Source organism: Vigna radiata, chromosome 6 (assembly GCF_000741045.1).
Source record: "Vigna radiata var. radiata cultivar VC1973A chromosome 6, Vradiata_ver6, whole genome shotgun sequence".
NCBI classification, from domain to species: Eukaryota; Viridiplantae; Streptophyta; class Magnoliopsida; order Fabales; family Fabaceae; genus Vigna; species Vigna radiata.
The window spans coordinates 575,155-647,243 of NC_028356.1; the positions used below are offsets into that span (position 1 = coordinate 575,155).

Genomic DNA, 72,089 nt, shown 5'->3' on the forward strand with positions numbered 1-72,089 from the left:
ATAGCCAAGTTCCATTGAACCATAATCTTTCTCAGTAAATTTCTTATCTGATGTTTCATTGATCTAATCAACAATAATATATATATATATATATATATATATATATATATATAAGTTTGTCAAATTTTAGTGAAGTAAGTGATGGTGTGTACTATAGTTTAATGTCATTATTATTTTGATATAAATTCACTAGGTTAAGTTTTATAGGTTGATTAGTTCTGACCTGTGAAGAAGGCAACTCTGTAGAACTGGTGCTTGTAGAAACGTCATCTAATTCCTTTATTTCATCCATCAGTAACTCGGAATAAAAACCTATAGTTCAAATGTATAATTAAGGACTTCATCTAAAATGAAACGCAAGCACAGAAAACAACATAACCTCAACATTCCATGAATGGTCATTATATATATTGTCTCAACTAAAAAAAATTAAATGGAAAAGAAAATAACATGCAAACAATTATAAATACTGGTGATTATTTTTACATAAGTGCTAGGTTTAAAATTTGAATGAAATAGGTAATTTGTTCATATTTTCTTTAGGTGGGACAAAGAAACATAAATCATTTGGTATTCGAGGGTACTTATTTGAAAAGTAGTTATCCTCTAATCCTATAAACAATTAAAAATGTTAGCTGAAGATTTCAAATTTCACAACTACATTTGAACACGTTTAACGAAATCATCACGAATGGTTTATATATAAAGCTTCCATCGTAATATGTAAGGTTTGCAACAACATATCCATGCATAGTATTTACCTTCCAAATGAAGATTTTGTTGGAGCTCCTCAAGAGTAGTTGTTGAAGTTAAAGAGAGTTTTGGACAATCGCAGATAATGCGATGCTTCACATTTAAAAATATAGACTCTTGGTGAAAATTTAAAAGATGTATAAATATTATAAGTTTGAGTTGTGGAAGTTCAACTTTGGTCTTTCCTGTCTCATCGTATTCGCATGCAATAAACTCTTGTAGTTCACTGGCTTCCTTTATGATTAGAATCTTCAAGTTGGAAAGATCATTGGACGCAAATACAGAGGTGAAACATTTCAACTTATGGCATTGTTTAATAATCAATGATTCTAGTTTGGGAAAGCATGGTTGTGGAGAAAGGATATTGGACAACCTTTTACCCTCCAAATCATCTTCAATGATTTGTCTTAATTCCTTGCATTGAATTACTTTTAGATTATCCAACTCTGGTAGGCATCTCAACACAGACCGATGAAATATTACTTCCAATTTTTCACACCCTATTACTGTTAATGAGTTTAGATGTTGGAGGGTAAATGAGTTGTTGGTAGCCACCCAAATATGAGTCATTTGAGGTAGACATTTCAACTCCAAATATTCTAACTTTAAACTGACTTGTTGTTCTATCATCCATTCTCCATTGTTGGCATTGCTCATGCTTAGAGTTTGATGGGTGAGAAAATTGTTCTGAATATTTACTATGCTTCCAACAAAAGGCATTGCGAATATATCTTGCAATGAGTCACATTGCCAAATAGTTACCCTTTTCAAACTTAAGCACATTGAAAGATGAGTTACTAAATGCTTCAAACCATGACAGTCAAATATCTTCATTTCTTTCAATGATGTCAAAGTCTTAGTTACAGATGCCGTAAACAATGAACCTAACATTGAACATGAATATATCTCAAGATGTTCAAGGCTAGACAGAAAAAACGATCCTGAAAAACAATTATAAATAACAAAAATGTTACTCAATTAATAGTTCCATTCTTATTTTCAATACATTGATTTCGAGAAACTAAAACCACAAACTCAAACATCAAATAATCAGCTGATAATGATGAAAAAGAATCATCCCATAAAATTTTAATATGCTCACTCCATATTTTCACCATCTTTTTCTTTTAACAATTTCATATTTAATTACTTTTTTAGTCTCTATGTTAGACAAACTTTATCTTAATTTTAGTTTCCATCTCTAAAATTGTATCTTTTTTCATCTGTGAAGATACCATTTGAAGTTTTTTTCAATTATCCTGATAATATAATTTTTCAAGATTCTACACAGACCTTTGAGTAAAAAGCTTTTTTTAATAACGTACATCCTACACCTACTGTTTTAATAAAATTTTATATTATAAAAAAATATTAATTTATTTGAGTGTGAGCTAGGAGTAGAAAAAAATCCTACATTTCAGTTTTGTAAAATATTATACTTATAGAATACTGTAGTTGTGAAAATAATATAAGAGGATACATATAATTTACAAAAATTTAAGAATAAGAAAAATGATTGTTATTGTGAATGTTTTGGGCAATAACTTGGTTGCTTTTTCATTTTTCACATGAACGTTTCCCAAAAGCTAAGTAGGTATTACCGTAAGTGTGGGTTTCCATTTGGTTTCATTTAATTCTCTCACCAAAAATTTTATTGAATTTGAAGAAAAGAATAGCATTTCTTATTAGATATAGGGAAAAGGTACCTGAGGTATTGTGCACAGTAGGTGCTGATGGAATTGAAGTGATTCTGGAAGAAAATCTCAATTGGTTAGATTCAAAATGTTGATGCTCATCTTCCTCAACAATTTCATTTGTTTCTTCATCGTGCGCTGGTGGAAGTACATCCTCAATTATTTGTTCTAGCATATCGCAATTTGCAATAAAAATCGTTTTCAATTGAGATAGGCTTTCTGTAATACTGGTTGAGAATACATGTTTTAATTCTCTACAGTTAAACAAATGCACTTCTTCAAGATTCTGGAAAATTTTGGATTGCACGGAATGCCAGACTGTGAATTCATCTTTACTTTTGTTTGTTTTTTCATCATCAACAACTATATGCTTCAATATGTAACAATTGTTTAAATATAACATTTTCAACTCCGTCATAACTTGAGCAATGACATACGTGAAAAGAGATGTTAATTCTTGGCAACCTTCTATATATAACTTCTCTAATTTTTCAAAACACCTGTAGTCAGGAAGACAGCCATGCCATAAAGCTTTTAAATGTTTCACGTTGATGATATCCATGGAATGCAACTTAGAGAAGAGATTTCTCACCTTATTCAAATGATTGTTAGTGTCAACCAAACACACTATCTCTTCACAATCACATATCTTGAGTTCTTCCAACTCATTCATACCTTCTTCAATTTCAAAAATATCAGGCATCATGTTTTTTGCACCTCCTTCAATATTTCTTACAAATAGCTTTTTTGCTTTTTGGGCCAAACCTTTAATAACCTCATTTGATATGTCAAAATATTTAACTGTTAAAGTTCTCTCGCAAGAGCGAAACTCTCCCCATATATCAAGTCCTATAAGTCCAATTACAAAATATTTAAACCCTGTGATAATTTCATACCTTTGCAGTGTTTGGGAGACACTAAACGAGTTAAAGAATTCAACATTTTGTTCGTCGTCCTTTGTCCAAAACCTTTCAATAATATATAACTCTTCTAGAAATGGGATTTTTTTTATCATTAAAAAAATTTTGCTTTCAATGTCACAATCAATGAACTCTAACAATTTTAAGTTTGTAAGTATTGTAACTGCAACATCAGTTTACAAGTCAAGAAATGAAGAAAATGAACAATGATGAATCGAAAGACTTTGAAGTTTCTTCATATATTTTACAAATGAGATGTCGCTTAATTTCCAGGATTGAAGGACTAGACAACAAAGATTTGTTAATGATTTGAAAGACGTTGTTGACAACTCCACCTATGGGTGCCTTTATTAGTAATAATCAAAACTCTAAGTTTTCTCATTCTTTTAAAAATTCCATCAGATACTTCCAATTTTGTTTTTATAGTTAAAAACTCAAGATTGGAACAATCCATATCATCTGGAAACTTCTCGCACCATAAATATCTTATTGAACCTTGCTCTAAAGTTACATCCTTTTTCGGTTCACACCCGATGATCTTATTCTCATTCTTTGCTATCCAATGGGCTACATCACGAACCAAGTCATGCATTTTTACATGTTTATAACCCGCCTCCAACATTAAGCAAGAACTTACAAGCTTAATTTTGGTTGCACTTACTTCAGTCCTTGCCTCTTCATATGTGTCAACTTCTCCAACCACACCTAACCCTATTGCACATCTTATTAAACATTCCACTGAAATCTCATAATCTTCGGGGAATGCAGAACACAACTGGAAAAGTGATTTAGCTTCTTCACTATCTAGATTATCGTAACTTAACTGTAAACACTTATAGGGATCTCGCAAACCCCTACTGATATTGATTGGCTTGGAACTTCTCAATTTATTCAATGCATTACGCCATATCACCTCTTCTTTTCCCTTCAAGCTACTAGCAACGGCTACAATAGCAACCGGCAATCCTTTACATTCTTTTGAAATTGATAATGCCAAATCCTTGATGTTTTCAGGAGTGTCTTTAGACATAACTGCTTTGTTTTGGAAGAGAGTCCACGCTTCTTCGTCACTTAAGATTGGTAGATAAATCTTTTTTTGACAATCCATTAAAACACAAACTTCTTCAGATCTAGTGGTAATGAGAATCTTGCAGCCCTTATGATATTCAAAGGAGGGAATCCCTATGTGACCAAAATCAAGTTTTTCCCACACATCATCTAAAATCATAAGAATTTTTCTTTCCTGGGTTAATCTCATGCATAAGCGTTGGGCTCTTTCCATTTCTTGATTTTCTGGAAATGTATAATGCAATGAACTTGCAATTTTTTCTTAAATCCTTGGAACTTCTACTGTACTAGACACAGGCACGAAAATAACTCTATCAAAAAGATGCTCAGCTTCTGCTATCTTCTTAATTTCCATTGCTAATGTGGTTTTACCACAACCCCCCATCCCGTACAATCCAATCATGGCCACCCCATCATCTTTCAATGCTTCCATTAATTGATTAAAAGCAAATTTTCTACTATCAAAATTCATAGATTTTTCTGAGAGTATCAGAAGTGTTTGAAGGAATTTAGTCAATGCGTTCAAGTTGGATATATTGTCTACCTTCTTGAATGATCTTTTGAAGTTCTCCTTTTTTATTTGCCAACTTCTTTCCTAAACGGTATCGCCAAATCCAATTTGGACAATACCCAAAACAACAACTCTTTTGGGCATTTGCCTCTCTCAGCAAACTATTCACATCTTCTGAATAAATGTTTGCTTTTTCCAACCATTTATCAATAACTTCAGCACTCTTTAAGGTTTGTTTTCGGGCATATTTAACACGATCTTCTACATTCCTTTTTGTTTCGGCCAAGTTGTCTTCTTCTATTTCAAGCTCTTTGAGAAAACTATTAAAACCCAAAGAGTATTGTAATTGATTAACAGCCCTACACACCAAATCTTTTGAAATATCAGTCACAAGATTGTAAAGGATGTCCATGTATTCTCCTCACTAAATTCAACTTAATTAACCTGATGATACAAAATAGATAGACATAAAATATTTCAGGATTGAGTTATATACTTAATTAAAAAATAATTTTAGACATGTCAGATTAAAAATGTCTTTTATTCGTTTACAAATTTATTTCAAATTGCATAAAAGCAATCCTATATAATAAAATTACAAAAAAAATAATTATTAAATTATTTGTTGCAATAAGTTTTTGTATTTTAATAGTTACTTATTAGAAGTAAAAAGGCCAATGAAAAATATTTAATAACCTATACAATTTTACATGACATGAAAATTGTCCTTTTTAAAGAAAAAACATCTTGCATTAGCTTATATTTTTTTGTTTCATTCAACATGAAACACGGTTTTTTTTGTCGGCATGAAATTTGTAAAAAAATATATGTTTAAATGATATTTTTCCTTCGTCAAAAAAATTGAAATTCAAATATAAATATACTTAATTGGTAAACAAATTTCCGGCCAGATAGATAAGTAAGCTTAAAAAGTTGTCTAATAATTATTTTGTCAATATAAACGTGAATCGTGAATGGCAAGTGAAAACAAAGATTATTTCATGAAATTGATAGAGGAATTTATCATACGTAAGGATGGTTTGGGTTTTTCAAAATTCATTCTAGATTAATAAAATATATTAGATTTATAATTCATATAATAATTGGATAAATGAAATTTGAACTTTTTTTAATCTAATTTAAATTAGATTAAATCTAGATTTAATCCATTTTTGTAAATTAGATTAAATCTAATGACATCAATCTCATATAATTAAGTATTATGTATATTAAACATGCATCAAGTTGATTCTTCTTGATATAGATATAGATGACTTATGTTGACATAAATCAAACTCATTCAACTTGACTTTTAGTCAGAGTTGTCTCGTGACTTAACTTTTAGTCAATGACGACTTGATTATGATCAACTTTTAGTCCAACTCGACTCGAGATATGGACGGACTCGGCACAATCTTTTATTTGAATGACTTGACTTGATTTTTGAGCTGAACTAACTTGACTTAATTTTCAATGCAGACTAACTTTAGACTTAGTCCAACTTCAATCAACTTTGGACTTAGTCTGATTTGATTAGATTTGATCTTTTATTTAGCCTTTTGACTTGACATAAAGTCACTTTTATTTTGTATTTCAAAATTCAAAAATAATCTAGATCTAATTCTAATACAAATCCAATTAATAGGATTGGATTTAAAGTATACAAAATGTAGATTTGAATATGGGAAAAATCCATTTAAATAGAAAGTTATAAAATCATACATAGTACAAAGTTAATTAATTTATTCTTCATTTAACTAAAATATTTCGTCTCTTTCCATTTTTTCTACCATAACAAAAGTTTCATTAAATTATAAAATAAATTTTCTGAATTATTGAAATAAGTAATGTTAATAAAGTATAAAATAAAATTTTAGAATATAATTTATAAAAATAAATAATTTTTGTAATTATGTTATTGGGTAAATAGTTTTTTATTATTAATAATTTTTGTAATTAATAATTATTGTGTAATAATATTTTTTATTATAAGTAATTATTTAATTTTAAAAAATAATTATTAAAAATAATAAAATAAAATAAATGTGTAGAAAAAAAAGATGAAATATAGAATATAGATTAGAAAATGACACAGTAAAAGACAACCTTTAACTAATTACATTTTGGTCTTGAGTATTTTTGTTCTCCTTCAGTTATTATTTTTGTTTTGTGCAGAGGATCGCGTGAGACTTGAGTAGAATGGAAAAATCTCAATTAATTTGGATCTGTGTTTTGAGAGTAGGTCTAATTTGAGAAGCAATCATGTTGTAACTTTTCTAATTTTGTTTTTTAATTTTTGAAGCAATTTATTGAAAACTATAGAAGTTAAGGTAATGAAATATAACCTAATTTATAAAAATAAAATTTATATGAAATTGCTAAGTTTAATAAGATCGAGTTAGATGTAAAAAAATCAGATTTTTATGTGGAAAATGAGACTAGGATATTTGAGTTGAATATGTTGTTGGTTTTAATGATAGAACGAAACCTATCTTGACAAATACTGTCTGTGGTGGAATTTATTTATTACGATCTTTTTTTCATAAATAATATCTTAACGATGGGATTAAAAAATAAAATATATTATGTATCAAAATATAAATACAGTTTGTTTATAATTCATATACTCAATTATTAATTAAAAATCATTATAAATTAGTTTGAATTTAATCACATATTTATAAAGTCATTACTTTCACTTGTTTTGTTTAAATATCTTTTAAAGTAACTAATTTTAAATAAAAATAAGAAAATTATTATTAATATAGATATAATGATATTATTATTGTATATACACATTTATAAATTATCTAATAATAAAAAAATGCTACTAAAATATTTAATATTCAAATTAGAACTATCAAATTGATTAGAATTCATCAATCAATTCGATCCATCACAAGTTTGAACTGGATTAAGTTAAAAAATAATTAAAAGATTTGACATAGGCAAAAGATGAAACCGACTTAATAAAATACTGCTCACCTAAGTTGAATCCGTGATAAGTTAGGTTAGTTCACAAATGCATCCATAAATTCTACTCCTATTTCTAAATGTATTTGCATTGCCTTGTATTGTATTTTTATGATTTTGGATTGTATTTAAAATTTAACATTATCTTGGATTATATTTAAATTGAATTTTATTTTGATTTCAATTAGAAAAGAAATTGTAATTTTTGTTTGAGATTGAAGTAAAAACAATTGTAAGTAAGTGATTCAACTCGTTTAATCCATCAATCTCATGGGTCAAACCAAATTCAAAATTTTTGTACTCGTTAATAAGTTATATGAGTTGGATTAGCTTAATAAGCAGTCAATTCTTAGTGAACTGAACTGAACCGAATCGAATGACTCATATTTTGACAGTTCAATTCAAATAAATGATATTATAAAAAAAAAATCTTCAAGTTTCCTTTTTTTTAATTTTAACTTTTTCAATATATATATATATATTATAAACATAAGAAAAAAAGTTAAGGATATGCAAACATATATATAATATTAAAATTTAGATTTAATTCTCAAAACATACTTAAATTTAAATCTTAACATAATTTCACTCTAGAGAATGGATAAATTTGAGCAACTAATCCTTGACTAGTGAGAAATTATAGAAAATTAAAATTTTAAAAATGAGAAAGCTTTAATCATGTACCTCTTTCTTTAGAATATTCACGCTATATGTAATGTACAATAATGGATGATTGGTAGGCTTCAAAGTCTGCTACAAGAAACAGTATCATTGATTTAGAACATTGATAATATGAACTAAAGAAACTAGGATTTGAGCAAAAATATGAAGCATTACCTCTTTAAGACTTCTGAATTATATATTTGTATGAGATTATGATCCAAACGTTGAGTCTGTATGAGTTGCTACGGTGAGATGAAGATTAATTTAGAACATGAACATGTGAAGGATATCATGCAAAGGTAACCTTGAATTCCAAGAAGAATGAAGATAGATAATCTTTTATTCTTTTGCAAAATGTTTTAGATTCTTTGAGTGCAAGGAAAGAAAATTAAATTGAAAAAAAAATCAAATTGATGTTTTAAAAATGAAACAGTTGATAATGTTTAATTTAGTGAAGGAGATATTATTAATCTGGGAAGTGTTCATTAAGAGATAAAAGTGTTTAAAAAAAAAAAACAACAGAGATTCTCTGTAGACATTATTGTAATGGAATTTAAAGAATGAAAGGAAAAGTTTGGTAATCCCTTGTTTGAAGTTATCCCTAAAGTGTTTGCAATAACTTGTAACCATTACAAAGCAAGGCTAGTTTATATTTAAGCCGTATATTAATATTAGCAGCATCACTTTGCAGACAATTCACAAACTCTTTCTGCGGAGAGTCAACTTCAAATTTTTACATGATAATCACAATTACAAAAACAAAGCCTAGAAAAATAAATAGATGATAGAGGTATTGAAAATGAAGAAAATAAAGAAAATATAGAGTTGAGAGGGATGAAAAGAAAATGAAATAGAAAATAAAACATATTTATTAAATTAAATAGTTTATCACTTTGATGTGGATTATTATATGTCACATCAAAAACAATAACATCGTTAGTTATTAAAGACTGATTCTTTGAATTTTGAAATGGTAAAGAATTAATTAGATCATAACTTAAAAAAAAACTAAAATCAAAATGTTTAATAGTTTTAAGAAAAAAATATAGTTAATCCAAAAAATTCAAATCAACACATATATTAATATCATTTCGAATTATATAAAATACCGTACATTATCTTAAATAATATATTTATTATTTCATCTAACACTGCAAGAAAAGATATAAAACATTATTAAGATTAACCATTTCAAGTAACACTGTTGAGTTCGAGGATTTTGGAACCAACATTTATCTTTTAACACTCAATCGACTATTTACCAACTTATTTTTAAGGTAATTATATGATCATTAATAATATATATAATTTTGTATCTGTAACAAAATGAAGGGTAAAACTACGATATGTCTAGGATACGTATAAAAAAAGTATTGGGTATGAAGATGTTGTAGTTTTTTCTATATATTATACATAATATCTGCTTTATTGATATAAAAAATAAGTAATTTTCTAATTCCAATACAATACAATATATATATATATATATATATATATATATATATATATATATATATATATGATATACTTAGTTATTAGATTGTCCACATGAAAATCCATTGATATTTTGGTCCCAAATGGATCTATATAGTATCTAACATTCATGAACTAATCCCATCCCAAAAAGATAGCAAACATTTTAATCGTTTTTTACCATGAGATACATTTATTAATATTATCAAGCCTATGACAAATGTCTAAATAATACTTCATAACTCATTAGTTATATTTATTCATAGAAAATAATATGTATTGCATAATGCTTAACATTATATGTGATAACTACTATTTCATAACATTTTGCTCATTTGTTTAATCACATTTCACTTACAAATAATTACACACCACATACCTATGCGCATAATTAAATATCATAGATAATATCATGAAAAAAAAAAGGGATTAAAATTCACCCAATTTTACATATTTATTCACAAACATAATCAACATTTGAAATAAACATTAAAATTTATAAAAATATATTATGAACTATGATTGTTAAACATCTGAACTTTAAACTAAAGTTAAAACATGTTTTATGAAGTAATATATATATATATATATATATATATATATATATATATATATATATATATATATATATATATATATATATATATAAAAGATTTTCGCTTAAGTAATATTTTTTCCTATAAAACAAAAGTAGTTCTAGAATTTTCTTTTGTTTGATTTGTAATTTATTGTCTAACTTATTTTAATCAACTTATTTAAAATAACAAATTATTTAATCTCAAACTTTATTATGTCATTTTTCTCATTGATAATGACATATTGAATTGAGAGAAAATGTCAATTCTTTCTTACCTTTTTACTTTCTTTATGTCTCAATTTGTTATGTTTCTATGTAGTTACATTTTGAGTTGTATTGATAGAATACCATTACTAATCTTCTTATATTGTAGCAAATATTGTGCATGGAAGATCCACCACAAATTTATAAAGCTTAAGTAGCCACAAAAGCAAGAAAAACAATAAAAAGGGAGAATTTCGGAATGTTGTCGCTAAGCTACTGTTGGGCTCTCTGTCACTGGAATGTTGTCGTTGGGCTACCGCTTGAGCGGTGACGACGCTGATGTGACAAAATCTGATTTATTTATGTCTAAAACGTGAAGGGCTTGATATCTTTGGGCACCCAGACGCGATTCCTCTCTGTTGGAGCTCTTGAAGGTGAGCTAGGAGTTATGGGAATAGTTCTTCTTCATCATTGGGTCTTCTTCCTTCTTCTATTTCCACTGTTGTTGTAAGCTCAAGCTCTCCACTCATGGAGAGTTAGTTTAATTGTTGTTTCGGGATTGATGTAGTGACTGAACTCTTATGTAATTGTTACTAATTTGAATATATTTCATGTTTTTTTCATTGATTGCTACTATTTTTCCCTTCTCTTAATGCTTGTTATGAAATTGCTACCCATGGCATGATAATTGGTTTGCTTGATATTGGAAAATATTGTGTGAGAACTGGAACAAATTACCCAAAGGAAATTGTACCTAGGGATAGGACTTGGATTTTTGGTTGTCTTAGATCTCAATTCTTCAAGTGGATTAACTTGTTAGGTTTTCCAAGGGATTGGAGTTTAGTAAGGAAGTATATGGTCTCTCTACCAAGGGATTGGGTTTGAATAAATTAGAAGATTGACATTAGCAAGTTAATGAAGGTGTAATTTTATTTGCATAAGAGTGAGTAGGTGCAATCATACCCCAACAATATCATTCCATATCATTTCTAATTTTTCCATTCCTAAGTGTTTGAGTTATTAAAGATCACTTTTACCATTTATATTTTATATTTACTTTAATTGCATGAAAACCCAAAAATATGGAATCATTCTTAGTCTAAGTTATTTAGAAATTATATGATTGTTTGGTGACACGAGTCTCTTGGAAATTATATCTGGTCTTACCGATTTTATTACTTGAAACGATTTGGTACACTTATCAAAAAGAACTCACAATGTTCAAACTTGTTTTGAACTAAAAGTAGCTCTTAAACTTTACCAAATTATCAATTCCAGTATGTGTCATATGAAACCAATATTCAATGTAAGAAGTAAACCCAAAATATATACAAGAAATAAATTAATAAATGTAGAATAAAACTAATTTTCCTTAACTTAATTTTTGTAAACTCTAAACAAATAATTAGGAGATAACCTCGAATATGCACTTTTTGATCAAGTAAAAACTAAAGTCCTAACATCAAATAATTACGCCCACTATATAATTATCATCTAATAAGAATAATTTCATAAATTTTCTTCTCCATCTTGAATATAACTCTCTCAAAGTTTGATGTTGTTGAACTGGATATTGTTTTTGTTTAATCAAGAAAAATTCATGTGGTTTCTAGAACCATTGGATTCCATAACCATGTTATGATCATGGAGTCATCCCAAATTTAGAATCATCTTCCACAAGGACATCATAGATTAAATGACTAGTCTTTTCTTTTATTTATGAACTTTATTATTGTTCAATTAATTTTTTTTTTCTAAATTGAGGAACATAAATTTGTCAATGATTTCTGGAACCAACGAATGCCATAACCATTTCATCATTATGGAGTCTTTTTCATTGCATGACTTAAATTTAGGACCACCTTCCACAAGGGCATAATTGTTTAAATGGCTAGTCTTTCCTTTCCTTTTCAAAGTGGTCTTAATGAGTTGTGATAACTTGAGATCATTTTTCTCTTTTAACCAATAGTCTAAGTGAACATTCTACAATTCTCCCGCATTGTAGGACTTGTCTCGACACAAAATGAATCTCAAAATAAATCTAGATGCAAAATGAATTTGGACACAAAATGAATGGCTTAACAATGAGAGTTGAAATATAACAATGAAAGTTGTTACGGAGACTAAAGAGGCACAACAAAGAAGGTTATGTTTTAAGGTTTACAACAATGAAGGTTGTGTTTTGAGATTTGCTTGATAATGAAGGCTGTATTTTAAAGTTTACACAACAATAAAATTGTGGTTTAAAGTTTACACAACAATGAAGATTATATTTTAAAGAATATTTTTTCTTTTTCTTTTTTATTATACACATTTAATATATAAAATATCTCCACAAGAATCAAATGAAATATCTTGACATGTATAAATCGGTATTATTCTTATGTGTAAAACATCTATTCATCAGGTTATTACGTGTACAATACATGAGTCAGAATGATACTCCTAAATATAGAACAACGTATCCCATGTTTCCATAAGCGAACACAACGATACACCTGGATTTATGTTGAGGCACACTATGTACACTTCCGTGTTGATTTTACAGGCACAAGATATATATCACACACCTGTAACTCAGTCAAATGAATGCCTTCCACGTCTTCATATTTTTGGCTCACATTACCAAAGACAATAAGGTGATGAAAAGTTTCAATGTGCAGACTAGATAGTGTCAAGCCAAGTCAACCACGAGAGGTTGACAAACTGAAAGGCTTCTTATAACATGAATCATTAAAAGAGAAGTTTCAAATGCAATAAGTATGGCCCCACCATAAACGTAGAGTAGCTTGGTAAGGTTGTTGTCAACGTCTAAACAAATAGTTTCTGAAGTCAGTGGTATAACTTCTGGTTTGCATACAATACAACAATGCCTTTGATTTTTTTTCTTTTTCTCTCTTTCAAGTTTGGGGGATTTAAAATTGGTTTCAGCCTTCAATTGAATGAATTCTTTACTAACCAGTAAAAACTGGTCAGAATAGAGTTACAAACAAGCAATCTGTCCTTGTCTCTCACGAGTTACAGCGAAGAAACTTTACCGAACAAGCAATCACTAAATCTGAAAGTGTACTAGACAAATGTTACAAAATAAAATTTCAGCTTCTAAAACATCCGTGGTTAATGTCTCATTGGTCTCTAACCAAGTGTGACTTAGTGTACAGTTAAATCTAAAATACTGTGGGAAGAATGCTAAAGCACAACCCAAATAATTGTTTCACTATTGCATAACCTACAAAGCGTTTGGTTCTTCTGTAGCAGCAGCATGAAGAAGCTCATCTGGAGTTGCAGCCGGATCCAGGTCCCAACACCTTTCTGGCAAATTCTCGGCTTCCCCCTTCAGCAACCAAGAAGGCACTTGATGAGAAAACCGCAACATCTCTCTTTTGGGTATCCATTTTATGGCACTCTTGTCGGTGTTACTCTGATATACTGTTTTATATCCAGCCAACTTAACAAGGGGACTAACACAAACACCAAGTTCCTCAGAGTAATCATCCAGCACTTCAACCATTTCATACTGATGCCTCACTTCATCTGGAGTAGATCTGTTCCAGTCTGATGACCAATTTCGATACACAGCCCAAATATCTCCACTTCTGGGATATATGCGGACACAACCCCCTCGGCCAGCCTTCTCCTGACTTAGAACATGAGAAAATATGTTAACCTGATCAACAACATCTGAATTAAAGGCCCTGAAATTTCCACAAGATTTGGTAAAACCTGAATCCAGCCAGTTTACTGGGCCAAACTCACTATCAGTTTTGGAACTCAGGTAACTGATGTGAATCTTGAATGGATTGACAGTCACGACCTCACGGATCATACAATACAACCGTGGCATTCCATCTTCTTCATCGTACAGGGCCCATATTTGCTTTGGCCTGAAGCATTCCTCTGACCTATCTTTATCAAAGTCGTGAAAGTCAGAATCCGGGACAGTAATTGAGATTGGACCAGCTTTCCCATTCTCTAGCTGTAGACCAGAAACATTCAGGGCTGTTTTTCTAAATGTCTCTCTTTTTACTGGACCAACTTGAGCTAGAGATTTTTCTCTCTCTTTCAGAGCTGCAGCTTCTACTTCGGATGACAGCTTCATCTCCTCCAGTTTCTTCCTGATTACAGTCCTGGCTTTCTCAATCAATAATTTTCTTGCATCAAATGCCGGTGCCATGGAACAATGTTTGGTTTGAACTTCAACTGCACAGGAAGGTTTTTGGCCGTGTCCAGTGCTATCATTTCCGTTAGACACTATTGCCTCTAGAGCACATTTTGAACCCTTTTCTTCGTAGCCATTTCTGAAAGTGCCTCCCACAACAACTTTCTGTTTCTTGTCAGGTCTACTTAGTTTATCATCCTGTGGTTCACTATAGGAGAATGGTACATCTGAATTTGTATTCACCATGATCTCTGCTACATGATGCCTCTTATCAGCTCCTGTTTTGAGTTTTGGTCTTCCCCTCTTCACATTTCCATTTGCCCGATTGACAGAATCAACAGGTAAGGTAGTTGATCCGTTTTGATTAACAACTCCAGCAGAGCCCCACTGAAATGAAACATTTGGAACGTACTCATATCCATGTCCAGAATGATATCCTGCAACCCCATTCCCGTTGAAATAGGGGGCACTGGTTGGAACATATGAGACACCATCAAATGAATGACCTGCATACCCATTTCCTGGCACATATGACCAAGGACAATATGGAAAGGAACCATTTGCCGGGGCCGCCCCAGTTTCGACAGCCACAAAAGTGCCACGGCAGTTCTTACAAGACAGTCTTTTATTCACGTACTTGCGTAGATACTCGTACTGAACCTTACAAGAGGTGCAGATTGTCCAAAAGGTGTCAAGCCCACCACGAGGGGTTGACAAATTGGAACATTTGTTATAACCTGCAGCCCCTGTGGCATGAGCAGGAGACAGATTCATCTGGTTAGTCCCACCCAACTGCACATTTCTCTTGAGATCATAAGAACTGCGCATAGCACTATCTGATAGCCAAGTCCAAGCCTCAGAAACAAGCTTAAATGCCTCGTCAGCCCCCACACACTTGTTCTTATCGGGGTGAAGCAACACTGCCAACTTCTTGTATTGTTTCTTCACAGCCTCCTTATCTGCAAAAGGTTTTAATCCAAGAATCGAATAGTAATCTAGCTCACCATTATGTTTGACCTCAGAAGCGATGTAAACTTCAAATGTGGCCACCATTTGAGATATACCATCCAATCCTGGACAAAGTGTTCTAGCCTTTACAGCATAGTTTTTTGCACCTGCAAAGTCCCTCACAGCAAATCGCTTTTCAGCAATCTCTACCGCTTTAAGTGCTTCCTCTTTGTTCGCTTCCATGTAGAAACAAAACTCACTTCACAACTGAACTCTTGAAACAGAAACTAAGACCCGCCCAACATCTTTTCCAATATCACATATAACCTCGTTTCCATGTCTGCTAAGAGTTTTGGAACAAAAAGAATAAGTATTTTTAATTTTAAAACTAAAATCACTTCCATCGAAGATCCAAACAACACCAACTCACAAACATTTTAGTAAAATAAACAAACATAAACACCAACATTAATATAGAACTGACAAGAGAAACCAAGCACAGCCCATCCCGTACGCCCAAATTTTGGAGTAAGAGAAACAGATCGTGACATTTAATTAATTGAAACACAATTTCAATTTTCCATATACAATTCATAAACGACTAAACTTCCTAAATCTTTCAATTTCAAAATAAATAACATTAATCAAACGGGAGAGAGGGAGAGGTGACCCATCTTTCAATCAGCATCCAATTCAACTAAATTTGACAAAACCTACAACTTTCGAAGAGATCGAAAACTTAAACCAAAAACCCCCCAAAATCATTACTCATAATTTATTTAAAACCAAAACCCCAGATGCAAAAAAAAAAAACAAAAACACAATAATTTAAATAATAATAACAAGAAAAAGACTAACTCAGATTGGAGCGGTAATGGGGTGTTGAAGAAGAGCCAGATCGCCACGTGTAGTTTGAAATTAGAGCAAAATTGAGTGTAAATCTCGCTTGCTGCGCTAAAAACAGGAAAACACAGAACCCGATTTGTATGGACACAGTGGTGTGTGGTAAATGGTAAAGGTGAAGCCTTTGCCACAGAAACAAAAATCGGGAAGAAAGGGCTCGGGTGGCTCTCGGATCCGAAGTGGGTCCGATTCGGCGCAAGGTGGCGGCGATGAATAGGAGCTTCCGACAATCGCCGATCAGAAAGAGAAGGTTGCAAATAAAATAGGAATTATTATAAATAAAATGATGATAATTTTCTGAGCAAGTAAACGCTGTTATTACTGAGGTGGTTGGAACAAGCTAACGTGCACCGTAGGTGCGTAATCACTAATGACTGCATGACATATTTATTACTTTATTTTCCCCTTTTTTAGAAAAATCTAGTAGTATTATTTTCCTTTATTTCACATTTTTTATATGTTTTATAGCAGCCTAAATTATTAAAAAAAAATTATATATTTTGCGGAAGTTAGAAGTTAGAGAGTGTGTTCTATAGTTGGTGCAAGGTTGGATGATGATTCGGAGAATTACCAGTGACGGGCATGGCACATCTCGTGAATGCTCCTCATTGGTCTTTTTATTTTTTAAAAATACCATTTTTTTCATCAAATAAAATGAAAAATTAATATAAAATATTATAGAAAATTATTTAATACAACCCACCAGCCTGGTGACGCGTGATTTAAGTAATATATATATATATATATATATATATATATGTGTGTGTGTGTGTGTGTTATTAAATTCAAACTTGATCGCCACTATCGTAGACTTTAACTACTACACAATTTAATTCATTAACACTAAATACGTAATTATGCTGTGATAAGTTAATGTATCTAGTTTTATCTTTCTTTGTTTTGGTTTTTGCATAGAACATTTTGAGGCATAGTATTTGAGTTGGATTTACGAGCTTGAACTTGAATTTTGTATGTTTTAGGTTGAGTTGTTCTGACATTGATTTAACGTTGTTGATGTGAAACAAGTTGGACTTAAAATAAGATGGATTTGGGCTAACGTGGAAGGCCCAAAGACATTGGTCGCCGAAAGTTTAGAAGGAAATTAATGTAAGCATGGACCAAAAATAACATTAATGAAATGATGTTGAGTACAGAATCAATGGGACAACAGTTGAATCTTGAAAAATCTGGTTGTGCCAAAAATTGAAGTGGTTGGATTGGATGCACACTTTGAGTCAATGATCACAGTCACATGTTTGTTTGTCCACTCTATTGATTTTGCTTGCTCTGTCTCAATCAATGTAAGAAGGACACTTTGTTTTTCTTTTTCGTATTCTTCAACACTACTCTCTCACTGTCACACTGTAAAAAAATTATCTTATACTCAGCCAATTTTTTATTCACTTCAGTAAATCATTTTTCACCTTCCTTTGCCTAAAAAAATCACACATCTTGTCTGGTGTTTCCACTTTCTATTTCAATAAATCTTATACTTTATTTTAAAATTGTCATAATTGTCATTATTATATATAAAATCTTATTATATTTACAATTTTCTTCCTGTTTCACTTTATTGGTAGATTATAAATGATAATGATTAAACGTATAATTTCATCAAACCAAGAGAACATTCGAAATTAATTATATGGTTATTTCGTATTCTGAGACTAAATCTGGCAAGCCTTTTTATTTATATCTGTTTTTCTTTAACATCTAATATGATATCGCGTTTTTTTTTTCATGATTTATCGGTAAAACATTAAACTTTTATGTCGGATTCCGTACCAGTTTGAGAATAATAAAAAAACATGACAGCTGTTTAAGCTCTGATTTGAAAATGGTGACTAGAAATACCACTTTGTTCTAAATGAATTAATCCAATGAAAAATAAGATTACTTAGTTTTCAAATAAAATTCTGAGTACTTGTTTTTTTTGCATAATATATGTGTTTATGCTTTATCAATTATAATTATACTTTGCGTTTGATGTACATCTCATTTTAAAATAATTAAATTCGTACAAGTTTTTCAATTGAATCTTAACTTTAAAGTAATTCATTTCTTTTGAGGAATTATGGGACATTTAGATAGTTTACTTTAATTTGACATGGACTTATTTAATAAATAATCCAAAAACATATTTTTTAACTAAAAGAGATTGACTTAACAAGTAAATTTATATATAAATAAATAAGAATTATACAATGCTAATGTGTTTATTATGATGTACTAAGTTTTCTACGAGGATGTCTCGAGACTATATTGTTATTAACTCATAATTACATTCTTTAACCCACTTTAGTGCGTTTATGTTTATTTATAGATTTCAAAAAGAGTTACTATATAACAAGCTTTTAAACATTATACTTCAAAATTATGTTAAACTCTTATAAAATTCATACTAAAACTTTAAAAAGACTAATGTTATAGTGCACAGATCATGATAAAAACCAAACGAACTGTATTTATACCTTTATAATAGAATTATATATTTCAAATGTCATCATAGATTGAACCTCATATTCGTTATTAATTAATATTCTGGGAACAAATTCTCACAACAATACACCAGAATGAGACAAATTGAAAACAAGAAGAAACAAATGTGTAATGAAAGAGAGATTAAAAAAAGTGAAAAGCTTATAGTTTTTGTAAAATCTTGTACAAAAGTAACATTATTCCCTTGTTTGTGGAAAAGGCGTTTTATTTTGTAAAAGTCAATTATTTCTGGGCTTTGTGGCGTGCCATAATCACTTCTAAAACGGGCTTAAGCTCCCTAATGCCGCGGTATAATCAAACATTAAATTGAACTTTAATGATAATAATCTGAATTAATGAAGCAAGAAGGTTGTAATGAAAATAAATGGAGTGAGTTTGAAATGAAGAAGCTAGATAGCTGCATATGAATAAATAAAAGATATGAAAGGAGGAATAATTCACGCTTATTACAAGCATTTTTTTTTTTATTGATATGTCCTAATTCAACTATGATATGAGGAAATTAAGAGATGAGAATAAACAAAGAAATTGGTGATATTTTTTAATTTGGTGTATAATAATACCGAAGGCGCAAAAATGAGACGAGATGAGATCAGACGTTGATGGTGTTGCAGAGGAACATGAGGGACGATGCAGACGCGTCGCTGGCGATCCTTCCACTTCCGAGCCTCTCGTAGCTGTCAATGCAGAAGAGCGAGAGCGAGAGCTGCACCTCGTGCCGAGTCCACACTCGCTTCCTAACTCGCTCCGACTCTCCGAGTCGACTCAGCACCGGTCGCACGCACACCATGTAGAGACGCTTGTAGCCGCCCAAGGCCACCACCACCGCGCGCACCGACGCCGAGGAGACGTGGCGGAAGCAGAGATGCTCCCAGAGAGAGTCGTCGTTGCGCGTGAGGCTGCACCACAGACGACACACGCACGCCGCCACACCCAGCGAGGGTCCGTCGAGTCGTTTCAGGATTTCCCGAAGAATGTCTATGTTGTCGTTTATGAAGAACTTAGGCCGTTTCTCTCGCTCTCCCCGGTGCTGCTCCTGCACCATTCTTCCCAGCACCATTCACACACAAAATCAATGAATGGCACAGAGAAGAGAAGAGAAAAGGAAATAGATAGATAAAGAGAAAGCGAGAAAGCGAGAAAGAGAAAGAGAGAAAGAGAGAGATTTATCTAGCTAGCTAGTGGAAGAGGAAGTGGTGGGTTTAAGAAGAAAGTGTGGCATGTGAAAGGTGAAGCAATGTTGGTGTGGGACACAAACGTTAGATTTCTTCGAATAATACTAGACTCGTAAATTTTGCAAATAAAAACGATGTAGGGAGACATTAGTCATGGAAAAAAAAAAAAGTGTTAATAAATGGAAATAAGCAAAATGATAAAATAAAAGGATGTGGGGTTTTGGATGTGAAAAGAGAGATGTATTTTGACTTTGGGGAAGCAATGAATGAAGAAACGTGAAGTTGTGAAGGGTGAGACCGTTTTCATTTGTTACTACGTTGGAGAGTCGTTTGTTGCTGTGGTTGTGGTTGGAGTTGTTGTGTGCATGTATAGAGAGAGAGAAGGTTGTGTTGTTGTGAGTATCGAGGAGAGAGAAAGGGCCAAAAGAAAGGTCCAAAGCAGAGAACTGGAACCGATGCGGTGCTTTTTTCTTCTTGTTGGTTTTCTATATAGGTTTCGGGGTGAGCAGATTTGGTGTTTGTTGTTTTTGTTGTTGTTTGCATTCTCTGTAAATACCTTGTATCGCTTGAGAACCGTTGCGTATCAGAGAGATAGAGTGTAGAAAAAGAGTTCTCTCTCCCTTTGAAATTTTCTGCTGCCGTTGCTTGAATAGTCACACACTCTATGCAGACGTTTTCTGGTGTTTTCTGGACCAGACTTTGGACCATTTTTCATTTTTCTCTAACTTTTTATGACATGTTCAAGTCAAGTACTCAAGTCTGAATTTTAGACTTCCCACCACTCTATGGGGCCATCCCTGTTTCGTCACCAATCTATGATCTATTTCTTCACCCTACAACTCTAGATATGGGGTACCTATATGCACTAAATCCTTCTGTAACTTCCTTGCCACTATCTTAATATCATTCACTGTCTTTCATTTCATGCTAGCTACAAATAATAAGTGTCTCCATATACATATACAACGATTGATGACCTGTTTTTGTTAACAAGATTATAAGTTTTAATCTGCTCTCTTTAAGCCTAATTCTATAGTATATAGTATAAAACCAATGAGATTTGTATTCATTCTAAATTGATTTTTTCTGGTTTTAAACAGTGCTGAGTTGAAAAAATCACATGAATGTTGTCATTATTATACGGTAACTTTGTACCATCTTTCTTATATTACTTGGTGGAGTAGGAAAGTGTTGAATTACAGTTTTCTTCTTCTTGATGAGTTGAAAATATGGCGAAAAGTAATACACAAATGTTAATTATTTGTTACTATTATTAGCATATACTCGACTGCAAAATGGGACAAGACACTGCAATGCATGTGTATGATAGCAGTAAGCATTAACAGCTGGCAAGTGCGCTGATAAGGTTGAAAACTTTACATTTTAAACTATACAAAACTAAGTACAACATCAAGCCAGAGTTGACTCTCCATGCCTATTATCATATAGATAGCATCAGATCTCTGTATATATTTTTGAAACATAATTTCCCTTTCCAACGCTCCAAGCAAAACTTTGGATTCCATCAGTTTTCAAGATTCGGTTAAATTATCTTTTTCATTTTGACTTATGCCCTGAACTTATTCGACCAAATGTTTCATTCACTTAGTTTAACTATAAAATAAAACCGATAGACTAATGTTGTTTTAAAGTATAATAATCTTAGTCCCCCCAACACCTTTTACCAATATTTCACTATCAACTAATTTATAGAATTTCAAATTGAGTCTAAGTTTTACATTAAGTAAAAATTGATCCTAAGAATCATTAATTATATATTGATTAATGAATGTAGACTGGAAGAAACTGAGAAAGATGCTGTGTTGAGTTGAAGACAAGAAGATGATGGAGTTTGATTTTCCCCTTGCAATCAAGTTGCCATGATGCATATGAAGAGTGACAGTGCATTTGGGGAAGCAGAAGTAGAAAAAAGTTTTGGTGATGAAAGGAAAGAGGGTGAATGATGCTCCACCAAATTTGAAAGCAAGCAATGACTAAAGTTTTTTCCTTGCGAGACACAGGAATAGAAAAAGAGAGGGTACAGGAAATTGGAGGAAAAAATGATGTGAATTTGAATAGCAACAAAGAAAAAGGTAAGAGGGTTTTTGTTTGAGATGATGGTGTGAGGCAATGAGTATTGAAATGTCTGATAGGGTTGGATTTTCTCCCACAAAGGCAAAGCACCAAGTCCTTTGAGACAGAAAGCATAAAATATAATATCATCTTGTTAGGGGGCGTGAAATTGACATTTGATTTATTAATTAGGGTTTGTGTAGAGAGAAAGTGGTTCCCACCACACTGCAATTTAGAGAGAGTGTGTCATAAGAGGTTGTTTTTATTGAATTGGACTTGTTCGTTGGACACACTCGAGGGAGGCACTGTTCCCTATTCTTGCTCTTAGCAACTCGATAACTGCAAAACTACAACAAGGAGATGGCTTTAAACTTTGCAACCAACAAAATTTTCACCATTTTTTTTTTCACCTCTCTTCTTTCTCCCACCAACAACTATCCTTTGTACTTTCTTCTTGTAAACTTGTGCCCACATACTAATTAGTCAACTAGCTACTTAAGTTATAGTATGTGTTTGGGTTGTGGCATCGGGCTACCTCCAGTATCTACACAATTTGTCTTTTAAGTTGTTCGGTTTCGCTTTCAGATTACTCTTCCTCTGAATACCGTCTGGTCGGGTATACAATTTATCTTCTAAGTCGTTTGATTCCACCTTCATATCACTCTTCCTCCGAATACCGTCCGGTCGGGTCCTGTCAAAAGTTATCTGACACTCAAGTCAGTGCATAGTAAGCTCAGTAATTCTAGGACAATAATAAATGTGCAATAAATGTAAATCACCTACCTCATACCTCTGACCTGTATTTATAGTTTTTACCGTGAGCTTATGATTAGCGGAATCTTAATCACAGTCCAATAATCTTAATCACGTCTTACCTTAATCTTATCCTAAGTCAAGAAATATGACCGACCGTCCATCGCGAGACGACCGATGTTGTCTTTTCAAGACAATTCTCCTACCGTCCGGTCCATCCAGTACAATATGTATACATCAACATGTATATATACTCAATCATTTGTGATAATCTCTTTATGCACAATTTCATTTTTCCACTTATATCCAAAGTTTTTTGATCCTCAAAGTTATTGTTGTTGTAGATCTTGTAACATACTTGCCAACTGAAAAATAGTATAAAAGCTGAATTATTCAATATCCAATCATGGAATAACTTTCATGGTGGTAAAGAGAAATCATGAGATGCTTATCAGAAAATATAAAGAAAAGGTCAAAATTGTATAGTCGCGTCAATTTTAAATCCGGCTGATCTTGTTTGTTTGGTTAGAGAAAACAAAAACAGAGTGGTGCTGTCATAGTGAAGTGCAGCTCATCTCATCAAATTTAAGTATCATTCCTGTAATTTAACGAGTTATGCATAGAGGGGTAGTTTTTATATTGTTAATTAATTGAAAGATTAAATATTTTTGTAAGATTTGAATTCGTTTGGGTTCTAAATTTTGATATCATATATTGTTTTCAGACTTTAAAAATAAATAAACGTTGTCCTTCTAATTCAGGTGCATTAAAGTTTTTATTTTTAAGTAACAAATGAAGTTTTAGAACAATATTTAATTTATTTAGTGTTTGACACATTTTAACTTAAATGTGAATTTAAAAAGTCATTTTATATCTAAAAGAAATTTGACCTTGTTGGTTTAAATGACTATATTACTTTACTTTTAAAATTTTTAAATAAAAGGTATCAAAGTTTAAAAAAGTTTAATTTGACGTGTGGAAGTTTAAAAAATAAAAACATATTTAATTCTTAATTAAAAAACATCTTATGTATAGTATATACCTTTTGGTCTAGTTAATCCAAGAACACACATGGAATATGGTCTAAGAATACACAATTAGACTTGAGAACCTTTCAACAAAGATCAAAAGCAAGTGAACAAAACAATCTTGACTACATTTTAATGTCCAAGTAAGATGTTTGAATATTGACACATACAAAAAGATTAAACAGCTAAACCTAATTAACCTATTGTTACTATGGGTTTGAAGCTGATCAGAAAGAGTGACAAATTGCAAGCACAAAACTGAGTGGGTGGATGGGAAAGAAAGCTTTTATTGACCGCTCGGTCCGAGAATCATGAGAGTTAAAGCGTAATTAATGTCATGATGGTTATGGTCAAACGGTTAAAATTTGCACTAATAATCATTAAAAAATAAATTAATTGGTTAAATTCTTATAAACTCTATAAATAGGGTTTACAGATTTTTTTTTTAACTTGAATGGAATGTATTTTGCAAGTCAGCACATAGACAATTACTCTCGTTCCATTTCAACAGGAACACTTATTAATAAAACCAATTAAAGGTGAGTAGTCTTCAATTAGACTCAAGTAAAAGTAAAAACTCACTGTAGATACTAATGTAATAAAACCATTTAAATGTGTTGAGCTTTCATTAGATCTAAAGTAAAGGTAAATACACTATAGATAATATAAATATGCAACTCAAGTAAAGTATGTGAGTTTTTTTATAAATAACATTAATATAACTTTAGTGATGAAATGTCTTGTACTTATATCTGACCACCTACCTAGAAAACTTAGAACATCCAAGGTCGCTAATATTTAGAGAAATATGTGGAGAGCAAAACTTAAGAAATATACTCGAGTTTGCAGTAAGATTTCTTATTTTTTCCATCAAGCAAGATAGATTATTTTTACTAAATTAATGCAACTTTTAGAAAAAAAAAAAAAGTAAGTCTTTCCTTTATTTTACTTTAATTCTTACTAAATGCCAAGAGCATTTATGAGGGTCCAGAATTACCAGAAATTATTATATAGATAGAATGTCAAAAACACTCGTTTAGTAACTTCAGAAAGAAAGTACACTAACCTGGTAAAAGACAAAAAAGCAAAGATCGCCACTGGATATCATGCCCAATTCGCTCAAAAAAAAGTACATCCAATTGGGTGTACTACTCTCATATTACTTTTTTTCTCTCTGTCTAAACGAAAAGGTGTTGTGGTGATTAATTAATGGTGCATGAACAGTAACATCATCGTAGGTTATATAATTAATTATAGTGTTTTGACAGAACAATGATTTGTGATCTCCAAATTAGCACAAGTATGTTGTGATAAAAGCTTTAAACAACATCCACAGAAGAAACAAACAAGGAAGTAAAAGGTAAACAGAAAGATAGAGAAGGAAAGCAAACAATGCAATGACAGCCAGGGAGAGGGAGGTTCTAAATCAACGCTATCTCCTAACTACTCTCTTAGCTACAAGTGGGTAACTGTGGAATCTCATGTTTATTTTCAAAGTTTAGCTAATATGGCTTGTGTTTTTCTTCTTGTGTCTTTTCTTCAACCCTAATTCATTGCTCATTATTCCTTATATCAAGGAGATCAAAGCAAGAAACTTCCTCAATCTTCACACTAAATTCCTATAACTTCACAAATCTCACATTAGATGTCTTTCTGACAAGGCATCTTCAAAACAGTGATGTTAGGCATAAAAACAAATGACTATGTGGTTCACAGCATGCCAACAACTAATAACAAGCACAGGGGAAGAAGTTACTATTGTTGGATCCAAAATTAAACTTTGTTAACCATAAAGTTACGTAATTTAATCACAGAGTTCCAAAGTTAAACTTAGCATTTCCAAGCTCTATAAAAGCTACTCCTTCTGCATTGCATCTGCTCATTGCACACTGTGCAGATTTTGTGGCACTTTTAGCTTTAAGCACCAATCTTGAAGGTGGTGGAAAGTGCTCAAGTAACTTGTGTGAATAAAACCTGCAACATCAGAAGTGCAGTGCCATGACATTACTTGCTGAATAAAAATTATGTAGGTAATAGGGTTCATGCTAGGAGCTAGGTGAGCCAAACTATACATTTAGGAAAATAGAAATTTTGACACACTTTTTTTTTATTATTTCCTTTTGATAATTCACGTCTCATTTTTTTCATTAGTTCATTATTTTTTTACTACTATTCGATGAAAAAAATAATATGTGTTTTATATCAAAATATTTGTTGAAAAATCTGTGTTAAGATACATTTATACGTGTTTTCTTTTCCACAAGTCTTTAAAAAGACTGTATTTGAAAACATGTATCTTACAGAAAATTATTAAAAAGTAAATATTTAGTAAAATATTATTTTTTGTGTTTGTATTAATCTTTTAACTACAAATTCATTTATCAATATTTAATAATTCGGAAATAAAATATGACTAATTTAGTTAATGCAGCCGATAAATTTTTTTATTTAAGATAGTATTAAGTAATTTTTATTTTTTTTGGTGAACAACGACCATCAGAAATGCTTTAATATATTATATGGTTATATGGAAAACATTTTGGCTCTTGAATTAATTATCGTACACATGAATGAAAATTTATTTTCTTTTTAAGACAATAAACTTATTTTAGATTTTATGCTATCTTTCTTGTTATTTTTTATTTTAATCTTTTATAAATATCACTTCAAATTCTGGCCTTTAGGTTATACTAATATATTATATATAATAATTAGTGGTAGTAGTAATATACGAAAAAATCTTGCAAATCGCCACTCTAATTACTTTCTTCTAACAGTATTATTATCCTTGTGTTTTAAACTATTCTGTATCAGTTTGATAAATAAAGTGTAAAACAAATGAGAATTGTTGTGATACAGGCATAATTATTATAAGTACTTAGGTAAATTTGACCAGAGAACTTATTAAGATTAGAATAAATCTTAAGACTCAAAAGGTTTAGAGAAGTACTTAATATTAGGATAATGATATTTAGACAACATTTTTTTGATAACATTTGTGAATCTGTGATTGATCAAAAATTACTTCACAATAAATAATAATAATCATAAACACTATTATGGAGTAATTTTTGATCAAAGATTGATACCTAATCAATGTTTAAAATGTTGTCAAAAAATGTTGTCTAAATATCATTATCCTTAATATTATTTATGGTAAGATTTTCACATCAATAATGAAATCGATCTCATCAATAATAGTAAAACCTAACTCATCGACATGATTAAATTAAGTTACAATTTTTTAAGGCTATAAATAATACTTAACAGTAAGTGAGTTATACGCATTGGAATCCATAAACAACTTAATATAACTACATTTTTATTTTGTTATTAGTTGAAACGAGTAATAAGTTCATACATTAAAAAAAATTCAACTATCTAATAAATATATAACAAAAATACTAGTCATTTAATAATTTTATATTTAATTACATAAATATTCCAGTATGAGGGTTGAGTCAACTAACTCCTACACAATTTCTTCTTACAGTTGACCGGTTTCTTCTATATTCGTTTCTTCGATGTTAAAGTCAATAACTGTCCCTTCGGTAATGTGAGAGGTGTATTAAATGTGTAATTAATGAATTTGTCTACTTCTTACCTTTATTAACCTGTATTTATAGTGTTGGTTATGAGCCTTGGATTAGAAAATCTTTAATCAGGATTCAATCCCAACCCAATAACCATTAATTTCATCTTACCTCAATCACCTTTGATAACTTGTTCATCATGGCTATGCGATCTTGTCGTTGTCTGGAATCGTCCGTTTGGTGTGCCCGGTATGTCCCAGTACAATAAATATTGTTTATAATTAAATATAGAAGGAGTATACTTTAATTGATATAATTTGACTTTATCTATATTTCTTACTCTTTTATTTTTGTAATTTTTTTTTTTATAATTGATTACACCTAGAGGTGTGAACTTAATTTATAACTCATCAATCTCAGCTCGCAAATAAATCCTTCTATTAATTAATTTCATAATAGGTTGAAAAGGTTTAAATTCTTAAAATTATTATATAAAGTGATTTATGATCAATGTTTAAGTAAAAGTTAGAATTTAAGTAATTTTGAGTTACTGTAACATTAAAATAATAGTTCATTACAAAAAAAGAAGAAGCATAACCACTATTTAAAGTTTTATTTTCAAAATATAATTGATTTCCTTATAAATTTATTAAAAACATTACGTTTTTTTCCCTAAACTAAACTATAGTTTTCTATTTCATATATATAAGCTTATATCATTAGTGTCATATGTGATCATGTATTAACTATTTTTTTTATAATATGTACATAATATTTATTTCTTTAATTATAAACTTAACTTACATAGTAACTAAAAATATATTAATCAACAAATTTGATAATAATTAATATTTATAATTAAAATAGGATTTGAATTTAAGATATTTAATTTCCATAATATTTATTTCATTTTTTAGAATTGGTCTATAGGTTAACCCTGTCAATATATGAATAGATTGGTCTTATTTTGATTTTACACACAAACATTATTTAGTTTTGAGAAAATTTCTATACGTATGTTGATATCTATTTTAAATAAATTGGTAATTATCAAACCTACAAAATCATTGTACAACTTGAAATTTTGCACTATATAAGTAAATGAAGGAAAATTAGACCTCAACTAAAAACAAGTTTAATTTATAATATATAAATAAAATAACTTTTATCTAATAGAGATTAATTAAATTTAAAATCATCTCTTAATAAAATATCAAAGTTTATTCTAAATTAATTTCATCTATGAGCTTGTCCGTTAAATATAAACATCTAATCTCATATAAAATGTTTATTATATAAAAGATTTCACGTGAGTTAAAAGTAGTAAATAAATTCAGTAATAAATTAGTTTTAATCTCACTTTCAAATTTCGTTGTCAAATTCTTAATAAAAACTATAATATTAAATTGGAAAAATTAGTTATGATTATCTTTAATATGTAAATATTCTTTCAACATATATATATATATATATATATATATATATATATATATATATATATATATATATATATATATATATATATATATATTGGACTGTTTCAAAATAAAAAAATTTAATAAACTTTATTGAATCAATCTCTTTAATACATCTATCGGATGAAGTAGATACATAGTTTTTTTTTTCTTATTCGGTAAATGAAATCGTACTGTCTAAGAGAAGAGACAGAGGGAGAGACATGAGTGTAATGGACTTTGGAGGCATTATCATTTGGGCCATAGGAGGAGGCCCACAGGATGTAAATAAGTGTGGACCGTGGGCCCACAGGATGTGGGTTGCTAAAACTATAATGGAAGCTGCTGAGCAGCACGTGTGGCTCAGTTGGAGTTGCAGACTGTAACCGTAGATTTAGGATGCAGAAGTAGTGAACTAAAGAGTTGAATGATTGAGTGCAAAAGAAGCTTAATTTGAATGGAATTTAGGATTGGTGGTTCACCATCTTCAACCTTTTGCCTGCAAAGTTCGCTTCTTCCTCCATTAAAAACCGTAACCACTTTCACACGTGACTGGGGGAGAAGGAGAAGTACTTGCATACAAAGTTTTTCGGTATCTTATCACAAGTTTGTTGAGTTTGCTTTGGATGAAACCAGACGCCACATTCACTTGAACCCTTCACCTTTGCAGGTTTTTTTTTTCTTTAATTATTTATTTTTGTGGGGATGGTGTTGAAATTAGAATGGTTTGTTAGGGTTAGTGTGGATTTTTTGCAGTTTGTAGTGTTTATTAAACCTTTAGTTGAGGTGGAAATGAATAGGTTTTTCTAATTGTCAAGTTGCAGTAAACTTGAAACCGAATTTAGGAACGGTTTGTTAGATGTGTTGGAGTGGATAAAACATTGTACATGGATTCACTTTAACAGGACTGTGAGTTGAAGCAAAGAAGTAACATTTTGGTTCAATGAAATGTGTGTAATCAAGGAGCCATTCTGTTTTTAACATGTACGAAATGCTGCCTTAGTGATGCATTTGTACATAACATAAGCAATATAAGGGGGAAGAAGACAAAGGACTTTAGTGAAGTGCTCTATTAAAACAAGTTATTTTGTGGCCCAAAATGCTGTTACCATACATTGGATGGCATTGTGCAGCTGAAATGGGGTTAATGAGCATGCTTCAGGATGTGGTGATCTGTAATTTTAGCCCATCTTTTATTTTATATGAATTCTTGTTTGATTATCCCCCCTCTTATTTTCTGATCCCTAGGATTTTTTTTTGGGATCATTCATGCTTGATTACGTTTTTATTAGGTTGTCGTGTGAACTCTTCATTGCCTTCCCAGTGGTTATGATGCTGAAAACTGCTTAATAGAATAGGAGAACGTTAACTTTAACAGTAAAAATTGAAACCTTTAAAATTGCTTGACTTCAATAAATTTACTGTATTAAATTTCTTTTTATTGCAGAACTCAGTACACAATTCCATGTTTGACAGTGATAGATTGCAAGTCTTGCAGATTTCTTAATTGGTAACTGATAAACCCCACGATACACGAATGTGTTTGCCCAACAACTACGACAAGTTTCAAACAAACTCATTGATTTTGTTAGCACTGTAGATAAATAAAGTAAACAATCACTTTAGTTTGGTCAATAATATCTAGAAAACATCTTCCATTTAATTTGGAAGGAAAACTTAAATGAAAAGGAGTTTTTGAGGATGTGGTCCATTGTTCCAATCATCAACTTTGCACTTCTGATAATTAAATAATGAAGAAGCCATTAACTCTTGGTTTTTTGTTCTTTTGTAATTTAATTTTCCATTTCATTTTATATTTTATTTTTGGTATTAAATTTAGTTTAACCGAACTGTAAAATTTTCCAAAATCCCAGTTGTGGCTTTTGTCCCTTGTTGTTTTGCATTCCTCTGCTTTGTTCTCCACCATTATTTGTGTGCACAGATCTTCACAGTACATTTTTTGTATGTTTTCTTGCTAGGAAAAGTTCAGTTCCATGAATTCTAAGGATGGTAAAGGAATGCTTAGTATGCTATCATTTGAAGCTACCAAAATTAGGCTTTTACGAAGTTTGATCATTGAGACAGAAACAATGCAGGTGTTTTTTCAATCCCTGTCAAATGTGAATTTATTATGTTTGTTAGCTTAACTAAACTCTGTTAGTAACAGTTTGTTGTCCTTACTACAATTAGCTTATCTACTATAGTTAGTTTACTAGGTAATTAGCTCATCTTTGTATAGTTATAAAAAGCTGAAGCTTACTATAGTAAAATCAAATTTGTAGTCCCTCATTCATAGTGAAATCAGTTTCCCTCCCTTTGTTAAGCATGAAACAATCCATGCCTCTAACCCTAGTTTTCCTCTCTTGGTCCAACAATGGTGACAACTACCTTTTCTCACTCAATCTCTGAAAAGCTTGACTCAAATAATTATCTTCTTTGGTGTCAACAAATCAACTTCTCCTCTTGTGCCTCCAATCTTCCATGTCTAGAGAAATGCTCACTCATGTTTTCTGCTTCAAGTCATTGTTTTAGCTTTGCAACAAGGTTCATGCATACTTCCACTTGCATACCAACATGAAAGCTCTCTCCAGAACAGAAGTAGAGTATCGCAATATGGTATACACCACAACTGAAATTGTTTTGATTCAAACTTTATGATCTTACCTTAGAATTCCACATACTTTATGATAACATAAGCGCTATAGCCTTAGCCCACAATTCTCTTCAGTCATGCGCCAAGCATATGGAAACAAATATTTTCTTTGTTCGAAAAAAGGTTGTTACCTAGCAAAATCTAGATCATTCATGTCAAGTTGTTGATGTTCTGACCAAAATCTGCTCTCCTAATCGATTCCTGACTCTGGTTAAAGCTCAAAGTTCTAGATTCTCGTTCTCACCACCCTTCATGAGTTTGCGTGGGTGTAGTGGGGTATATATTCAGTACTATATTGTATCTCTTTCATTGCTAAGATCTATTTAACACACTCTCAGTTTGTTATAGTTTGTTATCTTAACTCAGCTCCATTAGTTACAGTTTGTTATCCCTACTACAATTAGCTCCTTTATTATAGTTAGTTTACTAGCATAATTAGCTCATCTCTGTAGCTATACATAAGCTTAGCTTACTGCAGTAAGTTCAATTTTGTAATCCCTCATTCATAATGAAATCAGTTTCTCCCTGCACTATGTTATTCTAATACAAATTGATGTATGGTTGGTTTCTACTACTGTCCTAAAAAATATGCCTTTGTAGTACCTGGTAATTTATTTTAGCCATAACAATTTCAAAATTTGATCTTTTATGAACTTATTTTTGCCAGTCTCGATTCTTGAAATGCCATAGTTTCCACAAAACTGACAATCCCTTGTCCATTATTTTAATTTAAAATGTCTGTGACATAACTAATCATTTCAGAATTTCCCGATGTCACTTCACAATATATCCTCTTTACTAATCAGACTTCAAAGTTAATTCCTGTTCTTGTTTTTTGAATTTCTTGCTAGATGAATTACTATAATAACAATCCCATGCCTAATTGTGTTGCTGTTATTTTAAAGTAGTAATTTCTTCATTGGGAAAACAGAGGTGGCCATTTATTTTCTTATTTGTGTTATTATATATCTCTGGATCCTCCTCATTTGACTTCAATGTGTTGGATTTCATCCTAGTCCAAACTTTTTTCCATCTTCATGTGAACCTGAACTTCAGCCAAGTGCAAACCTGTTTTCAATGATACAAGAAAAAAAAAAGACATTTGAATTGCTGAAGAGTTCTGTATTTTGTCCTGTCTGGAAATTGTTTTACAATATGCTCACTGCCTCTCTTTTTTTCTTGAACTTATGCAGGTTTTTGATTTTACTGTCTTTCCTGAAGCAGAATATGATGTCCCCATATTTTGTGCCAACTTTTTCACCTCTGCTAAAACAAACATTGTCGTATTGTGAGTTAGCATCTTCTTCCACTGTTGTATTCCACTTATATAAAGGATGTTCTCCATTTTCCATTTTACTTTTGGTTGTGGAAAAGTCCACAATGTGGTCCGTGTTTTCAACTTTTTAACTTATTCATAAGCTGCATTTCAGCTTATGGAAATTTATGCACTGTAATGCATAATTTTTTTCATTTAAGAAGAGTTTAGAACTAATAATGAAAACCTATCTTTGTCTGCTTTGCATTGTGAAATTGTGTTGAGAATCATTCAGTTTTTTAATGCATAAAATAGCCTCTTATCCATGTGTTACATAACAGAGAACTTTTATATCATCATTTGGGTGTGATTAATGCATATGTTTTACTGCTCACCAAACTAGGTTTATCAAGTATCAAGTAGTCTCAGGACTAGGTATTTGATTGAACTTGTTAAAAGAAAATGCCATATTTCATTAAGTGTAAACTTTCTTCGATAGTCGCTTGAAGAGGATGCTTCATTCCTTTTTATAATAGGTTCATGCATCTTTTATGTTATATTTCTAATTATTCACATCTGAATGTTACTTTAAGCCAGAAAATTGTAGTTCTTTTACTCTAGCCCTTTGGTTTTGCCACTTTTTTTCTATCAATCTTGAATAAGATGAAGTTTAGTCCTGTTAGAATAATTACATCTATGTATCATCATTAAGTCTAAGTGGGTGTAGTGGGTTAGACAATCTATTAGCTATACCTATAGTCATACGTAGTTCTGCACCTAGGTGTCTAATGCAGTTTCTTAATCTTTCATGTATTCTTGAATCAGATTTTCATTATAAATAGAAGATTATGAGAGGGGTCTCTTAAGCCCTTCAAAATAAATTTCTCTGTTTTTAATCTTAAGTAGTCCTAACCAGCTGCACTGTGAAGGTCACAGATATTTTCTTGCAGAGTTGCAGTGCTTTTTTTATAATTGTTATTCTCTTTAGAATGAGGTCTTGTAAGTAAAGAACCCTGAAAACCTTAGTTCAATAAATCTGGCTATATCTGTCACAAGATGTCATGTCATATTCTATGTAGAGGATCGTGTATTTGAAAAACTATTTAAAATTAAGTTATATTAGATGTACCAAAATCATCCTTGTTTTATGCATATTGGCCTTTGCTTTCATTTCTTCTGTCTTGTAGCTTTATAATCGAAAGTTATAGAGGCTTTTGGATAATTGGTAGTGACTCGCAGTGATCCATCTTATAAAGAACTACTATTTGGTGCAGCCATTGTAATAAATGAGAAATTTGTCATATTGGTCAGTAAGTACAAAAGGATTTTGTGTGTGAGCTGCACATCTACTAGAATTTACCACCTACTCAACTGTAGAAGAATTCTATAGTGCTCATCCCTTTAGATAATGTACTATTTTCCTTCTAAGGTTGCATTTTCCTTCCTCAATGTAGATGTCTCTAGTCATATTGCCCGTGCTTGTGCTTTACATAATGGTACATGGGAGTTGAGACTTAGCCAAAATAAGATAATGAGAAAGACCATGATTTACCTAGGAACAAAGCATAAAGCAAATATGTGAAAAATCATTGTGACAGTCTGTGTAGTGCTTGGTTCTCCTCAATATTATTTACACCTTAACTGTCATAGAAATATAGTATCTGTTCACCTATATGACGCTGGTACTTTGATAAAGATTTCCAATTGTACTATTAATAGGTTCAAACATTCTATAACGCAGGGCACTAACCTTGAATTAATTATGTCAGGGACCTTAACCCCTTGCATGATATCATCAATCAGCATGAGTACAAGGATAAGTACTTTAAAAGCTTAATTCCTCTTGGCCTTAAATATACACAGGTAAATGCAAATATTTAGGGAAAATTATTAGAGTTATTGGTAGAAGTCTTTTCAGTTTTGAAACAGCTAATCATTCAAATGCAGCATAACAATGTGCAAAATTTTGTTAATAAGAACTACTTATTGATCTGATTTGCCACACGAGTGATGCATTGTTTTAAAACTATATATACTCTTACTACAAATTCTCTGTTTTTTACTTTTCCTTTTCTTTCATCGATGCATCTATGTTCTGTAAATTATAGAATTCTTTCTTAAAGGAGCTAGTGTGTTGACTTAACACAGACTTCATGCAGCTTTTTCCATGGGGAGGGAAGCTCACAAGTGAGTCTATAAAATTTTTTTCACCAATTGTCATCTGGACAAAGTTTACCTCAAACCCGCAAAAATACGATATTCTGTATGCTGCATTTAGGGATTATTACAAGGTAATAACCCTAGCATCATATTAAACTTTATCATTGACTATTTTAATTTTGCAAAATAATATTTAATATAGTTGGTGTTGTACAAGTGTAATCTTTTTATCTTGATGACTGGGACCCTGACAGGTATGGTTGGAACTGATATGCAAATCAGTTAAAGAGACAGATGAATCTCAGGTTGTGCTCAATCTTGAAGCACAACATAGATATTTGACATGGAGAGTTGAAAAGGTAGCTCACATTTTCTAATATTTTTGGACAGCAAATCATAAATATGATTTGTGACCTATCCACAACGGCACATATTTGTGCTAGGTATAGTTGGTTTTGGGGTTTGCTAATTCACCAAGGATTTACACTCATTTAGCCTCAGTTAATTTAGATGATGATAATACTGAAGAGGATTATGCCTGTGATATGTTCAAGAGAGCTACCTTGTTTATTGAGCAATGTTGAAATCTATTTCTACTTTCAAATTTTGACAAATAAGTTTGAAATGTAGTTTGAAGTTTGAATTATCAACAATGGACAGTCAATCCAATCGGGTCTTAAATTTAGAATAAATATTCTATTTCAAATTCAAATTTACAATGGACCTGATTCCTGGACATTTTGGAAGTAGGATCCCGGACAAGGTGTGTTGAAGAAGTTGATTGGGGATACACTTGCCAAGGTAGGTCAAATCCTTGGTGGTTTAATTTCTTACAATTTAGTACTACAGATGCTTACTTCTGGTTTTATCCTAGGATTTGTTGAGAAACTTTCTCTTTAATGGAGTTGAAGAACTAGGAAGCAAAACATTCTATGATTATTTTCCACACTATTGCACTCAAGAAGGAATGTTAAATAAAAAAGGCAATATTGTTGGGAAGTCCTTTGAAAATCGCCCATGGGATGCTAGAGGAGAATTTATTGGTAATTGGTTTTTGAATTGGGTTTTATTTATCTAATTTCTGTTTTCTTTACATCTGTGTTTCATGTCTTTTGCTAGCCTGAGCCTCTCTTATCATCATTGTTCTGTGTTCAATTGGATTGTTTCCCTTAACTGTCTTTTATTTCCTGGTACAAATATTGGTTCTGCATATTTATATGTGGCATTTTGCATGTATATTTACATAACTGGTCACTTGAAAGTACTATCTGATAGTGAAATTATGGTGCAAGAGAAATTAATTGAAGAAATCATTTGAGCTTAATTTCTATTATTACAATCAAGCATGAGATGATTTCAACAGTGAAATAGACTCTTAGTTTAGTGGACTAGCAAATAGTGCACAAGATAGCACTCACAAGAAATATTACATTAAGATCAAACAACTTTCTTCTGAATTAAAATAGTAACTAGGGTGTTTAATTTTTTTTTTATATATTTATGATGGTAGTTGATAATTTTTATAATATTTACACAAAAACTTATTAGAATAAGTTTTTTTTAACTTATTTCAATAATTCAGTTAATTTTATGAATAAAATGTTATTTGATTGGATTGAATAACTACTCAGTGAAATTGTTATCTTGGTTTATAGTAGGTTTTAAGAATCAAGTGTTTTTATTGACTGTTTGAATGTTTTAGGTGAATGATTGTCCGCATGTAAGAGGCAAAACTATTCAGACATTACTTTAAAATTTGAATCGGTCAGCAAACATTGAAGAGACTGCAATTGTTGTAGAGAATTATGCTATTAGATGTTTGTAATATAAGTGCTACTGTACTGTGTCATGTCTACACAAATTTTTGTATGGCAAAAAAATTCTTTAACAAATCTCAGGCTCCTATGGTTGTACTTGTGTTATTTTAACATTTATATTGTAAGATTACAATCAGCTGTGTACAATTAGCTTTAGATCAATCAAGTCTTCTAAATTAAATTTGTATATTTCCATTTCATTTATATTAATTTGTATAGCATAAAAAGTATTGTGGATAAATAAAAAAGTTCTTTAAATCAATTGGACTATTTATTTGACATGCTAGATAAATTGGATTTCTATGTAGAGGTATTTTTTAACCGAGACTTATTAAACTTTGTAGATGTTTTCATCTCAAACTTGTCCGTTAAAGAATGACTTATAAATCATTATGTTAATTCCTAATTGATTTATTCATATACCATCTTGTACAAAAAGTTATATAATTGTAAAGATCTGGTCCATTTTTCCTTTTGTTTTTCTTAAGTATATCTTTACCAAATATTTTGCTTTTATTACAAATTCTAATTAAAGTATATAACAAACAGAATAAATCAATATATTAAAGTAAAATAAATGAACAAACTATGTTACAATGTTCCAATGTAAGATAAAGTAATTCCCTAATTCCAATCCTTTTTACTATAAAAAAGTGGGAATTGACAGAGTGAAATTATATAAATATTTTTTATTTTATGTTTGAAACTATATAAATAATTTTTATTTTATATTATGAGTATATACTTTGCATTATAATTTGTAAACTTATAATTTTTTTTATAAATTAAAAAAGTTGAATATATTATATCAACTTACTAGAATCATTCATATAGTTTTTATCTGAACAAACAAAAACAGTAAAAAGGATCATTTAGTTTGGTCAAGTCTCTTTGGTTTCTTGAATACTCCGCCCTTTGATTTATCAACATTTCTAGGTTAATTTAAAGATTTATAAAGTTAGCTCTGAAATAGCATCAGGTTATAAGATACAACAGAAGTGTTGCTTTTCTAGAAATTAGTTTTGAGGCACCATTTTAACATCCAATCATCCTTAGAAGGAAGTAACATAAACACGTGAATCTGAATTTACTTTTTAAGCTGGATTTGAATGGACCTAACAGAAAACCGACAAAAGCCTTGATAAATTCAAAAACCATCTTAAAATTCCAAGAAAAAATTTATTTGAATGGCAGCATGCATGAGTCATAAAAGTGACTCATTGATTCATTGATCAAGTGGTACTGATACAAGAGTCAATACGACATAATTTATTTGATACTGATATGAACAAGTTGGAAAGACATGGTCAGAATAGTTTCATTCCATTCTCAATCCATCTAGGCCATGCGCGTAGACTCTTTAAGGCTTAAATTTAATGATGTCCACAGACACAACATCGAAGGTGCTGCCAACTTTCAACAAATTACAAATTAATTTACAATAATATATAAATAAATATGAGAATTCAACAGGGCTACCTAGCTACCAAGCTGAGCCATGGATGCAGCAGCAGTAGCATACAGCAGCAGCTAGCTATGGTATCAGAAACAGACAGAAGAACAGACAACAGAAGAAAAGCATCGTCAAACATAGAAGCAGGAGAGACTAGGGACTAGAGAGCAGTACTAGACTCTACCATCATCTGTCTATCTCACTTTGTCCTTCATTCATTTTTATCATATATTCAAAATGCCTAATAAACAACTTTCCCCTTTTCCTTTTTAGTTATTTTTGCATAACTACAACTCATATTTTCTTCTCTGCACACTTGCACTTGGAACATCTTTGCATTTATTTACACATACGTACTGAATAGTGTCTGTAATGAATCAATAGAAACATGCTTATGACCAACGACTCAGGATTTTAACCATAATATAACGTGTGCTTTGTATACGTTATCATGATGTGTTAAACAGTATACCATGTTTTTTTTTTAATATCAAGCTTTAAATTTGGATATTGATTTGGTTCTTTTACTGCATTTGGAATACATATATTTTTATATACTTTTTGTTTTGGTACATGGACAAATTCCTTGACAAAAAAGGGTACTGCTTTACAAATGTTGTTGTTTTGCATGAAATTTATACTGAATGACTGTAACTGTTAAGCAGATATCCTCCTTTGTCCAACATCTTAATTAATCATTTTGCTTTTAAAGAATGTATATGATCAACATTATGATGCTATCTTATGTCATTTCAATAGCCTTTTTCCTCCAATCATGATATATAAACTATGTAACACTTAGACTATGTGTTAAAAATGAGTTAGGTTTAGATTGAAGAAAAACTTATGAACTGAACCATTTGCTGCTAAAGTGTATCACAATTCACTTTATGATCAGTTTTAAAATGTCAGTTACTTGTAGAAATATAACATCCATGGTTGTGGAAAGAAGAAACACAGTGACACTGCTATGTTAAAAACAAAAAATAGAATAAAATAAACAGTTGCAGTATACAATCCAAGAGAATGTGAAAGAGTTTTCTCTGCAGGTCATCCATTCCCTCCCATGCACAAGCACAGAGAAAAAGAGGAAGTTGCTGCTTTCTTCATTTATTAAACAGAGAATTTAAATGAATTTAAATGACAATAATGACTTCAGTATAAAATATTGAAGTCTGGTTTTCTTATACTATCTAAAGACTGCATTTAAACAAAATACATAAATTATTTTGTTTGAAGATATTTCTAGTCTAAACTTTTTTAATTATTTGCGAACATGTATATATGGAGTGTTGTGATCAAATGGGATGCATAGGAACAAAAATTATCTTCAAGTTTATTAAATTTAAAAATTTTATAGTAATTTATTTAAATTAGTCATCAAGTTCACTCTATGAATGGAATTACATCCATTTGAGCAATAACAAAACATCAATACATACATATTAAACATCTTGAAAGACTTTAAATTCATTACATCATAATCCACTTATAAGTTGTTGTAGATTAGATATTGAAAAATGACTAAATATAATTTTTAGTTCCTAAATGTAAAATTAAAATTTGTCCATTTTAATATATTTTAGTTTCTAAATTTTAAAAATAGATGAATATAATATTTTTAATTTAATGATGTATTTTTTTAAACATATTAACTACATTTCATATTATTATTTAAATTGTCTGAAACAATTTAATTTCAATATCCATTGGAAAACACATTTACCATATTAAAAAACTTTAATATAATTGAAGTAAAATCATTATATTCAATCAATGTTTTAAACTGAGATCTATCAAAATTTCAAACATATACAATTTTAATTTAATCATAAATTAAAAACTAAAAACCCATAAAATTATAAAAATAATTTAATTATTTAATTACGTTATTAAATTGTTGAAATAATAATAATAATAATATAATAGATATAGAAGGACAATAAATTTTAGGAACCATAGAAACTATGAAAAGCTTTATAAACGAAACCATATTTTCTTTTCTATAACGTTACTAGAGGGATTAGTTTTAAGCAATTGAACAAAAACAAATATTTTTAATTAGTCAGAAAATTCATAGTAGAGAGAGTCAATAACGTCTTGAAAGTAATGCAGGAGCTTTCAAAAATCAATTATAATGAAATAACTATCTTAAAACGCAAAATTAATATCGTTATTTAAAAAACATTATCTTAATTTATACAACCATTAAGTAATTTATTACTAGTAAATACAATCTGTTGCCAGAAAACACAGACAGCAAAATCTGAAGGAGGTAAATAATATGATATGAGAGAAAAATAATATTAAGATGAAAAAGAAAAAACAGTTGAATAAAAAGCAATATCCAAATGAGCACATGCATGGTGGATTCCCATGCTTGTCTTTGTACTCACTAAACAATGAAATATGCAGATGCATCGGAAGAAAAGAAAGAGTAACAATGGAGGGGAATTTAAAGAAATAGGTACAAAAAGGAATGGAAAGATAGAATGAATGGGAGGACATAGCATCAGAGTACACTCTCCTACATCCTAAAAACCTAAACCTAAGTCTAAGTCTAGGGCTAAGGATTCTGTACACCAAAATCCAATAGATTAATGTTGTTGGAAGAGATAGCCACGTGTCTGTCATCACCAACCATGCTATTCACCTCTCCTGCTCGCAGGAACACTCTCACACACAGTCGTCCTTCCTCTTGCTCAATGTTCCAAACCCTCAAGAATGGCCTAGGGTTAGGAGAATAGGTTACCACGTACCCAAGGTTCATGCAACCCCACAACCCACGAACCCACGAACTCCTCAACTCAAACCGGCTCATCAACTCCATCGTCCTCACGCGCCAAACCGTTCCCACCCCATCACGCTCCACCACCACAAACGCCTCCGAACTCACATCCATCGAACTCACCACGAACCCCGACGCCGACATCTCGTCCCGCAGCAGAACCTCCGGGTTCCATGCGTTGAAACAGATCAGCCTCAAACTAGTGCATGCCACCACGAACTCATCCTCCGTCACGCGCACCCGCCCCACCGGGTCAACCAACTCCGTCAGCATGTGCCACCCCATAACCGTTTCCGGATCAGTTAACGTCCCCCCAAGGAACAGGCGCTCCCCGCTCTCCGCGTTCCAAACCTGGAACGCACCTTCCGCTATCCCCGCGAACAGGCCCACCCACCGCCGCCGCGTTCCCGCGAACGCGACCAAGACCCCGCTGTTCATCACGAATCCCGACACGGCCCGCCGCGCTTGGCTCTGCCCATGCACGTTGATAGCGTCCACGTAGATGTCCCCGTCCAGCCTGGCGAAGGTGATGTCGGAGTCGGTGATAATGATTCCCGAGACAGAGCGCGAGTAGGGCCCGAAGAGGTGGCCGTGGTCGGACAGGTAGGTGCTGACGTGGTCGTAGGTTTCGAGGTCGAAGACCCGCACGGTGCCGTCTACGAAGCCGCACGCGAGGCGGGTGTCGGAAAGGGCGAGGCAGCGGCAGATCAAGCCCCGGCGATGCTCCGAAGGATCAAAGCGCGGAGTCATAAACGACAGCCTTCCAGTCTCGAAGTTCGTAGCCGTCCGATGCCAGTTGATGTACTCGGCGTGCCACGTGTCCCTCACTCGGAACGTCCTTCGCCAGATGCGCCTCGTGAGGTGCTCCCACAGCATATCCGAGCGCGACACCTCCCGCCACGTGGAACAAACCTGCATGCACAATGCACAAATTTTCAATCATCACCACCGTTGTCAACCCAACTCCGAATGAACCAACCAACCTAGCTCTAAGTTAAAATAGCTTTCCGTTTCACGAAAGCTGCATTGATAAATTGAGCAAGTCCCTAGAACTCTTTTCCACAAAAATAGAAAGCCAAGAAATTCTTTTCTTCATAATCTCACGTAAAACAAAAAGAAATGTTCACTTATATCTCTACCTGCTTTTCGTTAACTATAAGTAGGTATCAATGGATGAAAGACTGGAGAGAGAAACATTGAAGATGGCAGAAGCAGGTAGCTATGCTAAGCTAAGCTAAAACTCAGCTCAGCTAGCTGGGATGGAGCAGAGAGGTAACCATCATTCGCGTCAGGAACCAAGCATACCATAGCAATGACATCGCGTAGCAGGAAAACAGATACTCGGGACTAGAGACCACATTATCAGCTTCAAATCACCAACATTACACCCATTTAATTTTCATTATTATCATGTCAGTGTACTTATTTTCAGTTAGATACTTCAGAATCTTAGATAATCATGCCTCTGCCATATAGCATACTTTACGTATGGTATCAAATATCCATACATACACTGCCACCTACATTTCATACATACTTCGCCATCATCCACCACCATAACATATCAATCATGCAGTTCAAAAGGGTGAGGTTAATTAACATGCCCTAGAGAAAAAAGAAGAAGAAGAAGATACAGTGTTGTTATGTGGTCCATTGCAGGTACACGGCTAGATAACGAAACTAGTCAATATCTTAGTTCCTGTTCGTGTAGGCATGTGTGTGTAAAATGTAAACATGGTATGAAAAGCGTGCTTTCCCACAAACATTTCACTTTCATTTCCAAGAAAGGTATGCCCAATAGTGCCTGTCTTGTTCCAAACACCGAATCTCTAGTTCTATTCACGCCCACAAAGACCAGTCCAATCCTACCCAGATAAACTTGAGTAACAAATTCTTGGACAAACTATTGTTGTTTAGCAGTTAAAGAAAACATCACATAAACAAGGTTCACAACAAACACTTTTTAAAAGAAAAAAACAAACTTTCATAGCTTCATATGTTTTTAATTATGAAACTCTGTTCATATAACAGGCGTTCGTACATATATTTATCCAAATAGATCCACCTTTATATATAGGGGTCATAGTTTATAAGTACAACTAAACAATATGCATGCCCCATCTCCCAAGTCCCAACTTTGTTGTGTGTGTGTAATTATCATAACGTATATAGTACAGCATATGATACTATTTTATTTATTGGGAAAGAAAACTAAAATTATAATAGGTGTGAACTTCCCAGATAGAAACAAAAGGAATGGAGTGTCGTCACGACAAGAATAGGGCTACATGTGCCTTTTGGCGTTATACAATAGCTGCTTTTTGACCCCATTTTTAGATTATAAAATTAAATATTAAACCAACCACTAATCACCGATTACTAAAAAATTCAAACCCTAATTGAGATTTGAGAAGGTGCAAGGCTTATCCTGCAACCAAATATCATGCAACTGGTTTTTTCCAATAGAGTAGAAGGGTACTCTTAACTGATAAAAATAGCTATGAATCTCTTCTCTAGTTTTATGAATAAAGGAAAACTTTTATTATTTTCACGGTAGGTATAAATGTAACACGAAATCTAATTCCAGTTTTCCATTGCTTCGATTCGAAGCACACCGAGAAAGGTTGTCCTTTGAACACACAAAAAAAAAAATTGAAAAAGATTAATTATTTTAATGCTGGGGACAGTTACCTTCTCTCACTGATCTCGATAATAAATAAAGAAAAAGAAATGGTGTGCTTCCGAAATATATATGCAACAGACTATATATGGAAATGGTACACTTGCAAGGACGCTGGATATGAGACATTAATAACTATTTATGCTTCCATCCTTGTGTTATTGTTTAAGAAAGCAACTTCTTTTCAAACAAAAGAAAAAAAAAACTGGTATCTACATATTTTGAGATGAAAAAAAGGCATGCAATGGATCTTCTAGCCTAGATAGCAGGAAAAAAGCTCAGTCAAAAAGGATTCATGCCGAGAAAGGGAAACAGCAAATCGAAGGCAGTGTGAGCATTTTGATTGGTTTGTGAAAAGGAGATCCAAAACTAGACATTTTTGAAGGGGAAGAGAGAACAAACGTTGCAAAGAAGAAAAATACACCCTTTTTTGAAAGGGACACACACATTGGTTTGAAAAAGACACACGTAAAGTGCTTTCAAGGAACAGTTTCTTCTCGGATGCTTGAAGCATCTAAAACTTAAAACCTAAATCGGTACTCATGTCTCCTATCCATTCGGCTGAATCTTTGCCTCTAAACTTTAAACACAGGAAAAAAAGATCGCCGCATGAACATAAAAAAGAGGGATGTGGATATAATGAAAATAATAATATATAGAAATAATATAATTTAGTCCATGGTGTTGATATTTATTGAAAATAAAAAGGAATCAGCGTCTGCAGGTTGCAATGCTAGATTCATGTTTGACTTGACCAATATTTTGTCCAGTTACGGAACTGAAAAAGCTATCAGTTACACATGCTGAAGATTCTACAAATCTTCATTTTAAGCAAACTGAGAATCCTTGGTCAGATTTAGCAAAGCAAACACAGGCAATGTGAACAATGATTGCATGTTTTTTATAGCAAAAGCGAAACGAGGGGTAAAGAGGAAGATGAAGATGGAGATGAAGGAAAAAAGGTAAAAAAAAAAAAAAATACCCGAAAAAAATGTGCAAGGGCCTCAGAAGCAGCAAGACGTCCATTGTAGTTGGCAACATCAATGGCGAGCTGGTTGGCCAAAGCTTCAAGAAAAGGCGCAGGCAATACCTCATTCATAGGACGTTGACGAGAGGAGGAAGGGCCTTCAAATTGAGCGGGTCTCCTAGTACTAGGGCCAGGGATATCAGGAGCAGCAACAACATCATATGGGGCTGAAGTTGATGATGACGATGATGACGAGGAAGAAGAAGAAGTAGTAGAAGACATGAGTGAGTGAAGTGGGTGGTGGCTATAAAAGTGGGGAAGGAGGACCAGACCGGAAAGGAACAAGGACAAAAAGGTAGAAGATAAGGACACAAAGTGAGGGACCCAAAAGGAGATGTCTGGGAATTCTTGGTTATATCATATGTGTCTGTGTTTCCCTTTAGCTTCCGTTTATCTCACTTTTAAACCAAACCTCTCTCACACACATCCTTTTCTCTCTTTCTTTCTTTCTTTTTTTTATTTTCTTTTTCTTTTCTTTTCTTTTCTACCATAAATAAAACAATTTTCCAAATAAATCTAATATATTATTTACACTATCTCCTTCTCCAAGCTGATCCTTTTTACATTAATGATATTTTTTTGTGGTTTCTGGAGATGTTCCCGTGCTGCAATGCAGGGACTGCTTTGGGCTGGTTTTCAATCCAGCTATGGCAACTCCACTGGTACCATTGTCTTCAGGTGTTTTCAAACATACTTAAAATGCTACGTGGTGGTGGTCCTCCTCAAACCCTCTTCTTCTCTGTCTATATATATATATATATATATATATATAATCATACTTTGAAAATAACTTTATAATATATAATAATAATTATAAAAATCATCATGAATTATAAATTAATATTAGAATGATACGTAAAAGGTATTAAAATACTAAAAAAATTATATATATTTCTCTTCTTCTACTTTGTCTGAAGTGGATTTTTCGATTGCTTAAATTAATTTATTTATTACTTTTAAGGAAACTTATTTTCATTGGTCAATTTTATTGTTTTTAAACTAGACTTGGCGACTGTCTAGATTAATTCATTTTCAAATACTTTATGATTAAATTATCATGTGAGAGAGAGTCTGGAGGTGGGGTTTTGTTTTATCCATGTAGATTTAAATAATAATTGAATGGAACTGTTGCACTATTATTTGTTTTTCTTTTGCCTGCTCACAACACAACCACACTTTGCTTTTCTAAATCATAAAATAATTATCGTGTCATATTTTGTCTGCAACTAAATTTATTTTAAATGAGATGTTTGGATAAGTTTGATGACTGGTATATGTAAATAGGTTATTTTTATTTGTTTTGTTTAGTGTAGAATAAACAGGTTCAGATGATTCGTTTTCACTCTTTAAACTAAAAAAAGTCGTCCTTTTTAGCCTTAGGCTGAGTTTAAAGTAGATTAAGAGGATATAATTGAAATTCAATCATGTGTTAGAATCACATTGAATTAAACTTTTGCATGTTTTTATGAGATTTAATATAATTTTAGTTTACTGATTTAATGTTTTATTTATATTTTTTTATTATTTTTAATAAGGCCTCTATATTTTTTAGAAAAAAAAATGTGATTTTATGTTAAATTAATGTTAATATTATTTAAAGGATAATAAATTCATAGGTATTAATATTATTTAGAGATAAAAAAAAGAAAAGACTTAATAAATTTTAATTCATCATTGTTTAAATGATATTAGTTATGAGTGACAAAACGAGTCAACCTAAATTGTATAAGTTCAGTTTAACTTTGATTTGTCAAAAATAAACTGGATTGAGCTAGTCTACCACTTAACCTAGATTGTGTTGGGCCAATCGGCCTGTTAGGCTGGCAGTCGGCCTGTTAGACAGGCTTACTGCCAGACGGATTACCAAGTTGTTGGTATGTTTGGCTGCATTTGATTAATTTGTCACTTATTTTAATACATCATTATGTCTGCATTTGACTGATTTTTCACTTATTTTATTACAACATCCTTTCTGCATTTGACTTATTTATCACTTATTTTATTACAACATTCTGTCTGCATTTGACTCATTTGTCATTTATTTTATCATAACATCCTGCATTTGATTGATTTATTACTTATTTTATTACATTTGACTTCTTTGTTACTTATTTTATTACAACATTCTGTCTGATTTATCACTTATTTTATTATAACATTTAAATTTTTCATAATATATCAAAACATGTTCATATATTAAATAATTTTTATTCATAAAATTTATTCAATCACTACAATACTAAATTTAAAAAATTAAAAATCACCTTCGTCATAATTTTTACGTTCAATGTTCATCATTCCCCTTTTCAAGGTTATTAGATGTAGCATTAGAATAATTTCCTTCATTCACTCTTTCATCTTCATGGATATCACCATCTAAATAATCATAAAACACATGTTTCAAAGTGAAATTACTAATATTTACTTCAACATTTTTTTGCTATAAATAACTTTTATATTTATTCAAAATTCTTGAACAAATACCCAAAACATATTGAATTACAGCACTGGCTAGGTTGATTTGTTGAATTAGACAATGACGAGTTCTTTACATTAGGTTTTTTTAACAGTATTAACAGTAATAATAATAGAAATAAGAAAGTCAAATAATATAAAAAGAAAATAAAAATTATTTACAAATATTAAATTTAAAGATTCTATATGAAAGATAATATATATTTCAAAAGTGATTAGCCTTTTTCTGTCCTCTTTCATTCCACTTATACATATATATGTATATGTGTGCCAAATAAAGCATAAACCTGATTGAATCCAATGCATTGTATTGTGATCATTGAGGGAAAGGAGACACTAGTCTCTAGTGAACATTGCCTTTTTCCCTGAATGTTTCGAAGCAGAGAAAATCTTGGATGGTCAGAGCAATAAACGCAAAAACAAAAGTGAGCGTGAATTCATTGTCCCTCATTTTTGTGCCACTATTATGACCCTTCATAATCCACTATACAATCTATACCCACAAAACAAAAAGTTATGTTTTTCAATCATATACTTCCATTTTTTTCACCTGTTCATGTTACAAGCACATGCACAACTCCCAAAACACTAGTGTAAAAACGCTGTTTAACGTTATCTCTTAAACGTCTGTTCCGTAAAAATCTGACGTTTATTACTGTACGGTAGCATTATCGTAAATAAATTAGAAAACTAGACGTCCATTTCGATATCAGGCAACATCTATGACATCATAGACGTCGTATCTGCTACAAACTGACGTTCAATTACCTGATGTATGTGATAAGACAGTCCATTACCTGAGGAATGTAATAAGCACATGCACAACAGCCAAAAGAACAACAACCTCAAAGGGTCGTTTTCTTAAACAAAGGTTTCCAAATTTATGGTAATGCTCCTAATTTTTTCTGTACCTTATTTACTTATGTTCATGAGATAAGGTTTCAATTGAATGTTACTATATAACCTTTAGAATGAAAAAAGTGTTGGACCTTTTTACTTATTCAAGTCCGTTATTGGACCCAGTCTCTTCCCTTTTACATCATTACAAAATCTTCGTGAAGTCAAGATTCTAATCCTATCACCTTTACCTTTTATTCTTTGAAACTTTTGAATAGAATAACATCTTTATCCTCTGCTCTTTGTCCCCTTCTCAATTTTCTATTCAAGGACAAATATTATTTCTAGCTTCCATTCCCAACCCCAAAAAATCTACGTTCTTTAATTAGTTTAAGGTGAGTGAAAAATATTTCATGGATCATTAAAGATAATGAAAATGCACATAAAAAATATTAAAATTTATGTTTCTCTAATGTAACAAAAACACCTATAAAACATAATGTTTTCCTTATTTTTTTTGAACTGAATTGTAGACACATTAATGTTGAGTCTATAAAAAAAGAAAAAATCCAATGGTCTAAAATAACTTTTCCAAAGTGAGATACTTGATTCAATGTTCTATGCTCACCTTTGTCCCGATGCATTGCCAAATTGGAAGAATCTAATAATAGGATCTCATTCGCATACCATCGCGAATCTTCTTCAACATTATCGTAATGCAATTTTTCGTCGATATATATCAATTCCTTTTTATTCGTTTGTCGAGACAAATCTTATGCCACATAATTTTATAAGAAATAATATTAATATAGTTAAATTAATAAATTTTATATGTTATTAGACTTTGATTGTTATTTTACTTATATTTGTATTTAAATTTAGAAAGACTCAAAAACTATTAATATATATATTTTCTAATATACTCTTTAAGCATGTAATGTTATATTAGTTGAATTTATAAATAGTATTAATTGTCTAGTGATAAAGGTTGGATAAAGTAAATAACGTTTGAATTGTCATGATTCAAATTTCAATATATTGACAAATTTATTTTCATAAGCAAACTCTGTCACCGTCAACAAATTCTATTTTATCAATAAATTTATTATAAAGTTTTATCAAAAATTAAAAGAATTATTGTAGTGTACTCACAATTTGAACAATATTATCATCCTTCCTTCCAACTTCACACACGCATGCCTAGGATAGTCTCTCTTATATTGTACCTTTGTCTTAATAGAATTTTTTGTCAGTTTTACATCAATTTTAAGACCCTTTTTTTTAAAATGTTACCTTCATATCTAATCCACATTTTTGTATATTTTATTCATGTTGACGAGAATATATATTTTCTAAATAAAAATAGTTTATTTTTTATATAATGTTTAATTGAATAAAAAAATGTTATAAAATCGAAGGTGGCTAAAAAAAGAAAAGGTAATCGTATATAACCTGGCTGGCGAGACAGTGTAATATTTTTTAGGTTATCCAGTTGATATATTTGTTGATTACTATTGAGAGTATAGAATTGAAAAGAATAAAACCCCAAAAACAAAAGGTACACAATGGAAAATAGTGAAAGTAACAGAGAAAGTACGTCAGAAAGTTACCATTCAAGCAGCTTTAGATCCTACATAAATCTTCAGGTAAAGCATACATACACTATACGTACAGTAGCATACCAGTATCTGTACTAACACTGTATAATTTTTAGTATATATTAATATTAATATTGGTAGGATTTAATGAAGCTTTGTGCACGTTATTTTTGTTTCTTTCTTTTTTACACCAAATGAGAAATTTTTTTAATACTTTGTATTCATTGTCTTATTTTTTCAAAGAAGAATAAACCTCTGTGTTATTGTCTTCAAATATTATTATGAAAATATATTTGGTGTTTTAGTTGAAGTCGAGCTACCATCAACATCTTTATAATTTGTCTTCTAGGCTGTCTGGTGTCACCACTGGATCTCTTTGTCTCCTTAGAATACCGTTCAGTCAGTTATTTACTAAAGGTGTTTTGACGTTCAAGTCAATATACAGTTCACTCATTAAATCTAGGACAGTAATAAATGTACTGTAAATGTGAACCACCTACTTCATATCTTTGTTGTATTTATAGTTTTTTATCGTGGGCTTATGATTAACATAATCTTAATTACGGCGTTCTCTAACCCTAATCTCGTCTTACCTTAATTTCGTTCTAAACCAAAAATTATGACTGGCCGTCCACTAAAAGTCGTTCGGTAATATCTTTTCCAGACAATTTCTCAATTGTCCAATCTATTTGACGTGGTATTTTCGAGACGACTCTTAAATCGTTGGGTCCATCCAGTACATTTGGTTTTAAAAGAATGTGAAGGATGTTATATGATTTATAAGTCCATGTTTTAGAATTGATATATATAAATAAAATGTGTAATAAAATATTTTATATATAAAAAGAAACTCACAATAGAAAAATATATAGATATTAAGTAATCGAATTGAGCTCAGTGATTACAGTGGTTCAATTAGAAATTGAATCCTCAAACTAGTATCTTTCTTTTAAATTCTAAGATTTTTTTTCATTGTATAAATATTAACCTTTTATTTTGTTATACCGTGTTTTTGTTTTAATAATCGAATTGAACTTATAAGTTATATTGGTGCAATTGGAAATCCATTTTCTAGCTAGTTTTTTTTTTCTTATAAGATTTTCTTTTATTATAAAAATATCATTGGCCTTTTATTTTATCCTACAGTGCTTTTGTTTTTTATTCTACAATTTTATTTCACTTGGAAAAGAAAGGAAAGGAGAAAAAAAAACAAAAAGAAGATGGAAGATAAAAAAAATTATTTTAGTAAAAATGGAAAATAAATATACTACTAAAATTTTATAAATATAAAAACAAATTAATATTTTACTTGCTCGATATTATTTTCTTGCATTTTTTGTTTTTACTAAAAACAGATAAACTGTGAGAGACGAGGTTGCGTGGACCTTTTGACAATTCCCTTTCTAATAACGGTACAAATACTTTTTTTTTTTAAATTTATTTAATTGTCTATATTTTGTTCCTTTGTTTTTTCTTGATTACCAAACATATGTTAATAAAATGGAAGATACCTGAATTAATAAGGATAAAAAAAATAACTTTATATATAATAATATTTTAACTATTGTAAAGTAATATAAAATAAAATCATTAATATTAATCCCTATGAAATAAATAAATTTGTCTATAATTCTTGTAAGCTTCTTTTTTTAATTCTTCTAAATTTAAAAATGTCATTTTATCTTTTTAATTAACTTTAGAGTAAGAAATAACAATTACTTTAGCTATTTTATCCCAATACACATAAAACTAAGTATTATTTGAAATGATTGATTAAGTTTTCATCATAAATATTTAAGATTCGAAATTAAATTAAATAGACAATGAATATGTTTTTTTAGAAAAAGAAAATATGAAAACATATTGAGTTTGTATGACTAAAAACTATGAAAATAAAATAAATTACGTGTATTATTGAGTTACATTGAATATATGATATTATGTTTGTTTATACATTCTTCTATAGAAAATATTTAACATTAGTTATTTTGAATATTCAGTTTAATAATCAAAACATATCATCTAAATAAAAGAAAGATAGATTTTTTGTTTCGATCATGAATTAAACCTACTAAAATAGAAGTTGAATTCCTTTTTTCTCATTGTTTCGAGTTTTCTCTTCTATTTCTGATTTTGTTCTTTCTCATATTCCTTAACATCCTATCTTCATTAACATTTGTTTTCTCAATCATATTCTCACTTCTATACAAAAAAATAAAAATAAAAACCAAAGGCATGAAATCCACTATCTTCACCTCTACATTGAAAATCTAGTCCATGTTGCAAAATTCCATATTACAAAAATCCTATTCCAACCAAAAATCTTAATATACAAAAATTAGAGTAATAAAAAATTTCAATTTGTCAAAATTAGGATAACCAGAAATCTCAATTAAGACCATGTGGGTCACCTTTGTCATTGTGGAGACGAAAAACATAAACTCAACGACAAATGCAAGAGAACAAATCAAATGGAAAAAAAGAAAACTTATTCACCATTCACTCAATGTTGAGCAATGACGGCAACTTCAGTTGAACAACTTTAGGTGGAAGGTGTTCAAGCACAAAAGAAAAAGAAAGAATGAAGAAAGACTGATAAAGGAGAGAAAAACAATTTCTTATAAAATGCTTAACGCAAATGTAAAATTTCAGAAAAAACAACACTATATAGATGTTTAGGCTTAAATTATTTTCAAAATTGGAGCCTAATTAGGTTTTGGTTTAATAAATAACTAAAGACTAAATCTTTGTCCAAAATTTAAATAAAAAATACCAATAACATTTTTGAAACTAATGAAAACTTTTAAGCACACATTCTTTGACCATCGAAGTAGAAAAATGTGTATATGTTTCAATTTTTTATTAGAACATAAATCTAAATGTTCTTAGTAATTTCAAAATATACATCACGTTTTGATAGATTTTACTTTTTTAGTGATTTTATGTTAGTATTGTCATGGTTAAATAATTATATTTATTATATGTATAAGGTAGTGGTGTTAAGATTTTAATTGGTTACTCAAATATAGGTCAAAATTTAAAATTTGGTACATAAAAATTAAGTATTTTGTAACTTTTTTTATCCATAAGTTATCATTAAAAGGAGGAAATGTTATACTTTTTAAGTGATTTATACAAGACTGTGAGTTTATGCAATAAGTCAAGTGATGGTATGCATCTCAACATCAATAATTAGTGTTAATTTTCTATTATAATCAACTATTGATTATGGAGGTAAACTTTAAAAGTTTAGTATGTTTTTTGTGTGTAAAGGTATTGAATGTTTTATAATTAGAAGGAGAGCATTATATCTGGAATCACGGGTGTGGAAAGTAAAAAAACATTATTTGTTTATTTTGTGAATGAAAAGTATATTATTGTGTGCAAAGGAAAGTACGATATTGGATAGAGTCGAGTGCAGTGATGTGTATAAAGTGTTTATCTTTTTATGTGACCATCAAATCGTTGTTTGATTTGAAAAGAATCAAAATATGATCACTGGAGTTTTGACCACCCAATCAGAAATGCATCTCGTGATGCTGAGACCACCTTCCATAGTCATGGGAGATCCAACCTGGAACCAACTCTCCCAAACATAATAAACAAATTAACTATTTCCAATATATTTTTTTAAATTAATTTTCATTAATTTCGTATAATTATCATTATGGATAAACAATTAGTTCATTAATTTTAACTATTTCTAATAATGAAAGCAAATAAATTGTTATAGCATACTATTCAATTTACTCATTCAAAACTCAACATATGCTATAACAATCCAATAAACTCTCATTTATTTTCCTATTACTTGATATATTAGTTTAATCACTTAGATAATTAACAAAGTTAAATAAATTTTCTTACATCATAAATATTTGTTTAATATATACTTTCTTCCATAATTCACATATCAAAAAAATTTCTTATAGTTGAAATTTTTTGTTTAAGAAAAGAAGCTCTTAAATAATAAAGACGTTAAACACCTAGAAGTTCTAAAAAACTGTTTAATTGGAACAATTCTTGAGAGGCGTGACATCATTTAAGACCTAGTCTTATACTTCAGTTGTGTCTAGTAATAAAAAGATAAATATAAACTTACTAATATTTTTATTGGGTTGGAAAATGAGTTTGTCATATAATTTGATCCAACTGGAATCATAAAAGCCCTTAATTTTATAAGATGACATAAGTGCACATAAGACTACATAGTAATTTAAAAATGATAATTAAATTAAATTTATATTTCATCTTTAGTCTAACAAATTGCATGCTTAAGTTACAATAATGTATGTGGTCTACTTAAGTAATGTGAATAAAGTACTGGATTGGATTGGTTGGAATAAAAAAGAAGTTATGAGAATAAGTTTGGTATTAAAATTTAATTTCACTTTTAATATATGACAAATAAAATGAAAACAATAGACTATTGTTGTATTACTTTTTTAGAATTTTTAGAATGAATGTGAAATCTTAGAGTTGATTTTTTTTAATAATTACACAATAGTTGAAGTTTGTATTCTTAAATATGTTTTTATTGTATTTTATACATATTAAAAATAAATTTTATTGTAAAATAAATAAAATAAAACTATTTAAAGTTAACAAACTTGTCTTATATCTGATTGGATGTTTCAAATATTTAACTTATTTTATTTGTTGCGGATGAAAAGCTGTGGGAGACAATAAATATTGAGCAACTAAGTCTTAATTCTATAAAGTCAATGAGAATAATCTCTTTTCAAATAATCAATACTAGTTGTCACATATTTAAAAAAAAAAATGAAATAAAATAAGAATTGTGTAATTATTAAATATAAAAAATACCTCTTTTAAGACAAAGGAAACATAAAAAAAGAAATTAACAATAAAATTGATTAAGGACTAAAAGTTTAAATATTACTGATTCAAATTATAAAAAGACAGAAAACAAAACAATAGTAACTATATTTCTCTGCAACTGTACTTAGGCATGTCTCCTATCCTACATAATGCTTCATAAAAGAAACGAATAATTGATTATAAAAAGTGACCAAAACAAGTCTCACAAACATAAAGGAAAGAGGATGTTTTGTGCTACAAGGAAGTGTGCATAATTGTTCAAACATAACAAATGCAACCTATAAATGTGAATCACAGTATCTTTGCTTCTTTGTGTTTAAACAACGTCACAATCTCCGTCTAATTTCATTATGTGCATCCAAATCAATATCTAATATGTTGATAAACTTATTTCACTTTGTTAATTTATTTTATTATCGTATTTTAATTATAAGAATTATACTTTATTTTCTAATCTATATAAAAACCATCCAAGTCAAACAGGAAAAAAAAATCATATTTTAAAGTCTATCTCTTAGATCACTAATGATAATTTATTTTTATTATGTAATCAATAAATAAGTATTTAATGTAGGGGTAATATATTGAGCTGTCTCCTGTATGAAAAAATTAAATGCTGAGATGGGTTGGTGGGTGTTAGAGGTGTGAGTGGTGGTGGAAGAGGTGAGAGGCAAATGGTAAAGAGGAAGAAGAGAGAATGGCGATCAGAAGAAGAGGAACATTTAAGTCCAAAAAAATGCAGGCATGCAAGATTCTGGTCTTAAATTCTTAATCACGTGGGCAAACAGAACAACACCACTCTTCTTTCTTCTTGTTGTTTGTTTCTATGGAAATTTAAAACATTAAAGAGAGAGAAAAAGAAACATAACATGTAATACATAGATGTCTTGAAGGGAGTGCCAAGGTGAGGCAATGGAAGCCATGGATGGCAGAAAGGAAAGCAGAACTGGGTGGCTGGCAAGCAGCTATGCCTATGGCAGAAGAAGGCAGGCAAAAGCAGCTGCAACCACAGCAGAAGGAGAGACTAGGCACTAGAGAGCAGTAGTAGAGCTGTCAGCTTCTGTCTCTTTTTCTCTCCCTTCTTCATATCATCATCTTCTCAAAAATCAATTCTCATTTTAATAATCAAACTTTTTCTTTGTTTAATATTTGCTTTAAGTTTTAATAAATATATGCTTTAAGTTTAGTTTAATTTTAAAATGAAGTTCTAAGATAAAGTCTATTTATATCTCAAATCTACTTATATGTGATTAATACGAAACTTTTTACTCACATTCTTTACATAAAGTATATCCTTATTTTTATATGAAATTAAAAGTTAATGGATGATTTGATAGATAGATTCAAGAAACACTAAGAAAAAAAGTAAATTTTAAATCTCTTAATCCTACAAAATTAATTATAAATTGACATATCAAATTATAATTAAATTATTTTAAAATTTCAAGGAATAAAACTATATTTTATCATATCAGGTTCATGCATTTGGGTATTAAGCATGGACAAAAAGTTCTACTTTTATTGTGTCTACATAGGAGAAACCTTTAACTTATATAAAACGGCTACATGACAAAACCACTTTTAAAGTATTATCTGTAAATGAAAATTTTAAGATTTATTTTTCCATTGTGTATGAATGTAAAGTATCAAATGTTTTCATAACCACATAGTCATTTTCATCAGTTCTACGCACAATGATAAGTTTTTGTCATTTAGTGGTAATAGCCTAGCTAAAACTAGAATATTGTTGTACTATGATTTTCTCTAAGTTACGTGAACAACACTCTTTTATTTTTTCACCAGTTTATTAGTCAATGTAGTGATAGTAGCATACCCAAGACTTTACTTTAATAAAATAAAGTAACTACAACTTCTACATGGTACACGGAAACACAGCACTACTTTTTGTTTTTTCAAGAATAAAATAGTTTTAAAATATGTTTCATTAATTATATTGATGAATTTCATTAAAGTAAAATTGTTGATAATAAAAAAATATTAATATTTGATTATGAAGTAGAAAAGAAATAGAGATGATGGTACTGTTGGGTTTAAAAAGTAATAATCTTTGTACTTAAGAAGAAAGTATTAATTGGGAGGGAAATTTATAGTACTGGTTTGTTGTTAGGAAGAGCAAAAATGACAGTTACATAAATTGTTGATACTATTGAATTGAATTCATGTTACAGGTTAAGGTACATCAAGTACAATGTTTACATGCACTATGAACATTCAAAATCAGAACAGACTACAGACCAACACAGATATCATATTTCAGTCCATTCACAGAGAAAAGCTGAAGTCAAAGTAGAAATGGTCAAAGGAAAAAGGTTTAGTAAGGTCACTCAACCTCAAAATATATTATCTTTCCTTTTCAATATTTTTATAATTTTAAATCAATTTTATACTTTTAATTCAACTTTCAATAAACAATTATTTTCCTGTTTTTTTATATTTTTTTATTTAAGCTGAGAATTTCATTGCTTAGTACCACCAACACTTCTTCTTATTCACATCTCTTCCTTAATTCTATATATAATAGCAAAATACTTCCATTTTCGTCTTCACTAAACCTGTCTTATACAGTATGTATGCTGAAAGTTTCAGATGATAATGAAAGAAAGGAAAATAATTAAACGAAAGCATATAAATAAATAAAAAATAAATAGAGAAGAAACTGTTTCAATTTCTTTGATTTTCATTGTAAGTTTAAAGTGATTAATTTTTAGTCCAAAGATCTTTTTCTCTTGTCTATCAGATGTCACACCTTCTCAGTGAATAAGGTTGTCACTGCTACACTTATGACTAAACATTCTAGTAATATTTGGGGAATGGTGAATGTTATTATGTTGGTATAGAATTGTATTCTAGAAAAATTTAGATAATATCAATACCATATATCATACTTTGGAAGAAAAAAAATCATAAGAAGTGTTAAATATGATTTGTTAAATTACAATTCACATTTTTTAATTTTTTTAATATACATTAAATTAATATAATTAATTCAATAAAGAAAAAAAAAACTAATTTCATCCACATTAACAAAACATTTATTATTGTAGAATCTCTGAAATGATATACAACATTCATTTTGAATTGAAAAAGAAAATGATAACTTTAATCAAATCCTATTTTTCTCAAGAAACATATATACGATAAAAGATTGTTCTCATAAATAAGATGTTCCACAAATTTTATAAAACTCAATCAGTTTTTTATTTTAAGGTAAATGCTATATTATTAGAGAAACAAAATTGTGAGATGTCATGAGATTGAACTTTGATAAGGTTATACTTATACTAAATTTAAGATGTATTCAATTATCATCTTATTTACATATTAATTGAATGGTACAAATACATTGCTTGCTAAATTATATATCTTTTTAAGAAGTATGTTTATATATACTATTTATGTGTGTGTGATTAGTTTTGAAATTTTTTTCTAAAACAGATTATAGTTATGGTGCAATGTTTAATGTGAATTTACTATCACAAAAATGCATTAATATCACTATGATCAGAATATAGATTTGAGTTGAGACCAAAACAAATCATACTTTCTATTAGTCTTTATATAAATATCAATATATTTTAAGTTAAAATTCTGACTTGAAGAAATGGTTTAATTTATCCAAAAATAATTTGGTAAAATAGTTAAAACTGGTTAATATATGTCTTTCCTTTTTATATTTACATTTTTATTATAAGAAAATAATATAATTTCAAAAGTACATATAACTTTGTAATGATGATATTAAAAAAACTGTGATATTTATTTTAAATTGTAAAAGCTATTTAATCATTTAAAAAGAAAGAGTAATAATTTAATTATTTATTTTATTAAATAAATGATTTTGTATTTATTAAAATAAAATTATTTAATTAAAATGTTACATTATATTATTAAATATTCTATCTATTGTATAATGAAATATATAAATAATTTCCATTTGTTATTAGTTTGTGCATTTTTTTCATCCCATTAGTTTCAGAACAAATGTGTTCTCTTACAAATAAAATGGCTAATGATTGTTGGTAGTGGATAGCTGAAATGGGCCGAATATTTTCAAACAGGTTAAGTTCGGCCGCTTATGTCTGGATTTGGAAAATATTTATTTCCACTATACTTTAAAAAAAAAAGTGTTATGATATGAAATTTTAAGGACTTTGAAATGTCTAAAATGAAAAGAATTCATAATATTAGAAATTTAATATTTGTGTGTATAGTTCGATACACAAACTGATACACCAATATTTGTAAAATATTTGTTTCTATAGGTGGAATTTTTACATGATTTTTTAACTTTTGCAAATTGCATTTATCTTGCAAAATTCATAAGTTAAACAAGTTAACTTGCACTTGTAAATATACATTAAAATTTTGATAGTGTAATAATAATATATTCAATATGTTTAACAATGATACATTAGATAGATACAATAATAATGACAACTTAACCAAAACCAAAGTAATATTAGATAATGACATCACTTTTATCCCAACACCTTAAGACTTTGGATTAGAAATAATGTCAGCTACTTGTATGAAATGAACTTAGATCAGTGTTGTGTCTTTTTACTAAATCTTCTTCAAAAGACTTATGAGTGATATCAATAGTCAATTCTTGTGAAACTTAAATGAATACAATTTGTATAAAAAAATCCTAAAAATAAAAATTCCTTATATAAAAAATCTTTCTAATGAGTTTCAAGCAAACATGTTTAGTTGTTGTGATAAAAACAATCATATAATAAGATAATTATCAAGGTGAGAATGCTTTCATTTTGAAAATATACCATTGTGAAAGAAAACATCAAAGCTAACCACCTTATAAAAAAAATATCCATAAATTTAAGTTCATATGAAAAAATTAGAAAAAATCCAAAAATTTATTATTTAAAATAGTAAACAATGTCAAGGAAAATTGAATTGAATACGAAGACAAGATATACAAAATTTACCAAGTTTTTGTCCACGGGCTTTTTGTTAATGTTAAACAGAAACATTATTACAAAAGTGATAATTTTAAAAGTAAAAAAATAAAAAATTAATCAGTAATGAGAAAAAATTATAATTATCTGGTGGAAAGGTTAAAAAAGATAGGACATTTACTATCTTTCAATAAGTTGTTTATTATATAAAAAATGATTTATTTAAATAATCTCGTAAACAAAAGAAAATGATTTTTTTAAGAAAGTGATTATCAAGAGCTAATAAAATAGTTAGAAGTGAATTCACTTACATAATAATAATAAAAAAAAAACTTAATTAAAATCAAAAGTTTCTATTATCAACGGCTATTCAGCTATTTGAAGAAGGCATTTCTAGGATCATATGCAGACACAAATTAACTTTTATTTTTTAAAAGCTAAATTACCTAATATTAAACAAATTATTTTTTAATCTGTAGCAATCTGGCCTAGGTGTCTGAGGTTTCTCCTCTTGTTTTTTTAATCAAAGACTGTTAGTTAGCACAAAATACTGAAACATTTATTGAATTGATTAAATAAACTTTACATAGTTATTGCTCAAAACAGGTCATCATCTTCCGCTATTATTTACAAGCTACTGCCTAAAGATACACACTATGATGAAACAGAAAGAAAGCCTGCACTAGGCGTGGAAAGCAGAGCTTGATAAACTCTCCGGCGGTGACAACGAGCTCATCAGACACCATTTGCACTTGGAACAGAACAACATCTGATTTTGTGGGGATTTAGATGACAGTTCCACTAGGAATTAAAGCATCCTTGATTACTGTCACAATCCCACTTTTAATGAAATACCCATCTGTTTCCCTTGCAGCTTCTTGGATATTGTCAGCATTTAAAATCTATATCCATAGAATATTTAAACACAATCATCAGCTAAGATTAATGATTCAGATTACATATTTAATTAAGAGTCTGACATGATCTTTAATTAAAAAGAGAATCACACAGGTTATAAATAAATACACTATTGGCCAAAATCAATTATTTGTAACTATTAATATATAAAACAGCTATAGTTTTGTCAGTGTTTTTTATATTTTGGAGGTTATTTAGACGAAACTTCATTTTTAATTTAGAAACAATATCCAAATCACCTAATCTACTACCCTCACCTTCACATTGTCTCCAATTCGAGCATTCTTGTCGATAATTGCCTTTCTGATATGAGTGTTCTTCCCAATACCAATTGGAACACTGCCTTTAGCAGCCAGAAACCTCTTATCAGCCTCAGTCTGGTATACAACAATCAGAAAACCAATTTTTCCGTTACAAACTTACAATAAATAAGTGTTTCAAGCACTTTCATACGTCAAACCTTCACTGGTAAACTTGGAAATACTAGGTGTATCTGTCAAAGTTACTTTACCTCGTAATAATCTGCCCCCATTAATAGTGTCTCTTCAATAATTGCTCCTTCTGATATGCAAGATCGCAACCCCACCACAGAGTGGTGAATTTTGCAGTTCTATGGAACAAAATATGGAATACAAGGTTAGTTTCCTATAAAAAAAATCATTCATGTTATATTTGATATCTTACTAAGAATTATACAAATCTCAAACATGGAAGATATAAAGTATAGTTTGAAGGTTCTAAAAGACTTGCCTTAATCACACATCCTTCACCGATAACACTATCAGTGACATCAGCATCAAGCATCTTAGATGGAGGCAAATATCGTGGTTGGGTGTAAATTGGAGACGAACGATCATAGAAGCTGCATGAAATCAATATACAAATAAAGTATAAACACATCAACATCATAGCCACAGTACACTATCATTGAGGAGATACATTTCTCAATATTAAATGACCTATATATAGTTCACCTGAAGTCAGGCACAGGCTTTTTGGTGATTCCCAGATTTGCATTATAGAAAGCCTCAATTGTACCAATGTCTTCCCAGTAGCCATCGTACAAGTAAGCTTGCACCTGCGAATACACAAACATGTCGTGCAATATTATCAACAAATGCATGAGAATAGCGTAAGAGTCTTCTTAATATTAAACAGATGGAAGGAACGCATACTCTCAATCCAATGGAAGTTGCACCAGGAATCACTTCACTCCCAAAGTCATTTGCACCAGGAAACTTCTCACGGAGCAGGTCTAACATCACATTTTTGCTAACAACATATATACCCATGCTAGCAATGAAAGGCATTTCCTTTGCTCTCTCGTCATCAAGACCCAAAATAGTAGTATCAACCTAGTAGGGAAAAAAATGTCAGAGGCCTTAGTAAGCAATGTTCTGGCAATGATTTCCAGGTAAATACAACACATAATGTGTGCTACTTTATATGGGCTTACCTTCATAGCTTTCAACTGTTCTCCTTTGGGCTTTTCGGCGAATTCAATTATACGCCCCTCTTCATCGATCTTCATCAGACCAAATGCAGTGGCACGCTTTTCATCCATCGGCAAGGCAGCGACAGTGATATCAGCATCACTCTCCCTGTGCGCTTGGATAAATTTCTCATAATCCATTCGATACAAATGATCACCAGCCAGAACCAAAAACTCCAAAACATTGTGCTCTTCAAAAAGCCATAAATACTGCCTCACAGCATCTGCAGTACCCTGCAATGATCGCATCAAGTTTGTTGAAGGATTAAATCAAGGGATAGTTAAGGTCATAAAAGGAAATCCAAAAAACTAGAATTGAGGCACTAAGACGGTGTTATTACCTGGAACCAATTAGGATTCTCAGGACTCTGCTGAGCAGCAAGAACCTCAACAAAACCCTCATTTTTGTAGCCTCCCATGTTGCTTGCATAAGCACGAGAAAGGTGTCGATTCAGGGACGCGGAATTGAATTGAGTGAGAACATAGATCTTGGACACATTGCTATTCAGGCAATTGCTAACAGGGATATCAATCAGCCTATAGTTTCCTCCAAGAGGAACAGCTGGCTTTGCCCTCTTCTTGGTCAGTGGGTAAAGACGAGTCCCAGCACCACCTCCAAGTATAATGCCAAGCACACTCTACAAACATTATCATCAGCCAAACACTTTTACTTGCAATCATAATCATAATCATAATCATAATCAGAACCAACCCACATCCAATTCAAACACCACAGGATCAAGATCAACTACCATGATCTAAAAAAATCATTTTTTTAACTTGATCCAAAAGACCCTTTCTCCCCATCACCCAAACAAACTCAAAATAGTCGATTTTCACATACTCACTAATTTCAAGCTGTAACAGTGAAAGAAAAAAGAAAAACTAAGTAGTAAAGAAAGAGGTAAACTTACTCTGCTAGCATCGGGATCAAGACAGGTCTGGGAGTTTTGGGAATCAGAAACCGCCTTGGGAGACACAATAACTGGATTACGAACTCTTCTTGGAGCAACCGAAACTGAATCGGTGGAAATCTTATCTCCAGAAAGTTGTGATGCGGAGAATGAAAGGCTGCGTGGAAGGCTTTTCCTTCCCCCACTTGAAGAGGAGGCAGAAGCAGCACATGGTACATTCAGAGAACCTATGGCAGCCATAGATGCCATCACTCTCTATGTGAGTCTCTCTTTGTGAGTGTGTGTTGAAAGAAAGAAACAACAGAGAGAGTGAGAGAGTGTGTGGTTGAGAATATGTGAGTGAATCCCTTATATGGAAGAGGAGATATTATGAGAAATTTGATTGATATTTTTTAATTTAATATTAAAAATGTGTTGTTGGGAAGAAAATAAGGAAAAAGAACAAGATCATAGGATAAACATGCAATGTAGTAGAACGAAATATAAGGTAAGACTGAAGAGGTTTTTAGTTTTAAGAAAAGAAACGAGGAATTTGAACCGTTCTTTTGATTCGAGGGAGAAGGAAGTGACAGGCTGGCAGGTTGAATGTGCACCGTTGAGGATGAAACTTGGCTCACAGAGAGACACTTCAAATCTCATCCCCATGCATTTGTCTCCTTTCTCTCTAAATCTGCGCTATTTTGTAGTTTTTGTTGTCAATTTCTTATGATTTTTTCTTTTCTTCAATCACTCCATTCTACTACTTCCGTAAACCCGGTAAACTCTACTACTTCTAGTATTCCGTCAAAAAATAAGGTAAATATCTTCACTAAAAATCAAATTCGATTATAATTTTTTCTTTATTTATTTAAACCAGATAATCGATTTTGGTGCTCATGCATTGTTGTAAAAGTCGAACCTATATTTATGATTCATTAAAATTTTACATATTTGGTGATTGAAAGTAAGAATATCTTAAATAATTTTGATAATTAATGTAAATGAAAGATAAACTACGTAAAGAAATTAAGTGTGAAAGATTAAAATATAATGGTATTTTTCATGTGGAATGTTACCCTGAACACTTTTACAAACTATAGTCGACAATTGCTAATTATGGCGGATGCATGGGCTATTTGGTTTCAATTTCATGGCATTGTTATAATATACAAATTACGTGGCATCCAAATTCCTACCTAAATCTTTCACGTATGTTCATTTTCTTTTTATTTAGTTTTATTATTTGTTTTTATTATGTCGTGCCATTTTTAATGGTATGTTTGGAAGATCTTTTAAATTAGTTAAATTTAATCTTATTAATTAAAGTCTACATTCGGGAAATCAGATGAAAAATATGCAGATTATTATAAAAAATAAATTAATTAATTGAGTACTTGTGTATCTTGAGTTTACTAATTTAGGATTTATGAATTTTAGTGGTCGGAATATGAAACCAAATTAAAAACATATACTAACTAAAACCAAATTAAAAAGAAAAAATATTATGTCCCAACGTTTGAGCGAGTTGATTTGGAATGACAGTGAGCGAACTCGGTTCTTCTAGTTTGGGGGTATTTAGAGTTAACCAAATTAAAAGATTAAATTAAACTAAAATTAAAACAAAAAAACATATTCTAATTTATACTAAAAGTTAAAAAAACATATAATTAATCCTAACTTTTATTTAGAACTGTGAAAACAGGTAATCCGGCCTGATCCGACCCGGCCCACCACGGGTTTAGTGAGTCAACCCAATCTGTCTCATTTATTAACTAATCAGAAAAATTCGAACCCGGTACGACCCACTACGGATTGGTTCCCTGACTCATTTAATTACAATTTTTATAAAATAAAAAAAATTTACAAACTTTCTATAATTCAAATCTAAACAAATTTCACTCTCAACATGAGTGTTTAATTAATTTTGAAAATAAGAAACTTAAATAATTTTTTCAAGCAATAAAAAATATAATAAATATCTTTTTATAAAATTAAAATTAAATTTTAATAAAATAAAATTAGTTAGGTGGACTGGTGGGCCAACCCGACCCACCACGAGTTCAACCCGCATGAACCGAATTTAAATGAACCAGATCAAAGTTTGACCCGTATAAAAAAAATACAATTTTTTTAAACTCAACCCAATCCAAACCCGTGATAGATCGGATTGACTTGCGGGTTGTGATCTATTTTCTCATTAGTACTTTTATTATCCCAACTTTTCTTTTACAGTATTACTTCTATCATTCAACCCATATCCTAATTAGAAAAAAAAAAAGTGTAATTTGAAGCTAATTTCACATGGCCAGCATTGCATTCTAGTACTTTGCTACTTAGGAATCACGGTTTCAAGCAAAGGAATGCACTTTTCTTTTATACACGACCTTTTATATGAATTGTAGTAGCTAGCTTTCGAGCACGGGCTTCGGGCATCCTCAAAGGTCAAGAACAAACTATTTATTTATAGTTTTCGTTAATTTTACATCTTACATTTAATATTTTTTAATTCATAAAAAACAGTAGTGACACTATACTCTGCAATTTCTTTTTGGGTCCAAAATTTCTTTAAGGTATGCATCTCGTGAATGACCTTAGTGCATTAATTGAAGCTTTTCCTTCAATGAAACTCCATGTTCATCACATTTGGACCGCCTGTGACACTTTCACGAAGTTCTGTTAAGAAGTGATAATATTCTAATAAATATAGAATAAGTTTTATTAGAATAGGTTATAATATGGCTTTATTACCATGTTTATGAAAAAAATTTAATTTAATTTAATTTTTTAAAATAATTTTTAATTGATGTAAAATGTTTAGTAAATTTGTTTTTGAAAAGATTGAAAGTATGCGGACATGAAGGGGTGAATGAGATGCTAAGTCTAACTCCACATCACTGGTTTTATTCAATATATTTTAAAATGTATAAGCTATAAGTTTGGTGAAAGTTTTCTCTAAAACCCGCAATTTTGGTGCTTATCTCACAGTGTAATGTTATCATAATATAGACTCTTAGCACAATATGTAAAGGATCCTGACCCACCTTGCTTTGGTGAACATAAAGCAAAAGAAGGATAAGTCTTTAAGAGTTTTCAACACCACTACAATACGAACATTCAACAAATTAAGGATGTAAGCCATGAGTTTGTCCTAAATCATCTTTCAACGGCCCTGAGAGTAGGACTATTCATAGATAACCTTTGCATGAGACCACTAAAAATGATAGATTAACAATCGGAGCGAGCAATGAAGTTTATGTAGGTGAAAGACATGCGAAAATTCTGAAAAAAAGCAGCAATAGAGGCGATGGAAAGGAGCTAAGGGTGAGGTATCTGCTGGTGGAGGTGAACACCTCATACAATGTGTTGATCGGGTGACCATGCTAAATGCTTTTGGTGTCATCGTCTCCAGTTCTCACTAGGGATGGCAACGGGTTGGGTTCGGGTCGGATAGTGTAAAACCCGAACCCGATCCGCATGTAAAAAAGTATACCCGTACCCGCTCCGTTACCCGCTGGATACCCGCATAAAAAAAATCCGCGGATTTTTTTCAACCCGCGGATACCCGTTGGATACCCGTTTCAACTCATAATTTAAAAAAAAAATAATATTTTATGATTTTTTAAAAAATGTTTAAATTAAATTGAAAAAAAAACATATTATTTTGTCAAACAAAATTAGAATAAATATTTAAATAATTATTTTATGAAACAGGCCAAAATTCCAAATAATTCTTTTATTATTAATTTTATTTTTAAAATGACCAATTTTTGTTTCGTAACCTAAGATTGAGATGGGCCAAGCCCAAATCCTTATTTTAGGGTTTCTCCTTTTCCTTCCCATTTGGTACAGTGTANAGGAAGTCCTGGCAGCCGCTTCTTCTCCAGCAAAGAGTAACCCANTAGCCAACTGTTTCTTCCCCAGAACTTGAACAATAACCCCACACCGCNNGCTACCAAATCTTTTTTCNTGTGAAAAACGAAACNGAAAGAAAAANGGGAAGGAAACTTCACGAATGGGCGGNNGCCGGGATCCAAGAACAAGCTGAAGTCGTCGATGATGATTACCAGGCAGAGCACCAGTTACACGTGTTCGACATGTTCGACAGCGTCAACGTGGTAGGCAGCGGCTGCGACGTGTTCAGCGTCGCCAGTTACGCGTGGCGGGCGAGATCTGTGTTATAAGCGACAGTAACGCGAGATCTGTGTTTGGAGCGACAGTGACACCGTGAGACCCTACGGCAATGCCGTTCGTCAACGTGGCTTATGAAGGGTTAGAAGAGGAAGATGTTGGTTTACGAAGGGTTAGAAGAGAAGAAGAAGAGATTGGCTTATGAAGGGTTAGAAGAAGAAGAGGTTGGCGATTACAAGAAGAAGAGCTTAAGATTTCTTGAGTTTGCGTGTGTGACCCTTCAAATGTAAATTTTAGGGTTTGAGCGACAATTTAAAAAATAATTTAAAAAACCAAAGATAAAATTTTATTTTTATTTTTTCTAACCGGGTAGCGGGTACCCGCGGGTGCGGATAGTATGATATCCGAACCCGATCTGTTAACAAGCGGGTATTAAAATACCCGCTACCCGTTACCCGCGGGTACTAAATACCCGTAGCGGATTTTCTCCGCGGATACCCGCGGGTACGGATTTTTATGCCATCCCTAGTCCTCACCTGGCGATCAAGTTCCCTTCTGATAGGGAACGATATGCACGGTCCACGTAGCAAGATTGAAAGTTGAACCCTATATACCTCTTAGAAGATTAGATGATTGGAGGTGGCGATGATTGATCTTGACTTGCGAACAAACACAAAAGATTGGATAGAGCTGCAAGGTGACGTGAAGTCGTTTGGTCTCGGTAGGAAAGAGGGCCAAGCCATGAACGTTGGTAGTTCCTTGAGCTAGGAACATGAGAGGGCTCTATAAAGGACGTTGAATGCTAACATGAACTTATTCGCTTATATAATAGTGAATTTGTCGAGCATTCACCCCAAGGTAATGTCCCATAAACAAGTATTGTTTAAGGAAGCACACTCGGTGGCATAGAAGAAAAGGAGGCTAGGAGAGGAGAAGAGATAGGTCGGGGAGGCCGAGGTGAAAAATCTCTAGGAAGCGAGGTTCATTTGGGAGGTCACATATACCACATGGTTGATAAATGTGATAATGGTCAAGAAGGCAACCAATCATTGGAGAATGTGCACGGACTTCACTGATCTCAATAAGACTTGTTCGGAAGATGCATACCCTCTCCCAAGCATCGATGGCCTGGTGGATGACACTTTATGTTACTTTATTCTAAGTTTTTTGGATGTGTATTTTAGCTAAAACTAGATACCTATGTAACCTCCCGACTAAGAGAAGACAACATTTATCATCAAACGAGCAAATTACTATTATGACGTGATATTGTTCAATTGAAGAACATTAAAGCTACCTACCAACAGTTGATGAACAAGGTCTTTCACCACTAGATAGACAAATGCATGGATGTGTATTGTGTATGTAGATGATATAGTGATGTGAAATCGATTGGTGAAGGAGCACATCAAATACTTAGAGGAAGTCTTTGGTCAGATTCAACGCTATAAGATGTGTTTGAACCCCTCCAAATGCATGTTGGACATTGGAGTTCCTGGATTTCATTCTCATCGCACGGGACATTAAAGTCAACCATTACAAGTGCGTGATCATCTTGAAGATGAGAAACTCCCATAACTTGAAAGATGTGTAATGACTTGTAGGCTGACTGACTTTCCTCTCTTGGTTCATCTCCAAATTAGTCGAGAGGATCTGACCAACCCTGAAGATTATGAAGAGGACCATTGTGTCAACTAAGACGAACAATGCAAAAATGCTTTCACGAATGTGAAGACAATCTTAACTAGTCTACACATCATGGTTCGATTGGTTTTGGGAAAGAGTTACAACTCAACCTCATCATCTCATATGGAGCAATCAATGAGACTCTCGTTCAAGAGACTCCGAAGTTCAAACTAATTTATTTTATTAATTGGATTTTGCAGGATCCAAAGTCATACTATCAACTGATAGAAAAAATAACTTTCATGTTATTTACACGGCTCCCCAGCACCTCATTTACATGTGACCAATTAGACTCTTAAAACTCATTGAAACTTCTTCAAACATTTCGAATTTTTTTCCTTATTTCTCATGTATGTATACTTTATTAAAAGGGGTACACGTTCAATTTTAAACTTTATATATTTTTTTAACTTATTTCATTTGATCCATTGTTGTCCTATAAAATGAAACGGAGCATAAGCTCCAACCAAATGATAAAAAATGTACAACGAGCTTCAGCTTTTTAGGTAGATACTTTAAAATATACTTGATAAGAATACCACTCTTCAAAATAAATAATTAGTTGTTTTTATAATTTTGGACTTATTAAAAAAAGATAACAACTTCTTTCTCACCAACTCTTCTATATTCTGTTGCATCTCTTGCTGAAATCTTCTATAGTTATCAACGACGGTATTTGAAAGAAGAGGAGGTCAGCTTACCAATATTTCTGCTTATTTTCTATTTCCAATTCTTTTCGATCAGATATGGTCTGTTTGGTAATTACTTTAAAAGGAGCTTATTTTATGAATTTTACAACAACTGGTTTGTAACTTATCTTATTATCTGAATTGCTATCCTTAGTTTTGTTTTTTTTTCTTTCACTTATTAGTTACTTCATTTATTCGTATAGGCACAATTAGATATTACACTGTTTTTAGTATTTGTTGAGATATTTTTAAATTTTTATCAAGTTTAAAATAAAAATTATCTATTATATGATGTTACGTGAAAATTACACACAATAAAAATTGTTAAAAGGAAATTCAATGTAACACTACTTTAAATTAAAAAGTAAAAAAAATCAGTTTATAAAAAAAAAAGTTAAATTTAATTAATATTCATTACACCATCTCATTTAAATAAAATAAATTACTTGTTTAATATATATATATATATATATATATATATATATATATATATATATATATATACACACACCTTTGAAAAACAATTAAACATTCTAAATAATTTAATACAAATTTAATTATTTAAAAAAATCTAAAATTATATATATAGCTCAGGTACGTTTCCAGTATTACATTTCATAAGGATGTTATTTTGTGTTGCATAAATAAAGATGGTGATAATGACGCGATTTAGGTGTGTATTTTTTTTTTTCAAGTTTTGTATGAACAAAGATGGTGACCATGGTGGCACAACTAGCGATGATTGTTGTGTCTCGAAAAGATTGTTGAAGAGACACTTTGATTTGCGGTAATTGACTATGAAGCAACGATGTGAAGGTGATCATGATGGCTGTCTAAGATTTTTGGATATGTTGAAAACAAAATAAGATTATGTAATTGATCAAGTAAAAAAAAAGTGAAACAGGTCATTCTGTTATATTATATTAATAATTTAAACAAAATGATTAATATAAATCACCAAAATTAAAACCACTTAAATATTTAAAAGAATAATTTCACATTAAACAAAGTCAAACAAAAATAGAAAATAACAATAATATTAAACTTTTCTTAAAACAATATAAATATTTAAAATATTGGAAGTAAACTCAGTGACGTGACATCACTTTAAGGGTTTGGAAAGAAGATGTCGGCGATTCCTTCTGCTGAAATATTCCCTGATGAAATCATAGAAGAAATTCTGTCATGGCTTCCTGTAAAAACCCGCATGCGATTCAGGTGTGTTTCTAAGAAATGGAATTCTCTTGTCATCAATTCTTACTTTGTGAGATTGGATCATAAAAGATCCATTCTCTTCCAAATGAATTTGAGGAATGAAGCCAAAGCTTACGTTATAATGGGAGAAAAACATCTCTTTCGTGCTCTTAAGAATTATTCCGAAGGACGTTATGCTGTCTACGTGAAGGAAACAGAGCGCGCCTGCAAATGTTTCCGTGTGTGGCGGAGGATGAAAGTTATGCTGCAAGGAAGCTGCCATGAAAGAAGCAGCAGACCGCGACCGGAAACGTAACACAGAAAATGCCCCTAGTTTTCTACGCTGCTATCTCGTATTCCACGGTTCAATTTTTCTCATCGGCTCATTGGTTCATTTTCTTTGCCAATAATTTCAGGATCCGTAAGTTAATTTTTTTTTTTTTTTTTTACTTTTATAAACAAAACTTTGATCTTTTCAACATTCTTAGATTCTTTGATTTGGTTTTCACTCAATTTGTATTATTTTGGAGTCGTGGCTATGTCTCTGTCTCTTCCTCTTTGATGAATAACAAGATTTGGAAACTTGCAGAACATTCACGTATCATTGTTGTGTGTTTATTGAGTTTAGGGTTTTGGTATAACCTGTGTATTTTGTTTGATGTATGGATGGATGAGTTTAGGATTTTATAATAATCGATAATATAGTATTATTTTTTAAATTTTGAAATTGTTTGTTTTAATAATATAATATAATATTAAAAATTTGTTATTTGTTAAACGGAGATTTGTATATATTATTTTTTTAAAATTTGAAATTGTTACATTTTTTTTATTGTGCATTAATAGAAAAATTTGACTTTTTAATTATTTGAAGCCTGTTTCATTAGATGAAAAAAAAAATAGAGTGAAATTAGTTTGGAATAGTACACTTCCATTATCTATATATCACTGATAGATTGGCATTGAGAAATACTAGAAATATAAAATTGAAAATGTTACAAATAATGTAAATGTTCAGCTAGAGTCCCGGTGACAGATGTCTGACGTGAATGTTTGATTTATATATAACTTAAATATTGCTATTTTTGCAACCGTAAAATATGAATTTAATTTAATGTGAGGAAATTAAACGCTGTATAAAGAAAATTTATGAATTTATTGTTAAATATTGTAATCAATAATTTTAATTATAGTAAAAATAAATTT

General features: G+C 31.0%; 5 protein-coding genes across 9 annotated transcripts; 1 reads left to right on the forward strand and 4 right to left on the reverse strand.

Moving 5' to 3' along the window:
- Positions 1-13,748: 13,748 nt before the first annotated feature.
- On the reverse strand, positions 13,749-17,169 carry LOC106765009. Of its 2 annotated transcripts, none has more exons than XM_014649489.2 (2): positions 16,802-17,169; positions 13,749-16,283 (listed from the first exon to the last, which is right to left on the reverse strand). In XM_014649489.2, exon 2 carries the CDS (start codon positions 16,184-16,186, stop codon positions 14,066-14,068), a length of 2,121 nt encoding a protein of 706 aa, XP_014504975.1. In that variant the 5' UTR covers positions 16,187-16,283; positions 16,802-17,169; the 3' UTR covers positions 13,749-14,065. The 2 variants fall into 2 exon arrangements, with proteins under 2 accessions (XP_014504975.1, XP_014504976.1); XM_014649490.2 differs by having other exon boundaries at positions 13,749-16,286.
- Positions 17,170-19,587: 2,418 nt separating this feature from the next.
- Positions 19,588-21,336, reverse strand: LOC106764457 (F-box protein SNE). Its single transcript, XM_014648741.2, has one exon. The coding sequence runs from the start codon at positions 20,403-20,405 to the stop codon at positions 19,938-19,940; it is 468 nt and encodes a 155-aa protein (XP_014504227.1). The 5' UTR covers positions 20,406-21,336; the 3' UTR covers positions 19,588-19,937.
- Positions 21,337-29,723: 8,387 nt separating this feature from the next.
- LOC106765267 (phytochromobilin:ferredoxin oxidoreductase, chloroplastic) lies at positions 29,724-37,408 on the forward strand. Of its 4 annotated transcripts, XM_022781774.1 has the most exons (10): positions 29,918-30,031; positions 30,809-30,871; positions 31,341-31,457; positions 33,208-33,302; positions 35,039-35,132; positions 35,429-35,560; positions 35,684-35,788; positions 36,180-36,230; positions 36,304-36,472; positions 37,132-37,408. In XM_022781774.1, exons 3-10 carry the CDS (start codon positions 31,356-31,358, stop codon positions 37,137-37,139), a joined length of 756 nt encoding a protein of 251 aa, XP_022637495.1. In that variant the 5' UTR covers positions 29,918-30,031; positions 30,809-30,871; positions 31,341-31,355; the 3' UTR covers positions 37,140-37,408. The 4 variants fall into 4 exon arrangements, with proteins under 4 accessions (XP_014505313.1, XP_014505314.1, XP_022637494.1 ...); XM_014649827.2 differs by lacking the exon at positions 30,809-30,871 and having other exon boundaries at positions 29,724-30,031; XM_014649828.2 differs by lacking the exons at positions 30,809-30,871; positions 31,341-31,457 and having other exon boundaries at positions 29,724-30,031.
- A 3,679-nt stretch (positions 37,409-41,087) lies between these two features.
- On the reverse strand, positions 41,088-45,908 carry LOC106763187 (transcriptional regulator STERILE APETALA). The gene is made up of 2 exons (XM_014647398.2): positions 45,150-45,908; positions 41,088-42,399 (listed from the first exon to the last, which is right to left on the reverse strand). Exons 1-2 carry the CDS (start codon positions 45,414-45,416, stop codon positions 41,266-41,268), a joined length of 1,401 nt encoding a protein of 466 aa, XP_014502884.1. The 5' UTR covers positions 45,417-45,908; the 3' UTR covers positions 41,088-41,265.
- Positions 45,909-60,420: 14,512 nt separating this feature from the next.
- Positions 60,421-63,628, reverse strand: LOC106765074 (glucose-1-phosphate adenylyltransferase small subunit 2, chloroplastic). Its single transcript, XM_014649568.2, has 9 exons — positions 63,208-63,628; positions 62,635-62,931; positions 62,258-62,527; positions 61,977-62,156; positions 61,776-61,879; positions 61,552-61,663; positions 61,313-61,411; positions 61,059-61,178; positions 60,421-60,785 (listed from the first exon to the last, which is right to left on the reverse strand). Exons 1-9 carry the CDS (start codon positions 63,454-63,456, stop codon positions 60,669-60,671), a joined length of 1,548 nt encoding a protein of 515 aa, XP_014505054.1. The 5' UTR covers positions 63,457-63,628; the 3' UTR covers positions 60,421-60,668.
- Positions 63,629-72,089: the final 8,461 nt, after the last annotated feature.

Bases quoted from the DNA above. Each gene is read 5' to 3' on its own strand.
- LOC106765009 (XM_014649489.2), bottom strand. From the start codon at position 16,186: ATGGAAGCGAACAAAGAGGAAGCACTTAAAGCGGTAGAGATTGCTGAA.
- LOC106765267 (XM_014649827.2), top strand. From the start codon at position 29,819: ATGGAATTTAGGATTGGTGGTTCACCATCTTCAACCTTTTGCCTGCAA. The intron at 31,458-33,207 runs GTGTTTTTTCAA...GAACTTATGCAG, and splicing joins TTGAGACAGAAACAATGCAG to GTTTTTGATTTTACTGTCTT. The intron at 36,231-36,303 runs GTAGGTCAAATC...GTTTTATCCTAG, and splicing joins TTGGGGATACACTTGCCAAG to GATTTGTTGAGAAACTTTCT.
- LOC106765074 (XM_014649568.2), bottom strand. From the start codon at position 63,456: ATGGCATCTATGGCTGCCATAGGTTCTCTGAATGTACCATGTGCTGCT. The intron at 61,412-61,551 runs GCAAGTCTTTTA...TTTGTTCCATAG, and splicing joins GTGAAGGATGTGTGATTAAG to AACTGCAAAATTCACCACTC. The intron at 61,179-61,312 runs GTAAAGTAACTT...GTTGTATACCAG, and splicing joins TGGGGGCAGATTATTACGAG to ACTGAGGCTGATAAGAGGTT.
- LOC106764457 (XM_014648741.2), bottom strand. From the start codon at position 20,405: ATGGTGCTGGGAAGAATGGTGCAGGAGCAGCACCGGGGAGAGCGAGAG.
- LOC106763187 (XM_014647398.2), bottom strand. From the start codon at position 45,416: ATGTCTTCTACTACTTCTTCTTCTTCCTCGTCATCATCGTCATCATCA. The intron at 42,400-45,149 runs GTATTTTTTTTT...TTGTGCATGCAG, and splicing joins CCCTTGCACATTTTTTTCGG to GTTTGTTCCACGTGGCGGGA.